The following is a 56,407-nucleotide window of genomic DNA, read 5'->3' as shown; positions in this document are numbered from 1 at the left end:
CCGGAACTGCCGGTGCTCTCATACATGGTTCAGTGATGCTTGCCTTGAAATGAGCATAGAGGGCATTTGGCTCATCTGTTAGGCTCGGCAACTCGTGGGTGGGTTTTGCCTTTGTAATCTGTGAGATTTTATAGGCCCTGCCACATCCGACCAGCGTCAGAGCCGGTGTAGTAGGATTTGATCTTAGTCTTGTATTGACGCTTTGCCTGTTTGATGGTTTGTAGGAGGGCCTAGCGGGATTTATTATAAGTGTCCAGATGTGTCCCGCTCCTTGAAAATGGCAGCTCTAGCCTTTAGCTCAATGTGGATGTTGCCCGTAATCCATCGCTTCTGATTTTGATATGTACGTACGGTCACTGTGGGGACGACATTGTCGATGCACTTATTAATGAAGCCGGTGACTGATGTGATAAACTCCTCAATGCCATCGGATGAATCCTGGTACATGTTCCAGTCTATGCTCGCAAAACAGTCCTGTAGCTTTGCATCCGCTTCATCAGACCATCATGTCACTGGTACTTCCTGTTTGAGTTTTTGCTTGTAAGCAGGAATCAGGACTATAGAGTTATGGTCAGATTTGCCAAATGGAGATTTGTAATTACAGGGCTCATCCGCAAAAGAGACCTTGGTCTTAGCACGACTCCCTGTCAAAGTAAAGGTTAAATAAATAACCCAAACAATGCAAGAGCGCAAATAGCTACGCGAAATGGCGATGATTTGATAGATGTTTGCCTCGATCGAATAGTGAGGAGACCCCATGAATCAAAACCCCATGAATCAATACAAATAAATCTTGAGGATTCGATTCAAACTAAATACTGCAAAAAAACACATAAATAAATTCTGTTTCAGAACATCCCCAGCATTCGATTCAAACTAAATACTGCAAAAAAACACATAAATAAATAATGTTTCAGAACATCCCTGGCCAAAAGTGATAGACATGCTGGGTGGAGAGTGAGTGACTAGTGACAGACGGTAGGAAATGGGAATGTTTTGGCTATGAATGGATTGAGAACAATTGGGAATATCTGATGTTGACTGGGGATAATTCATGATGGGAGAGGTCGCTTGGCTACAAAGAGGACAGAGGGGAAAATAGTTAACTGTACAGAAGGTCCCATTTCTCCGGTGACAGTTGACTACACTTGCTATTAATAGGTAGGGTTATCCTTGGGTATTTTAGGTAAAAGGAGACAGGTGGGGGTTGCAGTTGAGGATTTCCCAGAGAAGACAGATGGGATAAGCAAGTGTTACTGTACCCTTCCGCCCCCTTCAACACTGCATTTATTTTCCCTATCTCTCTCTCCTATTTCTCTCTTCTTTCTTCTTTACTCTTTCTCTCACTTGCTTTCTCAACTGTCACGCCTCAATATTGTCTTCCCCTATTACTCACTTATTTTCTCTGTTCTTTGGCTTTCTCTCAATCTCAATCTTCCCCTCTCTCTCCCTCTCTTTTCCCCTCTCTCCTCTGAGTTATATTTAGATGCAGGGGGTTCGGTGGTAGAGCCGTCAACCCCTCAGCCTCACTGCCACTCCGAGCCTTACAAGGCCTAGGCAGGGACACGGTTGCCTGGTAACCGCCCGTGTTTTCACCTAAGCTGTGAAGGTCCAGCGCTCGACCCCCACCTAGCCTTTGTCGTACTAATTATCACCATCACTACCACCACCATCATCCTCATCCTACTCGTCATCCTTCACGGTGTTAATACGGCCGCTTGATAAACAGATGTCCAGTGGAACGACGGTCTGTCCGCTCGCTCCTCTACAGTTCTTCACTAACAATTGGGGAAAAGGTGCTTGAAGACTGTCGTCTGAAAGTATGGTGGCCTGGGGTGGACTAGCCTAGCAGTCACTGAAGCCGCCGCTGCCTACAGAGTACTGGAATGCCGATGTTGGCATGGATTAGAACACACTTCTCCTTACTTATTATCTCTTTCTAATAATCTTTCAAAACCTTTTTTAAAAGTTGAAAGTATGAGTTTATTTATTATACTCACTGTTGATTTCTCCTCCTTCACCTTAATCATCACCACCGGCAGCATTACATTTAAACTCCACCTCCTCCTCTTCCTTCACCTCCTTTTTTAAATATACATTGTAGACAGTGAAACAACAGTCGAGAGGAAAATATTCAGCTCCTCTTGGAGGACTATAGAAGTAGATTTCAAACGTGCTTCTTTATTAATAAAACCAATGTGCTTCAGTGTTGCCTGAAACAACCGCGTACAAGAAGTCTTCTTCAAAACATTTGAACTGTTTGCAGTGCAACACGTGTCACCGTCACACACACCTCCATTACAAAGACATAAGGAGTGAAAAGAGAGAAAAGGAGTCACAGAGAGAAGAGGAAGAAAGAGAGAGAATGAGAGCGAGAGGCGTGTGAGAGCAAGAAGGAGGGAAAGACAGAGGCCACAAGGATAAGGAAGGACAGAGGCATTATCAACAGCTGCTGGAGAGACTGAGGTCATAGGAGGAGAAAGCAAGGCAGGGGAAGAGATTACAATATACCTGTCTCCTACTATATGGCCTGAGTCCCAAATGGCACCTTATTCCCCATAGGACTCTGGCCAAAAGTGGTGCACTATATAGGGAATAACCTCTCCCTGAATGTCAGCAAAACAAAGGAGCTGATCGTGGACAACAGGAAATGGAGGGCCGAGCACCCCCCCCCCCCCCCATTCACATCAACAGGGCTGTAATGAAGTTCCTCAGTGTCCACATCACTAAGGATCTATCATGGTCCAAACACAACAACACAATCGTGAAGAGGGCACGACAACACCTCTTGCCCCTCAGGAGACTGAAAAGATTTGGCATGGAGCCTCAGTTCCTCAAAAAGTTTGACAGCTGCACCAATAAGAGCATCTTGACTGGCTGCATCACCGCCTGGTATGGCAACTGCTTGGCATCCGACTGCAAGGCGCTACAGAGGATAGTACGTACGGCCTAGTATGTCACTGGGGCCAAGCTCCCTGCCATCCAGGACCTCTATACCAGGCGTGTCAGAGGAAAGCCCTAAAAACTGTCAAGACTCCAGCCACGTCATAGTCTATTCTCTCTGCTACCGCACAGCAAGCGGTACTGAGTCTGGAACCAACAGGACCCTGAACAGCTTCTACCCCCAAGCCATAAGACCGTTAAATAGATAGTGAAATAGTTCATCATATAGCTACCTGGACTACTGTTTACTATCCCTCACTTTTATTCCTAGTTATATGCACATATCTACCTCAATTACCTCGTACCCCTGCACATCGACTCGGTACTGGTACCCCATGTATATAGTCAAGTTATCATCGCTCATTGTGTGTCTATTGTTGCTTTATAATGACCTATTTTACTTTTCTATTATTTCTCTATTTGCTTTCTCTCTGCATTGTTGTAAGTAAGCATTTCACTGTTAGCCCACACCTGTTGTTTACAAAGCATGTGACGAATAAATTTTTTTGTTGAATAGGGTGCCATTTGGAACACAGCCTGTATGATTTCATCAGAAGTAAATTGGAGGAGGAGTTTCTTCATCGGTGTACAATCCAACTCCCGGGAAGACTGACATTTTTATGGAATTGACCCCAATCGTGATTTACACACACAAAGTGCAAAGTCAGATTGTTTTTGTGGCAGGCAGGTTCAGATAACATAACTAGAGAAAATAGGGAGAGCGAGAGAGTGACAGAAAAGACAGAGAGAGAGAGAAAGGAAGAGGGGACGGGGAGAGGGGAGAAGAAAGACATAGTGTTCTATTACATTTATAACAGTAACACAAGCTGAGGTTGCTGTAACAGGTGTCTGAAAAAGAGAGAGAGAGAGAGAGAGAGAGAGAGAGAGAGAGACAGAGACAGAGACAGAGACAGAGACAGAGACAGAGACAGACAGACAGACAGACAGACAGACAGACAGACAGACAGACAGACAGACAGACAGACAGACAGACAGACAGACAGACAGACAGACAGACAGACAGACAGACAGACAGACAGACAGACAGACAGACAGACAGACAGACAGACAGACAGACAGACTGAGATAGTTGGGGGCAGTCGGTCCAAGGCATAGACAGAGGACACAGATAAAGGCAGATTGTTGTCGACTGACAAGGAGAAAGCAAGACTGATGGCCAATGACAGTCCACTCCTTATAAGTGCACTTCGGATATGTGCAGACTCTGTTTAGGTGCACTACAGTTTGCCAGTCCCAATTCAATTACTGTACACTGTTCCTAATTGCTCCTGATAACTATAAACTCTGATGTATGTATGCTGGGCTGTACCCAAATGGCACCCTATTCCCTATATAAGGCACTACTTTTGACAGGGCCATACGGCTCTGGTTAAACCAGGCATGCGCATGCCCTTACACAACCTCTCTAGCAGACTGCCCTCTGCAGGCCAGTAGACTGAAGGGGAATGAAATATATTCACTGTCTAAGTCTAAGCTAACCTGTCTGTGTGAGCGATTTGTTAGCGTCCATTTTGAAACCTGAGGCCGGGTGGATTTTATTTGATTGTGTTTCCATCCCCGAGGTTACATTTACATTGCACGCACATGCCTGGTTTAATGTCTCTGGAACCGACACGCTCCTCTCCCCAGCACACCACCCTAGTCAGAGATGTAAGGAGAGGGAGGGGGGTAGAGCGAGAGAGAGGGCGGGAGGGATAGAGACAGAGAGGTACAATGGCCTAGAGTAAATGAGAGAGAGAAACAAAGAGAGATGTGTAAAGAAGATGGCTAGAGAGAAATAAAGAATGATAGAGAGAGAACGAGGGAGTGGAGGTGCTGAAACACCTGAAACAGACTGACAGAGGAGGAGGGAGATGGGGAAGATTACAAGAATCTACTTACCTTACACTGTATGTACAAAGTTATGTGGACACCAATTTAAATGAGTGGATTTGGCTATTTCAGCCACACCCATTGCTGAAAGGTGTATAAAATCAAGCACACCGCCATGCGATCTCCATAGAGAAACATTGGCAGTGGAATGGCCTTACTGAAGAGCTCAGTGACTTTCAATGAAACCCTGTCATAGGAGGACACCTTTCCAACAAGTTAGTTCGTAAAATGTATGCCCTACTGGAGCTACCCCGGTCAACTGTAAGTGGTATTATTGTGAAGTTGAAACGTCTAGGAGCAACAACGGCTCAGCCGCAAAGTGGTAGGCCACACAAGCTCACAGAACAAGACTGCTGAGTGCTGAAGTGCATAGCATATAAAAATCACCTGTCCTCAGTTGCAACACTCACTACTGAGTTCCAAACTGCCTGTGGAAGCAACGTCAGCACAATAACTGTTTGTCGGGAGCTTTGTAAAATGGGTTTCCATGGCCGAGCAGCCACACACAAGCCGAAGATCACCATGCACAATGCCAAGCGTTGGCTGGAAGGGTGTAAAGATCGCCGCCATTGGACTCTGGAGCAGTGGAAACTCGTTCTCTGAAATGATGAATCACACTTCACCATCTGGCAGTCAAACGGATGAATCTGGGTTTGGTGGATGCCAGGAGAACGCTACCTACCCCAATGCATAGTTCCAACTGTAAAGTTTGGTAAATGAGGAATAATGGTCTGAGGCTATTTTTCATGGTTCGGACTAGGCCCCTTAATTCTAGTGAAGGGAAATCTTACCGCTACAGCATACAATGACCTTCTAAACGATTCTGTGATTCCAACTTTGTAACAACAGTTTAGGGAAAGCCCTTTCCTGTTTCAGCATGACAATGCCCCCGTGCGCAAAGCGAGGTCCATAAAGAAATGGTTCTTCGAGATCAGTGTGGAAGAACTTGACGGGGCATGCACAGAGCCCTGACCTCAACCCCATCAAACACCTTTGGGATGAATTGGAATGCTGATTTCGAGCCAGGCCTAGTCGCCCAACATCAATGCCCGACCTCACTAATGCTCTTGTGGCTGAATGGAAGCAAGTCCCTGCAGCAACGTTCCAACATCTAGTGGAAAGCCTTCCCAGAAGAGTGGAGGCTGTTATAGCAGCAAAGGTGGGACCAACTCCATATTAATGCCCATGATTTTGGAATGAGGTGTTGTGACGAGCAGGTGTCCACATACTTTTGGTCATGTAGTGTACTATAATAAAAACATCTAGAAATAAAAACACAGCACACACAAAAGGAAAGTCATAACCCTAAATGTTAACACAATGCACACAGAAAGAGGTCTTATAAGTACTCCAAATGTAGCCTACATATTGGCGTAAAACTGTATATATCTTCAACAGTCAGTCAAAGTCAAAACAAATCTGCTGCTCAAAGAGGCTCTCTGATAGGTGTTTTTGTCAAAGTCAAACAAATTAACCAAGTGATAATGCCATATAATGACTTCCCCTCTCGTTATAATCTGACATTGGATGCTCGACTGGTGATACCCCTGCTTCAGCCACTCTTTTAACACTCCCTATTAAGAGACCGATTTAGGTTAACAAACAATTTGATATGTGAAACCCGACACAGCCTCCGGCCAATCTCTCGTTGGGGGTATATAAAGAGATTTGTTTCCAACACTTTGCATAAGGGGCTATTTATAATCGAGCCACGTGTTTTTGTATGTTTGAAGTGTGGCCTGTCGTTTAATTGCTGCGAAAGGGAGGGAGGTGCGGGGTAGGGGGGGAGTGAGAGAGAGAGAAGAGAGAGAGATAGGTACCCACCTGTCCTGGGGCAAAACTGTGCCCTGTGCAGAATATGGAAATTCATATTTGTTGTTATCCCAAATCAACTAATTCCAAATGGAACCAACACTAGCAGGAGCTCTAAGAGGATTGAGTAGGTATAAACAATAGAGTTTGGCCACCCCCTTGTGGCTAAATGTTTGTTTTGGTAAACCTTGAAAAGTTATTATGCCTACACAGCAACATAATTGTATGCTTGGGCATGGAATTTTAAGCAATTCATGTCTCTTCACAGAAAATCTAGAATATAACTGCCACAATTCGCTGCAGTGCAGAATTAGTCGACATTGGGTCAAAAAAGTGTCCATCTTTCAAACAGCCCAGGTAACATGCAGCAAATTGAGTGGACAATTTTAGGTGAAAGTCCAATTACCTTGCTTTATTGTGGAAATATATATATATATATATATATATATATATATATATATATATATATTTTACAGTGAATGAAAAGTCTTGTGGATATCGATATGTTCTTTAGCTCCACGTCCTTGTTTAAGCACATGTACCCGACATAGTCCAGTGGATAAGAAACAAAATATACCCAAGATTGTTCCACTTTATGATATAAAGGAACATTTTCAAGATTGGAGGTAGTCTGGTAAGTACCCTACATTACCAGGGTATGTGGACATCTGCTCGTCGAACATTTCATTCCAAAGTCATGGGCCACTAGATCTTGGAACATTGCTGCGGGGACTTGCTTCCATTCAGTGTCATATGTTGGGCGATTAGGCCTGGCTCGGAGTTGGCATTCCAATTCATCCCAAAGGTGTTTGTTGGGGTTGAGGTCAGGGCTCTATGCAGGCCTGTCAAGTTTATCCACACCGATCTCGCTTTGTGACGGGGGCATTGTCATGCTGAAACAGGAAGGGCCATCCCCAAACTGTTGCCAAAAATTTGGAAGCACAGAATTGTCTAGAATGTCATTCTATGCTATAGCGTTAAGATTTCCCTTCACTGGAACTAAGGGGACTAGCCCAAACCATGAAAAACATTCCCAGACCAGTATTCCTCCTCCACCAAACTTTACAGTTGTAATTATGCATTGGGGCAGGTAGCATTCTCCTGGCATCAGCTAAACCGAGATTTGTCCGTCGCACTGCCAGATGGTGAAGCGTTATTCATCACTCCAGAGAACGTGTTTCCACTGCTCCAGAGTCCAATGGCGGCAAGCTTTACACCACTCCATTGTGCATGGTGATCTTCTGCTTATGTGCGGCTGCTCGGCCATGGAAACCCATTTCATGACGCTCCCGATGAACAGTTATTGTGCTGATGTTGCTTCTAGAGGCAGTTTGGAACTCAGTAGTGACTGTTGCAACTGAGGACAGATGATTTTTTGCGTTACGTGCTTCAGGACTCTGCGGTCCCATTCTGTAAGCTTGAGTGGCCTACCACTTCGCGGCTGTGCCGTTGTTGCTCCTAAACGTTTCCACTTCACAATAACAGCACTTACAGTTGACCAGGGCAGCTCTAGCAGGGCATCAATTTTACAAACTGACTTGTTGGAAAGGTGGCATGTTGAAAGTCACTGAGCTCTCCAGTAAGGCTGTTCTACTGCCAATGTTTGTCTATGGAGATTGTATGGCTGTGTGCTCAATTTTATACACCTTTCCGCAACAGGGGTGGCTGAAATAGCCGAATCCACTTATTTGAAGTGGTGTCCACATACTTTTGTATATTTAGTGTATCATATTAAAAAATTGCAAACATTTCTCTCTGCCCCATGGCAAAATGTGTAGAATTGCATGAAATGAACTCTAAAACCGAAACATTTTACTCTACTGTCAAGAGGGGGGCTGCTAAAATGGTACATGTGGGTACGCAGACCCGTGAGCAATTGCAGCCCCTCATGATGAGTTCAGATTTTTTGTGGCCCCCACCTCCATCAAAGTTGCCCATCCCTAGTCTAGCGGCTACAGAAAAAAAATGTGGACGTAGAGCCAGCAAATTTCACACACAGCTGGGGTACGTCTAAAGAAGTATCATGGATATAGTGCCGTTACAGATTTTGTCTATTACACCCCTGGTGGCCATTTCCAACATCGCCACCAACCAGCTGCATGGGGCCATATGATTCACATGGCCATTTCTCCCTAAATAATTGGTACATACAGCTCAATGATGGCTTACAATGTTTGAAGGGGTCTAGAAAACACAATAAAATGGTAAAAAAATGAAATATATATGTATCCTTTAAACCTTTAGTAGAAAAGTGGTGAAAACACGTGTCAAATTTGTTTTTTGGTAAATGTTTTCATGGCTAGTTCCAATAGTTTACATGTAAACACTATAAAAAGTAATATGGGTGTTCCCTTAATTCTACTGATTGCAATGATATGTAATATGATTTTCTGTTTTGTGTCACTTTTAAGAAAAATTACAGGAATCCTGCCCTGTACACAGTGGTGGAAAAAGTACCCAATTGTCATACTTGAGTAAAAGTAAAGATACCTTAATAGAAAATGACCTGGTAAGATACAACTTGTATCAAGTATCAAAAGTACAAGTACAAGTATAAATAATTTCAAATTCCTTATTAAGCAAACCAAATGGCACAATGTTATTGTTTTTTAATCTACAGATAGCCAGGGACACACCTCAACACGCAGACATCATTTACAAATTAAGCATTTGTGTTTAGTGAGTCCGCCAGATCAGAGGCGGTAGGGATGACCAAGAATGTTCTCTTGATAAGTGCGTGAATTGGACCATTTTCTTGTCCTGCTAAGCATTCAAAATGTAACGAGTACTTTTGAGTGTCAGGGAAAATGTATGGAATAAAAAGTACATTATTTTCTTTAGGAATATAGTGAAGTATAAGTTGCCAAAAATATAAATAGTAAAGTACAGATACCCCCAAAAAACGACTTAAGTAGTACTTTAAAGTACTTTACACCCCTGCCAGTACACACCACTAGGTAAAATCCCATAGGAATGTATTGTGTCCAGAAGAAAGACAGGTAATCCATTTTAACAAAATACTTTTATGATGAGACCTTTCAACCTTTACACAAGTAAGTAAAAGTTTAAATAAAGATGTCTAGCTACAGTGCCATTGCAGATTTAACCTCAGTAGTCTAGTGCTATTTATTTGGGTGCCGGAGTGCAAAACAGAAAATTACGTCATTATTTAAGTGATAATGCCAGAGAAGCCGTTGTTTGGAGGATATATTGGCACGGGTGTTGTTCGTCTCGGGCCGGCAACGATCTTATCCCTTGCTTGCTAGCTAGCCAAATACAGCTTACAGTCACGTGAAAAAGCTAGAATAACAGCAAAGTAGCCGCATTTGCATTTGTTCAAACTGTTTTCTAGTGACATGTATTTGGATACATCCATAACAATGAGCTAATGAGGTGCAATTTTGCCTGGCATAGAAAATGTGCTCACTGTTCAGAGGAGCTAGCCAACAACACAGCTAACACAATCACTTCAAACTGAAGCTGGAAAGACTGCAAACTAGTTGCCCTTAGTTTTTGTTGAACCTTTTTTCAATTGACATTTCTTTGTATATATCCATAAAAATTATGCCAGCTGAGTCATAATTTCGACTGGCTGAGAAACGCTCCCTGCCTTTCAGTCTCGTCCTGACTCCCTACACGTTCATTACTATGGGACAGCTGGAGATCGAATTTAAATATTGAAACAATGTTGCAAATTTCGGATAGACAGACAGTAAGGTTTATACATATCATATCTCCGCTGTTGAAAAGTAAATGTTTGTCTAAAAGAAATGTGAGATAATGTCTAGATGCTTTTTTATAGTGGAGATCAAGTTTATACATTTCCTGACTGGGCTGATGAGACAGTGGATTGCGCAGTCAGATGGAACAGAGTAAATAGGCATTTTAATGTCATAGATTTAGCCGGTGGTAACTTGTGGAATAGACACCTGCTGGAATGAGCTTTTAACCAATCAGCATTCAGGATTTGACCCAGCCATTGTGTAATTATCATTATAAACTGGGTGGTTCGAGCCCTGAATGCTGGTTGCTGACAGCCGTGGTATATCAGACCATATACCACGGGTATGACAAAAACATTTGTTTTACTGCTCTAATTATGTTGGTAACCAGTTTAGAATAGCAATAAGGCACCTCTGGGGTTTGTGGTACAGTATATGGCCAGTATACCACGGCTAAGGGCTGTATGCAGGCACTCCGTGTTGCCTCGTGCAATAAGAACAGCCCTTAGCCGTGGTATATTGGCCATATACCACACCTCCTCAGGCCTTACTGCTTAATTGCCATGCGAAATGCCAGGCGAAATCGCACCTCATTAGCTCATTGTTATGGATGCATCCAAATAAATATCACTAGAAAACAGCATAAACAAATGAAAATGCAGTACTGTTTGACGTGACTGTAAGTTAGCCGTAGTTGGCTAGCTAGCTAGCAAGGGATAATAACGTTGCCAGCCAGTATGGCAATGGAACATTTTGAACGAACGACCAGCTGGCTTGGGTAGCAACCCTAGATTTCTGTCGGGACTATATCATGTGGAAGGATGAAATAGTATGAATAAATTAATCAAAATAACATTTTATATGAAAATATGCCAATCATTGTTTGAATATGTTGGTAACCCATTCTTTAAAAGTGATAATGCCCTCGAAGCCGGTGTTTGGAGGATAGATTGGCACGGTTAACAACACCCGTGCAAATATGTCCTCCAAACACCGGCTTCTGGGGCATTATCACTTAAATCAACCATAGCCTATCAGAAATTCAACTTGTACTTATGCCTACACGCATGGATTTGAATAAATGTTTGTATTTATAATACCCTCAAACACAAAATTAGGCCTCCCTAATTTCAAAATAGGCCATCATCACTGTCAATCGTGAATTATAATTATTCTCGTTTTACAGGTGAAACGTCCAAACTGCATCTGAATGCCAACCATAAATAACCGGGCACGGCTCGACAAAGGGGCTAAAGGGAGATTAGCCCCCTCAGTTCAAACAGTTTTAGTTTTATGTCCCTATATAAAAATGATTGAATAACAGGTTGGCGCCAAAAAATCTGTATCTCGGCTGTGTTGTGTCAGCACAACGCACAGGGTGCGCTGCGGTGTGTGTAGGGTGGCAATGGAAAGCCACTGGGCGGTTAGGTTTGACTCCTTTGGGATTCCATAAAAAGTGAATAACGTGATATGCCCCCGACTGTAATATTTGATTTTGATTTATAGGGTCTAGAATACCGTTGAAACTGCTTCACTCTTAGCTAGTGTTAGTGTTATTAGCCTTAGCCTATTTAGCTAGCTCGAACCAGCTAATCTGTCACGATGGATATCAGAAGTTGGCTTCGCCAAAATATCCAAACAAAGGAGAAGGACAGCGATGAGCAGCAGCATCAAACCACCGAGGCCACCGCCAATCAAAACAGCGATGATGCTGCCGAGCTCCAGCTAGCTCCGTGTGCAGAGGATATCCACAAGCGCCTCCAGGATAATAGCTCCACAGCCGCCTCCACCTCTGACTGTTCCTGATTATCTTGGAACAGAGGAGCCAGCCCAAGTTAGCCTAGAATCCTACCCTAGCTGCAGGTTTTAGGTCCAAAAACATTCATTTAATAGCAACTGGTTCATAGAAAAAGAGTGTCTGGAATACTCGATTACTGCAGATGCTGCATTTTGTTTCCTATATCGAAAGTTCTGTGTTGGGTCCAATGCTAACGCAGACAAGGCCTTCACCCAAGCTGGGTATTCTAGCTCGAGGAATGCTATTGAGTGTTGTCGTGGAATATTCTAATCAAGTGAGAGAGACTTTGTCATTTCTTCAAACAATCATCTTTATTTAATATCGATTAATTATTGCAATAATGAGGCTGGTCAACCCAACACCCTTGAGTGTTGGGCCGAGAGTCTAACCTTTACCGAAATGCAGAGTTCTTTATAAAGCTGACACTAACCATGCTTAGTCATGGCTGTTCCAGCCCTCCCATGCAGACCAAGGGGCATCATAAAGCACTCTGGGTTCATCCGGTCATTATCTGCACAGGGTTGTTGTCTTAACCCCACCCTAGCTTAGTTTCCCAGATGCCAGGATGATTTAGAGACAATGAGGGATTGTTCTACTCCTAAGCTATCTATAGTAAAACACATTCTTGTCTATGTAATGCAGTCTTTAACTCATTTGTCAGCTCAAGCCATCTCTAGTGACCATACGCCCAGATTAGCTGCATGGAACGAGAGTGGAGACCATAAAAACACAGCATTAGCAGGACAGAAATGTCTTACTATTAGTTAAATATGAATTGTTAACCATGAATACTGCTGGAGCTAATAAATCAGGTAATACGTAAATCATCATCACTGTACGTAAATCAGGTAATACATAATAATTTTCTCACAGTGTAAAAGACTGTTCTTCAGCACGTTGGATGTTGTCATGAAATGTCAAAAAGATTCAGCAACCGCAACAGCCAATTGGTGGAGGCCCTGTGTGCCCTTGACCCAGGGAGCCATGACTTTCTAGATGTGAAAAATGTAAACCACTGCTGGAGCTAATAAAAACAGATTTGGTCGAAGCTGAGTTTAGTGTTGTTCGCCAGTTTTTGCAGACTGAAATCGCCCGCTCTGGCTCCAATGAGGACAAATGGACCCCACTTGATATCCTGCAACAATTCTCTGGGCTTCTCTCCGTTATGCCGATCATGCTTACTGCATTGAAACATGGATTGACTTTTGGGTGTCCACAGCTACATGCAAAAACTCATTTTCCACTTTGACAAACGTGTTCAGTCAGCACAGAAGAAGCACGCTACTCCTGAGGAAAGCTAAACTAATTCAAATGGCATTTGAGGGGGATCTTACAAGAAGATTTAGCGGAGAATGGAATGATCGATTACTCAGGAAGTTCCACAGAGCATCAAGGAAGCTGCAACTCTTTTGAAAAGGTAAGATTGAAACAATATTTTATTTAACTAGGCAAGTCAGTTGAGAAGAACTTCTTCTTTACAATGACAGCCTACACTGGCCAAACCCGGACGACGCTGGGCCAATTGTGCATTGCCCTATGGGACTCCCAATTCCAGCCAGTTGTAATACAGCCTGGAATCGAATCAGGGTGTCTGTCGTGACACCTCAAGCGCTGATATGCAGTGCCTTAGACCGCTGCGTCACTAGCTGGTTGTTTTTTAAAATCAAAATCGCGCTTTATTTCATGGCGCTGATAGAGCGCAGCGAGATTTCGTGCCAATGAACCTGTCACTTCTGAAGCTGTCACAAATTTTTCAAACTTGTATTTTTCTTATGGTATAGCATGATATAAGCAGAATTCAATATAAATGACGCCCCTGGGTATAACTACGTATCGGTGTATTTCATCATAGAAATAGATAGGCTCAGTGGTGATTTTAGCATGTAAATCTAGGTGGGGCAAACTCAAAACAAATTATTTAGATGCATATCAGTAAAGCCACTACACAACACTAAACAATACATTAATTGCACTATAACGGTGACAAATGGTGCCCACAAACTTTTAGGGCCTACATAAAGCTGTCCCAACAGCAGAGCTTTCTTTTCAGCACCATGGAGTGAATCCTTACCACTGCTACACCTGGCTATCAGCGGAGCCTTGACTGGCAGCGAAACAGTTCATTCAGCCTCATTTATTGCCTTTTAAAAAACATAGATGATATGGCTGACTTGCTTAAACGAATGTGGTTTCTACTGATAATTGAGATGTACAAACTATGGCATAAGGGGATGACAAGTGGATAAGAAGCAATCCGTAATTTCCATTAAGACAATAAGTGAGCTAGGACGGATGTAGTCAATATAACTATTTGTTCAGCACTTTTGAAATGTAGGCTACAGTGACAGAATTCAGAACATCAGGCCGTTCTTATAGTTTTCTCACTGTACACCAAGTCAGAACCATAGGTAAAATAAAGGGGGCATATAAGCAGACAATGAAAGCTCTTACAATATTCAATGATTACATTTCTTTAAAACACTCTATAGGCTACATGTGCACCACCAAGTCAGAACAGTAGGCTAAGTTATGAGGGTAAAGGGACCAAATTATTAGGGTGAGGCACATGGGCTACTAACAGCTGGGAACTCGGAAAAAAACCCAAAGTTGAATCATGACGTCAGTAATATTCAGTTTGGAGCACTAGAAAGAGGCCAGAGTTCCTGACTTGGAATTCTGAGTTGGATGACCGTTTAAAATGTATTTTTCCAGTCAGAGCTCGCTTTTTCTGAGTTCCTAGTTGTCTTGAACTCACTGAAGTCTGAGATTTCCCAGTTCCGAGTTTCCAGTTGTTTTGAAGATGGCAGAAGTCACACTGGATTGTCAGCATGGCCAATGTATTCAACCTTTTCTGGCCCATGGCATGTGAATGTTTATCTTTTTAAGCTTGGAAAAGAGACCCTTAAACCCAGACTTTGACCACACACCCTCTCCACTGAATACCAGGCTAGTGATTGCAGTTAGCCACTGATTCCTTCCAATCCACTCATTGTTGAATTTGCAATTTCCAACTTGTTGTGTAATGTTTATGTCCAATGGCCGATGAGCACCAATATGTTTTATCTATAATTTCCCTTCATATGACAAGGTTTGAAAAGGATTTGCCAGTAGATTGTCGACGTGATTCATGACGATGACTGCTTGTCTAGCTTGCTAGCTAAGATTTTGAAGTATGATGTTGACATGATAAGTCCAATCAAAGCTACGGTAGATATAACGTGATTTGACATCTTATCTGTGGCAAATGACCTTGAGTCTTCTTGGATGGGCAATTCTAATGTCAAATCAAATCAAATGTTATTTGTCCCATGCGCCGAATACAACAGGTTTAGACCTTACTGTGAAATGCTTACTGACAAGTACATAACCAACAATGCAGTTAAAGAAATAGAGTTAAGAAAACATTTTCTAAATAAACTAAAGTAAAAAATGTAATAAAAAGTAACACAATAAAATAACAATAATGAGGCTATATACAGGGGGTACTGGTAACGAGTCAGTGTGCGGGGGTACGGGTTAGTTGAGGTAATTTGTACATGTAGGTGGGGTAAAGTGACTATGCATAGATAATAAACGGTGAGTAGCAGCAGTGTAAAAACAACTTGGGGGGGGGGGGGGGGGGGGGGGGGGTCAAACGTGGCCATTTGATTAATAATGTAACTCTATGGCAGCACCCAAGGGGCTTGAATTTTGGTACATACAGTCCAAGGATGGCTTAAAATGTTTGAGGGGGTTTGGAGAACACAAAAAATGGCCCAAGTATGATATGTATCCTTTAAATGTATTTTTGTAAAAAAGTGGTGGAAAGGTTTTAAAAAAAATACAAAATGTACTGATTCTTGAACATACTTCCATCCTCTTTTTCAGTATTTTACATTTAAACACTTAAAACTGTCAAATGGGGGTTCCCTGAAGTTTACTAATTACAATGATATAAAATATGATATTCATTATTTTGTCAATTTCAAGAAATCTTTTCCTGTACTAACTTCCCTGTACTGAAAATGGAACCATGGACATGAAGCCATTCCAATAGAACTCCACCTTTTTGAATGGGATGTATGGGACATGATACTAAGGCTACCATTACTTATTATGCAAGCACTGTTTTGGTACATTTTAATCCACAGATATCACACCATTTTCTGATATCATTAGGAGAATGCCGAAACGTGATCCTCTCATTCGAGAGATCAAAATATCAACACAAATCTGTGATTTGGACAGCATTTCGGGCACATTTTTGGTCGAATTTTCAGTTAAAAAAAGAAAAAACATACATGATCCATTTGATTATATTGTCCACGCTACCTTAAACATTTTAAGCCAGCATTAGGCTTAATGTACCACTTACTACTGAAGTTATTGCCGATTCAAATTAAAGAACACATTTTAGGGGACACTTCCACCACATTTCTGCAAAAAGGCATACTTGGGTTTATTGTGTTCTCCACACCACCTCAAACATTATTGGGCTGTATGTACCAATTATTATGGAGGTACAGTATGTCCATGTGAATCCTGCCCAATTAAAACCAATGTAGCTGGTTGGCAGTCATTTTAGAGTATAATAGGTTATTAAAACTGCAATGGCAGTTTACACACTTTGTGTAAAGACTGAAAGGTCTCATCATAATGGGTTACCTGTCTCTCTGCTGGACGTAATGCATTCCTATGGCATTTTACCTAAAGTGACGTGTACAGGGCGGGTTCCCTGTCAAATTTCTTAAAATTGACACAAAACAGAATATCATATAATATATCATTGCAATCAGCAGACTTCAGGGAAGACTCATATCATTTTGCACATAAACTATTGGAACTAGCCATAAATACACTAACAAAAAAACAGTATGTTGGAACACGTTTTCAACACTTTTCTACATAAAAAAATTAAAGATGGCATCTTTAGGCCATTTTCTTGCGTTTTCCAGACCCCCTAAAACCTTTTAATCCATAATTGGGCTGTATATACCAACTATTTATGGAGATATGGCAATGTGAATCGTGTCCAATACAGCCCCATGCATCTGGTTGGCGGTTATACAAAGGCCCTCAGTGGAGCAACATACTACTGAGATTAACTTGATCAACCAAGATGATGTCACCTGTTGACCCTCTCTCAATGCCACAAAGCCTTCACTAATTATCAGGACTGCCCTGATAGGCTCATTCAAACCTTTAGTTTGAATGAGGTACCCTAGTGGTTGGACTAGTAACCGAAAGATTGCTAGATCAAATCCCTGAGCTGACAAGGTAAAAATCGTTCTGAACAAGGCAGTAAACCCACTGTTCCTAGGCCGTCATTGAAAATAAGAATTTGTTCTTAATTAACTGACCTGCCTAGTTAAATAAAGGTAAAAAATAAATAATTTAAATCCTGTCAAGGCATTCCTCAGTTTCTTTCCAGTTGTGGGCGAATAAGTTAAGCGTACGTTTGGGTCCCATTTCCATTTATATTTTAGTTCAGGCATAACATTAAGATGTCATGTAATTTCCTTATTTGAGATATATTGGTTTAATAGATTCATCCTTATCACCATTACCTTTTATATTATGCAACCAGCTTACAGTGGGGGAAAAAAGTATTTGATCCCCTGCTGATTTTGTACGTTTGCCCACTGACAAAGAAATGATCAGTCTATAATTTTAATGGTAGGTTTATTTGAACAGCGAGAGACAGAATAACAACAAAATAATCCAGAAAATCACATGTCAAAAATGTTATAAAATGATTTGCATTTTAATGAGGGAAATAAGTATTTGACCCCTCTGCAAAACATGACTTAGTACTTGGTGGCAAAACCCTTGTTGGCAATCACAGAGGTCAGACGTTTCTTGTAGTTGGCCACCAGGTTTGCACACATCTCAGGAGGGATTTTGTCCCACTCCTCTTTGCAGACCTTCTCCAAGTCCTTAAAGGTTTTGAGGCTGATGTTTGGCAACTCGAAACTTCAGCTCCCTCCACAGATTTTCTATGGGATTAAGGTCTGGAGACTGGCTAGGCCACTCCAGGACCTTAATGTGCTTCTTCTTGAGCCACTCCTTTGTTGCCTTGGCCATGTGTTTTGGGTCATTGTCATGCTGGAATACCCATCCACGAACCATTTTCAATGCCCTGGCTGAGGGAAGGAGGTTCTCACCCAAGATTTGACGGTACATGGCCCCGTCCATCGTCCCTTTGATGCGGTGAAGTTGTCCTGTCCCCTTAGCAGAAAAACACCCCCAAAGCATAATGTTTCCACCTCCATGTTTGACGGTGGGGATGGTGTTCTTGGGGTCATAGGCAGCATTCCTCCTCCTCCAAACACGGCGAGTTGAGTTCATGTCAAAGAGCTCCATTTTGGTCTTATCTGACCACAACACTTTCACCCAGTTGTCCTCTGAGTCATTCAGATGTTCATTGGCAAACTTCAGACGGCATGTATATGTGCTTTCTTGAGCTGGGGGGAACTTGCGGGCGCTGCAGGATTTCAGTCCTTCACGGCGTAGTGTGTTACCAATTGTTTTCTTGGTGACTATGGTCCCAGCTGCCTTGAGATCATTGACAAGATCCTCCCGTGTAGTTCTGGGCTGATTCCTCACCGTTCTCATGATCATTGCAACTCCACAAGGTGAGGTCTTGCATGGAGCCCCAGGCCGAGGGAGATTGACAGTTCTTTTGTGTTTCTTCCATTTGCGAATAATCGCACCAACTGTTGTCACCTTCTCACCAAGCTGCTTGGCGATGGTCTTGTAGCCCATTCCAGCCTTGTGTAGGTCTACAATCTTGTCCCTGACATCCTTGGAGAGCACTTTTTATTCTTGGCCATGGTGGAGAGTTTGGAATCTGATTGATTGATTGCTTCTGTGGACAGGTGTCTTTTATACAGGTAACAAACTGAGCTTAGGAGCACTCCCTTTAAGAGTGTGCTCCTAATCTCAGCTCGTTACCTGTATAAAATACACCTGGGAGCCAGAAATCTTTCTGATTGAGAGGGGGTCAAATACTTATTTCCCTCATTAAAATGCAATTTTTGACATGCATTTTTCTGGATTTTTTTGTTATTCTGTCTCTCACTGTTCAAATAAACCTACCATTAAAAGTATAGACTGACCATTTCTTTGTCAGTGGGCAAACGTACAAAATCAGCAGGGGATCAAATACTTTTTTCCCTCACTGTATGTCTCTCCTTTCTTGCAGAGCCACACACAAATCCAACTTCACCAAGTCCAACCATAAGTCCTTAATAAATATTTGAACTTTGGCACCGCCCAGGGGGGTAATGGACAAAATCTGTGATTGCACTATAGCCAAAACTACTTTATTTAGACATGCCCTAGCCTTGTGAAATTTGGTGGCTCTATCACAAAGTCCAACAAATCTTCACGTAGCTGCTGGACTATGATCAAAATTACCTCTATGTTCCCTATTAGGTCTTAAGAGTAGTTTATGATCAGAATTATATTTTTCCCATAAGGAAGTGCAGGACTATTCCAGCAGGCCGGTCTGATCGGACCTGCTCCTCAACTGGCCTTTTTCTCTCTCTCTAATAATTAATTGCCAATCCTTCCTGGTGACCCAGATGGAATCATGTGATCGTTCCTACTTTCAAATGGTGGAAGCGCTCAATGGCAATGTCCATGCCAAAATAGGTTTTATCCATCTAGAGCAGGGCTCTGCTACCTTGTTCCTGGAGCGCTACCATCCTGTAGGTTTTCACTCCATCCCTAATCTAGCGCATCCGATTCTAATAATTAGCTGGTTGATAAACTGAATCAGGTTAGTTACAACTGGGGATGGATTGAAAACCTACAGGACAGTAGCTTTCCAGGAACCAGGTTGGAGAGCCCTGATCTAGAGTCCTCTTAAAAATTATTTGTTCCGTCTGCTGTGTCTTCCAAATAACTATTCTGAGTAGTCTCGTAGTGTCATAATGTAGAGAAAAAGAAAAGGTGGCATGGAGAAATTTCTGCCCTGCTAGAGCTGCCCCAGTCAACTGAGAGTGCTGTTATTGTAAAGTGGAAACTTCCACTTGAAGCGGTAGGCCACACGAGCTCACAGAACAGGACCGCAGAGTGTTGAAGCACATAGTGCGTAAAAATCATCTGTCCTCGGTTGCAACACTCACTACCGAGTTCCAAACGGCCTCTGGAAGCAATGTCAGCACAAGAACTGTGAGAACTGGAATGAAATGTTCAATGAGCAGGGGTCCACATACTTTTGGCCACATAGTGTATGACTCAATGCTAACTCAACTGAGTGAATGGTTTCTGAAATTGACATATGACAGAACTGAGCTTACCTGTGATTAGAATTACATTTACTGTCTTATTATTAGGCCTGCCATTGACGGACCTACAGGCCTTCATCCCTTGGAATTCCCAGGGCTCTATCTGGTCCCAGTCCGCCCCTGGTATCACCTCGACAAAATGAAGGCTACATGAAATGTCATATACATTGTTTTTTTTTGTTTTTTTTACCAGAGGTTAAGACAGATGCATCCATGTATGTTCATTTCTGATCCCACAATGTTCTCTTATCACAGATGCTGAGTGTGAGGTTCCATCCACTTTCACAACCCAGGAGGACCTGCCCCCTGTTCAGGAGTGCCCCAAACACCCTCTCATGGTCAGGATGTTCCATTCCCTCACCAAACTCTTCAGAGGAGCTTCAGAAATACAGTATGCCTGGACTACCCGGCCTAGACAGAAGAGAACTAGCCACACCTCTGAGCCTGGTTCCTCTCCAGGTTTCCTCATTTTAGGGAATTCTTCCTGACCACTGTGCTTTTGCTTCTGCTTAGCTTGCTCTATGGGGTGTAGGCCAGTTGATTAAATGCCTAAACTCATTTTTAACCACGTAAAATGGTTTGAAAATGTGATGCTGCCTGCTCAAATCCTATTTGGGGGGACACTACACGCCACACAATAGGTTAACAAAATGTAAGATCAATTTCCTCACTGCCCATATGGAAATAGAGGTTTGCATGGCTGATGCCAAACATGGGGTCGATATCCTAAAAATTCATGCCACCTGCCGAACTGAAAACATTGTACAAACAAACTGTGCGTTTTAATTATATAATTTTGAATGAAACAGTAACAATGTAGGAAAAGCAAAAAAAAAAAAAAAACAGGCCCTCAGTGTCATATCATGGTTGTTAACTGCTTGGTCACACATCAGTATAAAGCAGCCGTTATGCTCATTCATGAGTCTCTCACTACATAGTCATAGAGTTAGTAACAATTGACATAATCATGGTCAGAAAGTGTGTGGAAGTTCACAAATACAGCTTTGAACAGTTTACATGTGAACAAAAGGAACAGCAAGTAAACAGTACTACAAAAGTCATTTGATGCTGATTTGCTTATAGAGACTGATTGCTGAGTTCACCTTGTACAAAAATACAGGTCCCATGTAATGTTATTGGTTTAGATTGCATCATAGGTGTTTGTCTGAGCAAACAGGCACAGCTGTGGCTACCAAAAACACAAACAAATATATAAATGCTTTGTTCAATTCATAAATGTAGTTAGTGCACAGAATTCTCTCATACAAAAATACAGGTCCCATGATGCTAGTTTGCATGAGGATTTGAAAAACAATCAGGTAACACGGCAGTGAAACGTTGGTAAATTAATGAGTACCAGAGTTAAGTGTTGGTTTCTAAGAGCTTATTGTGTCAGACATTAAAAGGTGATCTATGGTTTACAATAACATGAATGAACAGACATTGGACTGACAACACTTGGACAAGGATACATTTCCCATGTCACCCTGCGTGCGCCCGAGTGACACGTAAATGGTGCGTTCAAGACAACTCGGAGAACTCCAACATTTTCGACTTGGAAATTCGTCGTAGAAAGAGGAGGAAGGAGGAAGAAGTTTTCCAGTTTTTCGACCTGGTAGTTAATTTCACTCACCTGATGTCCCAGGTCTGAATCAGTGCCTGATTAGAAGTACAGGATTAAACACCAATAGTGTTTTGGCCTTCGATGACCAACATTGAACAGCCCTGCTCTACGCAAATAATGTATGTTAATTTTAAATTCTGAGTTCCCTACTTGTCATAAATGCACCATAAGGCATGGCCAGGAAGGTAAAGCATGAACAGTTTAAACCCTACATTACAATTGGTCCTCTACAGTGGGGATGTTAAGTGGTACTTCAGTAGTTTCCTCCATTCTTTCCTTCCATCGATCTATCCCTTGCTTTTTCTATCAGTCCATATCTTGATCACCCACACTCTGGCGAAGGTATTCCTCATAGAGCTTCTTCTACAGGAAGGGAGAGATACGCAGTTAGTGGACAAGCACACACACCACTGCATGCTCGCACACACACACACACACACACACACACACACTACCTTCTTGGTCTTTACCACCTCCTGCACATAATCCAGCTTTTCCTGTAGCTGCCTCTTCTGTCGGCCAGAGAGAGTGGGCCGAGTTCTGCAGAGAGAGAGAGAGAGAGAGAGAGAGAGAGAGAGAGAGAGAGAGAGAGAGAGAGAGAGAGAGCGTGAGAGATGCTTTAGGCATAATTCATTGATAACTGGTGGCACTTGAAGTTGAACAAGAATGCCGCAGTTTGAGTGTGTGCTCAGCTCTTACCTGAAGGAGAAGCGGGCAAGGATGAGGAGTATGAAGGAGAGGAAGATGAGTCCACCACAACTGTACAGCTGGTACTCCACGGACATGGAGTCAAACACTCTCACTACAGGAGTCTGTTGGGGACAAAGGGTAAAGAGTCACACAAACAAAAACTTCCCCCACTCCGTCTCTCACACACACACACACACGACCATGGTCAGATTAACACCCAACCCCCACCCCTTCACTCTGTCTCTCTCTTACAAATACACTGACCAGGTAGAGAGAGAGGGCCCCGATGCCGTCATGCCCCAGGGCCATCTCTAGCAGCTCTCTGGAGAGGCTGCCCAGCACCAGGGCTGCCATCAGCATGAAGGGCACACTGAAGCCCAGAAGAGCCAACACACAGCCCTTACAGCGCGCCCGCCGGTTATCTACACTGGTCTGCCTGAGGTACAGAGAGAGAGGGGGGGGGGGGGGGGGGGGGGGGGGGTATTGTTGTGTTGGAAAGGAGAGAAGATCAGTGATGTGTGCTCGTGTCATCTACAAAATCCTCAGTCAAACAGTTTTTTCAGCTAGTTGAGATTGAGTGTAGACGTAAAACACACAAAGTACGCAGGCGTGTGTTACCTGTCGTGGCTGAGTGCATCTCCAATGGCCTTAGTGATGAGCTCACAGTCCTTCTCTAGTGAGTTGAGTGTGTTCTGGACCGTCTGGTTGATGGTCTTCTCGATGGTGCGACATGCTTCCTCAATCTGGTTCACACAGCGACTGGGCTGGGGACAAGCAGGTGGAAGTGAAATTCAAAACATGCGTACATAGAATACATCCATTTGATTTATTTAGCTAGGATAGTCCAAGATTGCCCAGGTTGGCACATCCAGTGACTTTCAGGTGCAGTGTACAAAAAGGTGGGTGCGGTAGCTACCTTGTTGGGGTTGGGGACATAGATGGTAGGCATGTCAAAGCCACACTTGTTGAGTCCCGGCCGCTTGCACAGCTCCTGGACAATCTGCATCATCACCCTCTGAAACAGCCATTCACATGACAGGGAGATTAGAGGTCATAAACTAATCAGAAAATTCAAGCAGCAACCCCCCCCTCCCCTCCCTTATACACCACTGCTACTATGTTGTTATCTATGCATAGTCACTTTAATAACTCTATCTACATACTACCTCAACTAACCGGTGCCCCCGCACATTGGCTCTGTACCATTACCCCCCTGTATATAGTCTCGCCATTGTTATTTTACTGCTGCACTTTAACTGCTTATTACTTTTATTTCTTATTCTTATCCGTATTTTTTTTTAAATGCATTGTTGGTTAGGGGCTCGTAAGTAAGCATTTCACTTTAAGGTACATGTGACTAATAACATTTGATTGCACAACTCCGCCAGGACCTAGGATCAAGGGAGACACTCAAGTTTTTTAGTCTATATCTCTTGACACATTGATGAAAATAATCATGGCCTCTAAACCTTCAAGCTGCATACTGGACCCTATTCCAACTAAACTACTGAAAGAGCTGCTTTCTGTGCTTGTCCCTCCTATGTTGAACATAATAAACGGCTCTCTATCCCCCGGATGTGTACCAAATTCACTAAAAGTGGCAGTAATAAAGCCTCTCTTGAAAAAGTCAAACCTTGACCCAGAAAATATTTAAAAAACTATTGTCCTATATCGAATCTCCCATTCCTCTCCAAAAAAATTGAAAAAGCTGTTGCACAGCAATTCACTGCCTTCCTGAAGACAAACAATGTATACGAAACAATTCAGTCTGGTTTTAGACCCCATCATAGCACTGAGACTGCACTTGTGAAGGTGGTAAATGGCGTCAGACCGAGGCTCTGTATCTGTCCTCGTGCTCCTAGAACTTAGTGCTGCTTTTGATACTGTCGATCACCACATTCTTTTGGAGAGATTGGAAACTCAAATTGGTCTACACGGATAAGTTCTGGCCTGGTTTAGATCTTATCTGTCGGAAAGATATCAGTTTGTCTCTGTGGATGGTTTGTCTGGAGATGCCGTGGAGAACGTTCTGCTGCCTGCAACATCCTCCAGCATGACCGCCAAACCGGTCATGCTGTCATTCACTAATATATATATATTTTTTTTTTTGTTTGTTGTGAAAACAATAGTGGTCCTAAAACAGAGCCTTGAGGAACACTGAAATTTAGTTGATTTGACAAATCAACTGTAAATTTCAGTGTTCCTCAAGGCTCTGTTTTAGGACCACTATTGTTTTCACAAAAAAATAAAAAATAAAAATAAATATATATATATATATATATATATATATATATATATATATTAGTGAATGACAGCATGACCGCCAAACCGGTCATGCTGGAGGATGTTGCAGGCAGCAGAACGTTCTCCACGGCATCTCCAGACTCTGTCACGTCTGTCACGTGCTCAGTGTGAACCTGCTTTCATCTGTGAACAGCACAGGGCGCCAGTGGCGAATTTGCCAATCTTGGTGTTCTCTGGCAAATGCCAAACGTCCTGCACGGTGTTGGGTTGTAAGCACAACCCCCACCTGTGGACGTCGGGCCCTCATACCACCCTCATGGAGTCTGTTTCTGACCGTTTGAGCAGACACATGTACATTTGTGGCCTGTTGGAGGTCATTTTGCAGGGCTCTGGCAGTGCTCCTCCTGCTCCTCCTTGCACAAAGGCGGAGGTAGCGGTCCTGCTGCTGGGTTGTTGCCCTCCTACGGCCTCCTCCACGTCTCCTGATGTACTGGCCTGTCTCCTGGTAGCGCCTCCATGCCCTGGACACTACGCTGACAGACACAGCAAACCTTCTTGCCACAGCTTGCATTGATGTGCCATTCTGGATGAGCTGCACTACCTGAGACACTTGTGTGGGTTGTAGACTCCGTCTCATGCTACCACTAGAGTGAAAGCACCGCCAGCATTCAAAAGTGACCAAAACATCAGCCAGGAAGCATAGGAACTGAGAAGTGGTCTGTGGTCCCCACCTGCAGAACCACTCCTTTATTGGGGGTGTCTTGCTAATTCCCTATAATTTCCACCTGTTGTCTATTCCATTTGCACAACAGCATGTGAAATTTATTGTCAATCAGTGTTGCTTCCTAAGTGGAGTTTGATTTCACAGAAGTGTGATTGACTTGGAGTTACATTGTGTTGTTTAAGTGTTCCCTTTATTATTTTGAGCAGTGTGTGTGTGTGTGTGTGTGTGTATATATATATATATATTTATTTTACCTCTTGGTGATGTCATTCGGAAACATAATGTTTACTTTCACTGCTATGCGGATGACACACAGCTGTACATTTCGATGAAACATGGTGAAGCCCCAAAATTGCCCTCCCTGGAAGCCTGTGTTTTAGACATAATGAAGTGGATGGCGTCACATTTTCTACTTTTAAACTCGTACAAAACAGAGATGCTTGTTCTAGGTCCCAAGAAACAAAGATCTTCTATTGAATCTGACAATTAATCTTGATGGTTGTACAGTCGTCTCAAATAAAACTGAAGGACCTCGGCGTTACTCTGGACCCTGTCTATCTTTTGACGAACATATTTAAGATGGTTTCACCCTCGACATCCACTGTGATTATTATTATTTGACCCTGCTGGTCATCTATGAACATTTAAACATCTTGGCCATGTTCTGTTATAATCGCCACCCGGCACAGCCAGAAGAGGACTGGCCACCCCTCATAGCCTTGTTCCTCTCTAGGTTTTTTCCTAGGTTCTGGCCTTTCTAGGGAGTTTTTCCTAGCCACCGTGCTTCTACACCTGCATTGCTTGCTGTTTGGGGTTTTAGGCTGGGTTTCTGTACAGCACTGAGATATCAGCTGATGTAAGAAGGGCTTTATAAATACATTTGATTCGTGCAAAAATCAGAAACTTTGTTTAAAAATTACGCAGAAAAATGTATCCATGCTTTTGTCACATCTACTGCAATGCTCTACTTTCCAGCTACCCGGATAAAGCACTAAATAAATTTCAGTTAGTGCTAAACACAGCTGCTAGAGTCTTGAATAGAACAAAAAAATGTGATCATATTACTCCAGTGCTAGCCTCTCTACACTGGCTTCCTGTTAAGGCAAGGGCTGATTTTAAGGTTTTACTGCTAACCTACAAAGCATGTCTGAGAATGGACTTCTAAATACAAGCATATTTAATTACTTTGCAAAAATGAATGATTACACTTTCAAGGCCAACCTTAAAAGCACTACATGGGCTTGCTCCTACCTATCGTTACGATTTGGTCCTGCCGTACATACCTACACGTACGCTACGGTCACAAGACGCAGGCCACCTTACTGTCCCTAGAATTTCTAAGCAAACAGCTGGAGGCAGGGCTTTCTCCTATAGAGCTCCATTTTTATGGAATGGTCTGCCTATCCATGTGCGAGACGCAGACTCGGTCTCGACTTTGAAGTCTTTATTGAAGACTCATCTCTTCAGTAGGTCCTATGATTGAGTGTAGTCTGGCCCAGGAGTGTGAAGGTGAATGGAAAGGCACTGGAGCAACGAACCGCCCTTGCTGTCTCTGCCTGGCCGGTTCCCCTCTCTCCACTGGGATTCTCTGCCTCTAACCCTATTACGGGGTTGAGTCACTGGCTTACTGGTGCTCTTCAATGCCGTCCCTAGGAGGGGTGCGTCACGTCACTGACGTGATCTTCCTGTCCGGGTTGGCGCCCCCCTTGGGTTGTGCTGTGGCGGAGATCTTCGTGGGCTATACTCGGCCTTGTCTCAGGATGGTAAGTTGGTGGTTGAAGATATCCCTCTAGTGATGTGGGGGTTGTGCTTTGGCAAAGTTGGTGGGGTTATATCCTGCCTGTTTGGCCCTGTCTGGGGGTATCGTCGAACAGGACAACAGTGTCTCCTGACCCCCCGTCTCAGCCTCCAGTATTTATGCTGCAGTAGTTTATGTGTCGGGGGGCTAGGGTCAGTCTGTTATATCTGGAGTATTTCTCCTGTCTTATCCGGTGTCCTGTGTGAATTTAAGTATGCTCTCTTTTTCTCTCTCTCGGAGGACCTGAGCCCTAGGACCATGCCTCAGGACTACCTGGCCTGATGACTCCTTGCTGTCCCCAGTCCACCTGGCCGTGCTGCTGCTCCAGTTTCAACTGTTCTGCCTGCGGCTATGGAACCCTGACCTGCTCACCGGACGTGCTACCTGTCCCAGACCTGCTATTTTCAACTCTAGAGACAGCAGGAGCGGTAGAGATACTCTGAATGATCAGCTATGAAAAGCCAACTGACATTTACTTGATTGATTGGATTATAAAATAAAACTGGCCAACTCCGTCCCAGCCAACTGTCAACCTTGTTCATATTGTAGATATGTATAAAGTGTGTGTAATAGGGAATTTCCTGGTGTAATAGACACAAAAGTGGTCGTTGATAAAGTTTAAAAAAATCTCTGGTTTAGTACAATTTGCAAGAGGGAGAAACCTCCAGCACAGAAGCAGAGAAAACCAGTGTGTCCTCAGAACTGGCACCTTTAGACTGGCGCCAATACTATCAGCAGATAGGTTATGGACTGTTATCCTTCACGTCTGACCTCCAAGTCTAGTGACCAAAAAACCTTGCACGAACAGAATCATGTGCATTACAGAAAAGGAAAAGCACAATGCATTGCGTTAAGCACTAAACTGAACATTAATTTTATTAATCTTACAATTTCCCACTAGAGTGTGTGTGTGTGTGTGTGTGTGTGTGTGTGTACCTGTCTGTCCGACTCTCCCCCGGCCTCGTCGGCCTTGCTGAGGTAGAAGCGCAGACGGTCACCGTGCTTCTCGTTGAGCTTCTCCACGATGTTGAGGGTGCGTTTGCACAGCGCCTGGCCCATGGGGTCAAAGAACACCAGGATGAGGTCACACAGCTCGCCTTGGAAGGGACAGAGACGAGCCTGTTATGTTCTGTTCAATTAGCCAGATAGATAAACAAATGCAGAAAAATGAAATACTGTAGCCATCTTCACACGCAGATGGTGTGTGTGTGTCATGATGAAACACCGAGATGAATAAGAAAACAGTACATTCACACACTCTACACCACACACACAGCGCCATATTGTGGTGACCTACCCAGCCACATGATGGCCTGGTCCACATCGAAGGGGTACTTCATGTCCCCGTCCACCAGGCCAGGAGAGTCCACAAACGTCACCAGGCTGAAGCGCTTTTGCCGCGACGTGCAGATCTCAGTACCCAGGTACTCAGACACACCTACAGGCAGAGACAGAAAGAAATAAAAAAAATGTAAGAGTGAGACCTTTACTTGAATGGTATTTTCAAACATTTCACTCAGTGCTGACTAATGTTTAGAATGGGTTGTCAGTCATGCTGTCATCACCATTGCATTTCTATCACATCATGTACAGTGGCAAGAAAAAGTATGTGAACCTTATGGAATTACCTGGACTTCTGCATAAATTGGTCAAATCTGATCTTCATCTAAGTCACAACAATAGACAAAGACAGTATGCTTAAACTAATAACACGATTTCATGTCTTTATTGAACACACCGTGTAAACATTCACAGTGCAGGGTGGGAAAAGTATGTGAACCCTTGGATTTAATAACTGGTTGACCCTCCTTTGGCAGCTATAACCTCAACCAAACGTTTTCTGTAGTTGCGGATCAGATCTGCACAACGGTCAGGAGGAATTTTGGACCATTCATCTTTACAAAACTGTTTCAGTTCAGCAATATTCTTGGGATGTCTGGTGTGAACCGCTCGAGGTCATGCCACAGCGTCTCAATCGGGTTGAGGTCAGGACTCTGACTTGGCCACTCCAGAAGGCGTATTTTCTTCTGTTGTTGATTTACTTCTGCGTTTTGGGTCGTTGTCCTGTTGCATCACCCAACTTCTGTTGAGCTTCAATTGGAGGACAGATAGCCTTACATTCTCCTATAAAATGTATTGATAACCTTGGGAATTCATTTCTGTCGATGATAGCATGCCATCCAGGCCCTGAGGCAGCAAAGCAGCTCCAAACCATGATGCTCCCTCCAGCATACTTTACAGTTAGGATGAGGTTTTGATGTTGGTGTGCTGTGCCTTTTTTTCTCCACAGTGTTGTGTGTTCCTTCCAAACAACTCAACTGTAGTTTCATCTGTCCACAGAATATTTTGCCAGGAGCGCTGTGGAACATCCAGATGCTCTTTTGCGAACTTCAGACGTGCAGCAATGTTTGTTTTGGACAGCAGTGGCTTCTTCCGTGGTGTCCTCCCATGAACACCATTCTTGTTTTACGTATTGTAGACTCGTCAACAGAGATGTTAGCATCTTCTAGAGATTTCTATAAGTCTTTAGCTGACACTCTAGGATTCTTCTTCTTAACCTCATTGAGCATTCTGCGCTGTGCTCTTGCAGTCATCTTTGCAGGACGGCCACTCCTAGGGAGAGTAGCAACAGTGCTGAACTTTCTCCATTTATAGACAATTTGTCTTACTGTGGACTGATGAACATCAAGGCTTTTAGAGATACTTTTGTAACCCTTTCCAGCTTTATGAAAGTCAACAATTCTTAATCTTGGGTCGTCTGAGATCCCTTTTGTTCGAGGCATGGTTCACATCAGGCAATGCTTCTTGTGAATAGCAAACTCAAATTTTGTGAGTGTTTTTTATAGAACAGGGCAGCTCTAACCAACATCTCCAAACTCGTCTCAATGATTGTACTCCAGGTTAGCTGACTTCAATTAGCTTTTGGAGAAGTCATTAGCCTAGGGGTTCACATACTTTTTCCAAAGTACACGGTGAATGATTAAGTGATGGATTCAATATAGACAAGACAAATACAATAATTTGTGTGTTATTAGCTTAAGCAGACTCTCTGTTGTTGTGACTTAGATGAAGATCAGATCAAATTTTATTACCAATTAATGCAGAAATCCAGATAATTCCAAAGGGTTCACATACTTTTTCTTGCCACTGACAGGGGAGGGAGGTGTTTCCTGAGTCCTACTATGACGCTGACTAATGAGGTTGAATCAACTCTGAAATCTCACCTTTGAGCTCGTGTAGAGGTTTGAAGTGTGGGTAAAGGTGCAGCGTGGCATTTCCCTAAAATACACCAAGAAACCAAACAAAGTTTACATTCTGCGAGAAAAACACATCCACCATACACTGTGTGAGCACTTACTCAGTGAAAAGGTAAAACCCATCAAAGTACCTCAACGAAAGTGCATGAATTGAGGAGCAAACTGAAGTTGAAGAGGAAATTCCCTCAGAACGGTACCAGCTGTACTCACTGTGAGAGACTCTCTCTTGCGCCCACTGGTGACAAAGCTGAAGCCTTGCGTCTCAATGGCCACTCCTGTACGCTGGATGTGTTCCTCCACATACCTGAGACAAAAAGTTACAGCAGACATTTTAACAAGAACTCTCTCTGGTATTCACGTTATACTAGGTGTATGTCCACACACACATTAACAAATGGACCATGGGACATAATTACAATGACTTTGAAGCAAAAGGAAGCATAGGGGACAGTAGCATCAGTGTAGGGAAAAGTCCCAGTCTCTGATGGAATACTTTTCAAAGTGCATCCTTCTCTGCACTCTTTCTGTGGTTGTCAATGGTAACCTTGATCGGATTGAACATTACCAGTTGATGAAGGAGCTCTTGCCGGCAGAGTGGTTGCCCATCAACATGACCGTGATCTTTTTCCTGGGTGCCAGCAGAGTCACACCAACTGACTGGGCCACTGCTACCAGCCCTAGAATGGAGACATGGAGGGATGTGATCAGGCCAATTAGCTAATCTAACATGAGCTAGCTAGCTATGATATAAATACTAGGTGTAAAAACTTGCTCGTTGATGTGATGAGTTTCGTATAATGCCGATTGATCAACTGTTAGTTTACTAGTACTAGCCACTAAGCTATAGCTAGCCAACTAATCTAACTATTGCTAACAACTCCTACTGGTAGTTACGTTAAAGCGACAATCCTTAACTGAAATATTAACAGTGTCCTCCCCGCCGCAGTTTCAGTAAAATACAACCACTTCAGTAAAATACAACCACTTCAGTAAAATACAACCACTTCAGTAAAATACAACCACTTCAAATCCATAGACTACGCTATGGATGCAAGGGTTCTGATGGGGTTCGACTGTTGAACTAAGCTCAGGCATTTATACGCTATATTCTTCATGAATCAATGGGTAGCTACATACCATTCATTTATAAGCAACTAAGTAAGGTGTCCCCCCCCCCAAAAGATGATCAATGACCAATGGGTAAAATCATTTGTTAATTCTGTAGATAATCCTCTAAAAATCAAATGATCCAAACCTAATTTCTCTATCACAATCTGTTCAAAAGTGTAGGGCAGCCCCCAAAGTGACTCCTCTTATCAACTGTGTACAAGAATTTCCTTTGTGTTGTCTTAGGAATTCAGTATTGTCTGTGTTGGTCTTGCCAACCCCCATTTTCATACCTCTGAGAAGCAAAGGTAACACCATCTCTCACTCGCACACATAAAAGTATGTGGACACCTCTTGGCAGAAGAATGACCTTACTGAAGAGCTCAGTGACTTCCAACATGGCATCCTATCCAACAAGTCAGTTCATCAAATTTCTGCCCTGCTAGAACTGCCCCGGTCAACTGTAAGTGCTGTTACTGTAAAGTGGAAACATCTAGGAACAACAAAAATCTTCTGTCCTCAGTTGCAACACTCACTACCGAGTTCCAAACTGCCTTTGGAAGCAACGTCAGCACAATAACTGTTCGTTGGGATCTTCATGAAATGGGTTTCCATGGCCGAGCAGCCGTACACAAGCCTAAGATCACCATACGCAATGCCAAGAGTCGGCTGGAGTGGTGTAAAGCTCACCGTCATTGGAGCAGTGGAAAAGCGTTCTCTGGAGTGATGAATAACGGTTCACCATCTGGCAGTCCGACGGACAAATCTGGGTTTGGCGGATGCCAGAAGAATGCTACCTGCCTGAATGCATAGTTCCAACTGTAAAGTTTGGTGGAGGAATGGTCTGGGGCTGATTTTCATGGTTCAGGCTAGGCCCCTTAGTTCCAGTGAAGGGAAAAATTAATCTTGAATAGGAAGGCCGACCGCAAGCCAGGCCTAATCGCCCAACATCAGTGCCCGACCTCACTAACGCTTGTGGTTGAATGGAAGCAAGCCCCCGCAACATTGTTCCATCATCTAGTGGAAAGCCTTCCCAGAAGAGTGTAGGCTGTTATAGCAGCAAAAGGGGGGACCAACTCCATATTAATGCCCATGATTTTGGAATGAGATGTTCGACGAGCAGGTGTCCACATACACTACATAACCGAAAGTAGCTGATTGGAAGTTAACTTTACAGTAATACTATTTCTCAACAATTCAGGTTTTGAATCCAAACAACTCAGATGCTTATAAAAAGGGTCTAAGATTAATTGTTCTCTCTCTTATTTGTTCCTGACCTGCTGTAGTGAGACTTTCTCTCTCCACCCCATGGACTTTTGGGACATGGCCTTTCAGGATATGATTTCTCTCTCTGACCATGCTTAAAATAATGCCTTGTAATTCTTGTTAATGCCTTGTAACTTAAGCTTTATGCCTTGTATGTGAATCCATTCATTTTACAAAGTAATTAAATACACTTGTATTTAGAAATCTATTCCCAGACATTTTTTCATTGCCTATTACTGTTACTTAAGTCTCCATGCATATTCCTATTTATACTATGGAGCCAGATAATTAATTTAATGGGATAATTGCTTAGTCTTATTACTTGTCACATGTGAGGTATATAAACTCAGCAAAAAAAGAAACGTCATCTCACTGTCAACTGCGTTTATTTAAAGAAAACTTAACATGTGTAAATATTTCTATGAACATAAGATAGAGGTCGACCGATTAATCGGAATGGCCGATAATTAGGGCCGATTTCAAGTTCATAACTATCGGTAATCGGTATTTTTGGCCAGCGATTTGACTTTTTTTTACACCTTTATTTAACTAGGCAAGTCAGATTAAGAACACATTCTTATTTTCAATGACGGCCTAGGAACAGGGTTAACTGCGTTGTTCAGGGGGGATTCAGGGATTCGTTTTTGCAACCTTCCGGTTACTAGTCCAACGCTCTAACCACCTGCCTTACATTACACTCCACGAGGAGCCTGCATGGCAGGCTGACTACCTGTTACGCGAGGGCAGCAAGAAGCCAAGGTAAGTTGCTAGCTAGCATTAAACTTATAAAAAACAAATCAATCTTAACATAATCACTAGTAAACTACACATGGTTGATGATATTACTAGATTATCTAACGTGTCCTGCGTTGCATATAATCGATGCGGTGCCTGTTAATTTATCATTGAATCATAGTCTACTTATACGTAATTATGACATAACATTGAAGGTTGTGCAATGTAAAAGGAATATTTAGACTTATGCCACCCGTTAGATAAAATACGGAACGGTTCCGTATTTCACTGAAAGAAAAAAACGAGATGATACTTTCCGGATTCGACCATATTAATGACCCAAGGCTCGTATTTCTGTGTATTTATTATATTATAATTAAGTCTATGATTTGATAGAGCAGTCTGACTGAGCGATGGTAGGCAGCAGCAGGCTCGTAAGCATTTATTCAAACAGCACTTTCGTGCGTTTTTCCAGCAGCTCTTCAAGCATCGCGCTGTTTATGACTTCAAGCCTATCAACTATAATTTAATATAATTTGTGGAACGTTCCAACAGGAATCTATTCCAAAAACTTTGTAAATAACAAGGTTGCCAAAAAACAACGCATACAAAGTTGTATAGCGGCAGAATAAGATACCGGGTAGGGAGTGGTCTATTTCATTGCGTTTTTTCATCACGTTTATTCCGAAAAATGTCTGTCCTCACTCTGGTTGCCTATGGACAAACATTAAGAATAAGCTACGTGGTGAGTTGATGCCTATTCGGCAGCTAGTTAGCTAGGTTTGTATGCGTTGCTACTTTGTATGCGTTGTTGGTTGGCAACCTTTTACTTTACGTTTTTTGGAACAGATTCCTGTTGGAATGTTCCACAAATTATACCCACCCCTTCAAGCCTATCAACTCCCAAGATGAGGCTGGTGTAACCGATGTGAAATGGCTAGCTAGTTAGCGGGGTGCGCGCTAATAGCATTTCAAACGTCAATCGCTCACTCGCTCTGGTACGGCAACTGCCCCGCCCGCAAACGCAGGGCTCTCCAGAGGGTGGACGCATGACCAGGGGCAAACTACCTGCCCTCCAAGACACCTACAGCACCCGATGTCACAGGCAGGCCAAAAAGATCATCAAGGACAACAACCACCTGAGCCACTGCCTGTTCACCCCACTACCATCCAGAAGGCGAGGTCAGTACAGGTGCATCAAAGCTGGGACCGTGAGATAGAAGCTGTTTTTCAATCTCAAAGCCATCAATCAGACTATTAAACAGCCATCACTAGCACATTAGAGGCTGCTGCATAATATATACACATACACACACACACTTGAAATCACTGGCCACTTTAATAAATGGAACACTAGTCACTTCAATAATGTTGACATATCTTGCATTACTCATCTCATATGTATATACTGTATCTTAGTCTATGCCGCTCTGACATTCCTTGTTCATATATCCTTAATTCCATTCCTTAGATTTGTGTGTATTAGGTATATGTTGTGAAATTGTTAGATATATTGCTTGCTAGATACTACTGCACTGTCGGAGCTAGAAACACAAGCATTTCGCTACACCCGCAATAACATCTGTTAAACACGTGTATGTGACCAATAAAATGTGATTTGATTTATACAGGGGGTACCGGTAGGGGGTACCGGTAGAGAGTCAATGTGCAGGGGCAACGGTTAGTCAGGTAATATGTACATGTAGGTAGAGGTAAAGTGACTACGCATTAGGGATGCAACAGTACAGTGGGCCCACGGTTCGGTATGTATGAGGGTTTGTGGGCCACGGTACGGTTTCTGTATCTTTATATTTAAGTGCGCTTGTATGACTCTCATACAGGGGACGAGTTTGCAAAACGTAGCTCTTCATTTCCCAATCCAGTACATAGTGAACCTTCACAGTGAGGTAGCTTCCAGTACATAGTGAACCTTCACAGTGAGGTAGCTTAGAGTTGCTCTGGAGGTCCAACTATCAGTGGAGAGAGCTAGATAGGGTGTCTCTGTGTCAATTCATCTCCGTGGTGTTTCATAGAGTTTGGGAATCACTTTGCTGCTGAAATGTGTGCGGGAGGGGACATTGTAACACGGTTCAACTTTTTCCATCAGGAGACGAAATCCCGGGTCAGTAACCACCGAATAGGGCTGCAAATCTGCTTTCGTTACTTCTTTATGTTTTTCTGAATTTGTCACAAATTGTTGTTGGAAGGCAGCAGCGAGAGATTGTTGTGCTTTCGCTAACGAGTGGACTCTCCTTGCTCCAGCTCCACCTGCAAGGGATACGGCCGGGTGAGGGCGACGTAAACGACAAATCATGCTAGAAGTGTTTCCACTCGAGTAGCCGACAGTGGCAAAGCAATGCTTGCAGACTGTACCTTGTTTGTTTACGGTCTTCTTACCCTCGTCATCGTATTGAACGCTGAATCCAAAATGTTCCCACACAGCGGATTTGAAAGACGGCAGTGCTTCTTCAAATTTGCTTCTCTCTGTCTCGCTGGTGCTCAACATTATCACCTTGTAGCTGAGAGAATATTCGTTTTTAGTTTCCCATCTCTTCATGGGGCCCATTTAGGGAGGTTTCCTACTGAGATGTCATTGCAAATCGTCCATTGGTTATTTAAGGGGGAGGGGGGTTGTGGTCACTGCGGTTGCCACATTGAGACATTGTTTTTCAGCCCTCAGGAGACCCATAACGGCCTGGTGCCCCAAGCAGTTGCCTGCCAAGCCTGTTCACAAGCTGCACGTCTGGTTCTGTGGATCTGAATGTACAACATGCGTGTAGTCTGCAGCGCAATATGCAGGTTTTGGAAATGATAGGAAAATTACAGGCATATCGTAATTCCACGGTTCACGTGCGTATTGAACCGTAGGGGGCGTACCGAACGTTTCGACAACATACTGTGTACCGTTGCATCCCTACTATGCATGGATAATAAACAGAGTAGCAACAGTGTCAAAATTTGGGTGGGACAATGCAAATAGTCCGGGTAGCAATTTGATTAGCGGTTCAGGAATCTGAAGACCCATGCCAAATCTTTTCAGTCTCCTGAGGGGGAATAGGCTTTGTCGTCCCCTCTTCACGACTGTCTTGGTGTGTTTGGACCATGATAGTTTGTTGGTGATGTGGACACCAAGGAACTTGAAGCTCTCAACCTGCTCCACTACAGCCCCATCGATGAGAATGGGTCTGCGCTCAGTCCTCCTTTTCCTGTAGTCCACAATCATCTCCTTTGTCTTGATCACGTTGAGGGAGAGGTTGTTGTCCTGGCACCACACTGCCAGGTCTCTGACCTCCTCCCTATAGGCTGTCTCATCATTGTCGGTGATCAGGCCAACCACTGTTGTGTCGTCGGCAAACTTAATGATTGTGTTGGAGTCGTGCTTGGCAATGCAGTCATGGGTGAACAGGGAGTACAGGAGGGGGGCCGGTATAGTACGATTCAATCTTAGTACTGTATTGATGCTTTGCTTGTTTGATGGTTCGACGGAGGGCATAGCGTGATTTCTTACAAACTTCTGGTTTAGAGTCCCGCTCCTTGAAAGCAGCAGCTCTACCCTTTAGCTCAGTGTGGATGTTGCGCGTAATCCATGGCTTCTAGTTGGGGTATGTACATACGGTCACTGTGGGGACGACATCATCGATGCACTTATTGATGAAGCCAGTGACTGATGTGGTGTACTCCTCAATGCCATCTGAAGAATCCCAGAACATATTCCTGTCTGTGCTAGCAATGCAGTCCTGTAGCTAAGCATCTGCGTCATCTGACCACTTCCTTATTGAGAGAGTCACTGTTACTTCCTGTTTTTGTTTGTAAGCAGGAGGATAGCGTTATGGTCAGATTTGCCAAATGGAGGGCGAGGGAGATCTTTGTATGCATCTCTGTGTGTGGAGTAAAGGTGGTCTAGAGTTTTTTTTCCCCCTCTGGTTGCACATTTAACATGCTGGTAGAAATGAGGTAAAACAGATTTAAGTTTCCCTGCATTAAAGTCCCCGGCCACAATGAGCGCACATTTTGGTTCATGTCAATGCAGAGCTACACGGAGCCCTCCACATTGTAAAATAATTTGAGAGGTGCACAGCGATGTGGTACGGAGCTCAATTTGGCCTCTGCATACCTCTGGGGGATATGCAATTGAGTCACACCATCCACACCGCGCCTCCTTCCACATTTTCTTATCAAGCATAAATTGTCTCTTATCCATAGGATATAGTGTATTTGTCATTTTAGGGAACTATCGCTTTAACAAAATGTGTGATGAACATGAATTAATATATTTAATGTGATTAATTAATCCATTAAACGCATGTACTTTTAACATTCTGTGCCAGATAGAACCTTATGGCTGAACCCAGATTGAAAAACAATGAATACAATAACATATTTGAGGGCCAGGGCTAAGCCAGGGTTTCCCAAACTGCCCCAAGGGCCGAGTTTGGGGAAACCCTGCCCAAAACCACCGCTTATGTTGCTTATGCCTGGAGCCAACCCTGCTCAGAACTATGCTTTGTGAAGATAGACCCTTATAGTCCCAACGTCTGATTTGTCTTCGTAAAATGCATTTTATAACAAACATTTCAACACTATAGAGCTGACAGGGTACAAATCTGTCGTTCTGCCCCTGAGCAAGGCAGTTAACCCACTGTTCCCCGGGCGCAGAAGACGTGGATGTCGATTAAGGCAGCCCCCCGCACATTTCTGATTCAGATGGGTTGGGTTAAATGGGTTAGACACATTTCAGTTGAAGGCATTCAGTTGTACAACTAACTAGGAATCCCCTTTCTCATTCAACGTAATGCTAGCTAGCTACTAGCTAACGCGTTAGTCAGAATCAATGAGTCATACCAAATATAGCTAGCTAAACATACAGGCTGAATTACATTCTGACGGCAAATGTCTGCTGAAATTGGTTTATATCTTCATTAAATCTTCATTTGATGAGACGTGAGCTAGCTAACTCACCACTGTCGGCATCGATGTACAATTGATGACAGTCTCGTAAAATGCGCTCATCGCAAGACACACTTCCAGACGAGTCGGCATTTGCCGCGATTCGGCTCTTGATTTTCCCAGACATTGCAAAACGTGAATCCAAACGTATCAATGAAAATAACAAATGTTGCTTTAAACTATAAAAGTATTAACTAGCTACTCATTAAATTTCTGATTGATCTAAAATGCCCCTCTTCTTACTCATTCTAAGTTTAAATCACCACGGTCGGTTGTAAAGTAACGTCGGGGCCACGTAGTCAACTAGAATACGCAAAGCCTTTCGGGTAGTGTAGTTCCAGGTTCTCCTTTTTCTTTGGTATCATGTTGTTTGCACATGCCATCACCTACTGTGCAGTTGTATGTGGTCAGTCATGTTACATTTTGTAATAAAAAAGAAAAGGTAAAAATTGCACCACCAACTAACCCTACACACATATACCAAAGTATAATAATTGATATGTGTTTACATAACACTTGGCTTCATCACAAACAAAATAGACTGATATTGTTTAAAATGCCTTTATTTTTGATTATGGCATTTTTAATTGAAGCAAAAGCCAAACTCAGACGCGTTTCGGCATCATGGCCTCGGTCAAGGAGTAACAAAGAAACAATGAGAGCATGTCTTATTTTGAGCAAACCAGGTTCCCATCAGCCCTGATTAAAGAGGGAGTGGTTACAGATTAGTCATTGGTGGACACCACATAGTAAACAGCAATAGGTAATATACATTCTAAATAGATATATTATCAAAACGCATATTAAGGTTAGAAGCATTAGAGGTCCAAGTGGTTCTTGCCTTGAATATGGAAGGACACACATGTATTTCTCACCATTTCTGTAGGGTCTATAGTTTGCTATAACTACTTTGTGGTCTGTTTTTTGCCCTATTACGCTTTTCTATGTTTTATCTTTTGTGGTCCATATTTTCTGCCATCTAGTGAGCTTTGTAATGTATGGCTCTTCTCACTATATATTTTTTTGGCCTTCCATATTCAATTGTTATTTTTTTGTTGTTGTTGCTCTTTTGCACCCCAGTATCTCTACTTGCACATCATCATCTGCACATCTATCACTCCAGTGTTAATGCTAAATTATAATTATTTTGCCTCTATGGCCTATTTATTGCCTTACCTCCCTAATCTTACTACATTTGCACACACTGTACATAGACATTTCTATTGTGTTATTGACTGTATATTTGTTTATCCCATGTGTAACTCTGTGTTGTTGTTTTTGTCGCACTGCTTTGCTTTATTTTGGCCAGGTCACAGTTGTAAATGAGAACTTGTTCTCAACTGGCCTACCTGGTTAAATAATGGTGAAATAAAAATAAAAAGGCCATAACTACTTAGACCTTTCTACTGCTTCTAACCTTAATATGCATTTTGATAGTGCATATATATTTAGAATGTATATAACCTATTGCTTTTCACTGTTGTGGTGTCCACCAATGACTACTCTGTAACCACTCCCTCTTTAATCAGGGCTGATGGGAACATGATTTGTTCAAAAGAAGACATGCTCTCATTGTTTCGTTACTCCCTGACCAAGGCCATGATGCCAAAACATAGTGATAATGCTGCAGGGCCTTTCTCCAGCCAATCCTCTTGAACGTGAGGACAGTTTCCTTGGTTACCAGTGAGCATGCCTCTCCTTGGCGACCACCTCCAAGAACTGGGAGTGGCTTGCATAGAGGGATAGGACGGAGTCAAGGTCGATCCAGTGGACTTGCCCGGCATCATCGCCCGCTTGCAATGGGAGCTCGCTCACACTGTTACCTAGGTAACCAGAGCAAAAATCCACATTTCAGAGAACTGCCAGGTGTGTACAAATAAAGAGCAGAATGGGGGAAAATGTAAAGGATAAGGAAACATGTCGCACGCTATCCTGCTGAGAATAGCCAAATCCTGATTGTTTTCATTGAATTCAGTCAACATTTTTCCTGCATAGATAAGACTGCCTTAACTTGTTGTTAATCAGTGTCTATAATATCATAAGAGTAATCATTGATTTACCTGTATCATCATGGAAGTTGACAGCAACCGTTTCCATCCAAGAGTTGTCATTATTTCTTGGGTCATCTACATAGCCCTTAAAAACCTGAGAAGTAGATGAGGGAAAACAGAGAGAGAGAGAAAGAAAACAAGTGTTTTATGTCAACTACACAAACAAATCCAAAAATGAAAATAAATATGATGACGATAAATTCTTTCTAGCCTGCTGACCTCCAGACCCGGCGAGTTGAACAGCTGAGTGATGCGCTCGTGGATCCGCTCTCTGTCCTGGGGGGAAGCTGCCAGGGAGTTCAGAGCCTCCTCAGAGAACTCACGCTGCAGGGTGAGGGACACCAGCTCCCCCGGGTCTACCATACCCTACACACTCAAACACACGTCATCGTCCATAAGAATACAGTGAGGTGACGAGCCATGGTTGACGCCCTATGCGCCCAAGAAGGCCAAGATGATACAGATGTTCAGAGCAGGTGAGGAAGAGGAGGGAGGACTAGATGAGCAAGAGGAGGGAGTAGCAGGTGAGAGAGGAGGAAAGAGCATATTTTTTGTTGTTGTATTATTATGAATAATTATTTTTTACCTTTATTTAACTAGGCAAGTCGGTTAAGAACAAATTGTTATTTACAATGACAGCCTACCAAAAGACCTCCTGCGGGACGGGCTGGGATTAAAAAAAATAAAAAATACTACAGGATAAAACACACATCAGGACAAGAGAGACACCACAACATAAAGATAGACCTAAGACAACAACATAGCATAGCAGCAAACATGACAACACAGCATGGTAGCAACACAACATGACAACAACATGGTAGCAACACAACATGGCAGCAGCACAAAACATAGTACAAACATTATGGCACAGACAACAGCACAAAGGGCAAGAAGGTGGAGACAACAATACATCACGCGAAGCAGCCACAACTGTCAGTAAGCGTGTCCATGATTGAGTCTTTGAATGAAGAGATGGAGATAAAACTGTCCAGTTTCAGTGTTTGTTGCAGCTCGTTCCAGTCGCTAGCTGCAGCAAACTGAAAAGACGAGTGACCCAGGGATGTGTGTGCTTTGGGGACCTATAACAGAATGTGACTGGCAGAACGGGTGTTGTATGTGGAGGATGAGGGTTAGACAGAGGAAGGAAGGAGTTTAAAGAATCCCACTGACCCCTGGGATGGCCCATTCCCCACAGTCTCTCCTCTTGATGGACACAAACTGCAAAACTGGCAGTTTGGACACTGGGTGCGACACTTGCTGTCCAGCTGAGTCTCTCTTCCACCTGTAGGGCGGTGACACATACAGTAGCGTCAGGTTAAACTATGGAAACTACAGTACGCAAATCTACCCCTAACTCCATAGGCCAGGGGTATTCAACTCTTACCCTACGAGGTCCGGAGTCTTCTGTTTATTTTGTTCTACCTGATAATTAATTACACACCCGGTGTCCCTGGTCTAAATCATTAATTGCACACACCTGATTAGAGGGGAACAATGAAAAAATGCAGTGGCACTGGCTTCGAGGTCCAGAGTTGAGTTTGAGGGTCATAGGCACTTCTGAGAGAGATGTACAGTTGAAGTCGGAAGTTTACATACACTTAGGTTGGAGTCATTAAAACTCATTTTTCAACCACTCCACAAATATCTTGTTAACAAACTATAGTTTTGGCAAGTCGGTTAGGACATCTACTCTGTGCTTGAAACAAGTAATTTTTTCAACAATTGTTTACAGAATGATTATTTCACTTATAATTCACTGTATCACAATTCAAGTGGGTCAGAAGTTTACATACACTAAGTTGACTGTGCCTTTAAACAACTTGGAAAATTCCAGAAGATGATGTCATGGCTTTAGAAGCTTCTGATAGGCTAATTGACATCATTTGTGTCAATTGGATGTGTACCTGTGGATGAATTTCAAGGCCTACCTTCAAACCCAGTGCCTCTTTGCTTGACATCATGGGAAAATCAAAAGAAATCAGCCAAGACCTGGTTCAACCTTGGGAGCAATTTCCAAACGCCTGAAGGTACCACGTTCATCTCTACAAACAATAGTACGCAAGTATAAACACCATGGGACCACGCAGCCGTCATACCGCTCAGGAAGGAGATGCATTCTGTCTCCTAGAGATGAACATACTTTGGTGCAAAAAGTGCAAATGAATCCCAGAACAACAGCAAAGGACCTTCTGAAGATGCTGGAGGAAACAGGTACAAAAGCATCTATATCCACAGTAAAACGAGTCCTATATCGACATAACCTGAAAGGCCGCTCAGCAAGGAAGAAGCCACTGCTCCAAAACCGCCATAAAAAAAGGCAGACTACGGTTTGCAACTGCACATGGGCACAAAGGTCGTACTTTTTGGAGAAATGTCCTCTGGTCTGATGAAACAAAAATCGAACTGTTTGGCCATAATGACCGTTCTTATGTTTGGATGCTGCCACCCCCGGCAGCATCATGTTGTGGGGGTGCTTTGCTGCAGGAGGGACTGGTGCACTTCACAAAATAGATGGCATCATGAGGGAGGAAAATTATGTGGATAGATTGAAGCAACATCTCAAGACATCAGTCAGGAAGTTAAAGCTTGGTCGCAAATGGGTCTTCCAAGTGGACAATGACCCCAAGCATACTTCCAAAGTTTTGGCAAAATGGCTTAAGGGCAACAAAGTCAAGGTATTGGAGTGGCCATCACAAAGCCCTGACTTCAATCCTATAGAAAATTTGTGGGCAGAACTGAAAAAGTGTGTGTGAGCAAGGAGGCCTACAAACCTGACTCAGTTACACCAGCTCTGTCAGGAGGAATGGGCCAAAATTCACCCAACTTATTGTGGGAAGCTTGTGGAAGGCTACCCAAAACGTTTGCCTCAAGGTGAACAATTTAAAGGCAATGCTACCAAATACTAATTGAGTGTATGTAAACTTCTGACCCACTGGGAATGTGATGAAAGAAATAAAAGCTGAAATAAATCATTATCTCTACTATTATTCTGACATTTCACATTCTTAAAATAAAGTGGTGATCCTAACTGACCTAAGACAGTGAATTCTTACAAGGGTTAAATGTCAGGAATTGTGAAAAACTGAGTTTAAATGTATTTGGCTAAGGTGTATGTAAACTTCCGACTTCAACTGTATCTCTTGCCTAAGGGGTAGGGGTGGCCAACATTGGGCACAGGAGTTGGTTTGACTTTAAAGATAGTTTGTGCGAAGGTTAGGGTTAAGTTATCTGAAGAGTAGTTTAGTTTAAGAGATGATGGAATAAAGTGGGAAAGTTACCTGGTAACAATGGGATCTGCTGCGTGATTGGGTCCCCACCGTCCCAGCAAACCTCTCCCAGTCAAACCAGTGCGTCCGCGAGGATTTCTACAGGAGGACAAGAGTTAGCTTACGTATGATGAATTGCCACACATTCAATTATTTAAAATTGATGTCATATACATGTAGAACTCTGTAGCAAAACACTACTTAGTAACATGCTGGAGAATGCTAGCTTATCATTGGCTTGTCAATGCTTGAATAGGGTCACACATTTGCCACAGTTGCTTCTGACAGCTCATGCCAAGTAGGCATTATGTTGGAGATTTTAAAGATACACTCAGCAAGATGACATCAGCTTCAACAGAATTCAAATCTGCTAAGAATGATTTTCTTGGGGATTTTCACAATTTGAGACAACAAATGGCATGCTTGGCATATTTGAATGCAGTTGATGTTGTCTGTAAGTAGGTAGTTGTGTATTATGATGTAATCTTGCTGAGGGTCACCATTGTAGAACTGTGTTGGATGAAGGCTCACAGTGGCATGCCTTGCTCCACTCTGTAGTCTCCCTCATGACTCCGCCTGTCCACATTGCCATCCAGAGCGTTAAACCGCGGGGAGAAAGACCTGTGAAATAATACAACATTGTAAAAATACTTAATCATCAATAATGAACTAATCAGTTATAACCACATGTCAGTAAAACAGATGACAAAATGAAGTTGAAACCCTCTCTCTCTCTCACACTCACCTGATGTCCTGATCGGCCCATACAGGCTTGATGAGCACAGATGGGGCAGTGTAGCTCACTGGTCTGTACTGGGGCCAATCAGTATTCCAGTCAACTTTGTCATCAGGCACTGGGAACCGCTGTGTCTCTGAGCCGGGGTACTTTGGGCATCTGGCCTTGATGTGAGGGGCCGAGCAGGACATAGTGAAGACACTGGGCGGTAGCACACACAGACTACAGCCACTGGTACTGAGGCTTTTACTAACTCTGGCAGCAAACTGGTACGAAGAGAATGAGGTGAGAGGCCTGGGGAGGGAGAGAGAGATTTAATATCTAAAAGTAACATTTTAAGTAATCTTAGCAATCTATGACAATAGTAACATAAAACAGGGAGTAGCTACAATGCAGAGAAAAAGGCAGAAGGTGAAAAGAACAGATAACTACCTAATGATACGAATAGAATGATCATAGGTCTCCAAAATTACTTCAGAATGATTCCATACCTGATTCCTGAGGTGCAGAGGCAAAATGGAAATCCGAAAAGGGTAAGTGCTATTCGAATCGGCCCAACCCAGTTTCGTCCCACTCGTATCATAACCAGTCAGTCAACACAGTACAGGCCTGTATACACACTGATCATTCTGCAGTAACCAGGAAATACAGAAAGCCCGCTGCTATGCTTTTCAAAAAAGGAGCGCACTGAATCGTATAGGAATATTTCAGTGTTGTTGCGGACGGCGCAATCATAAATTATTTTGAAGCTGCCTTTGCTCATTTAATTCGATGTTTAATTCAGTTTCAACACACTGTACCACAGCCTGTCGTTTCCAATGTGACAAATGAGTCACAGTGGGCAGAACAAGCACAAGCTAGCGAGCTCCTATTGACGCGTTCTAGCATGTATTTGCATATTTCTGTTTAGGGAACTCCTACTCTGTGAAGTGCGCGTGTACAAAAACTCAATTCGCCCTTGCACTCCTTCCAAACAATGCCATTTTTTAAAATCTTTGGCAAAGGGTCAAATCTACAGAACTTAGCCCACTCTGTTCGTAGCAGATTGTAGTTTTGGGAACAGAAAACTGTATTGAAATCAAATGTTTTATCGATGAGAAAATTAGCACAACGTCTGCCAAAATCCATCTCGTTCTATCTTCTCCCACTGCCGGCCACTTGGCTTCCTATCATCACCATATGTGGTAGTGAGTGGATACCCGGATGCTTCACACCTAAAGGTCTGGTGAAATATTTGGCTCATTATTCTATATGTGACTGTACTGTCTTTAGTTTCAACCTGTGTTTCTGCTTCCGCATGGCGTCATAACATCATCGGCCAGTCTGCACTTTGATCACAAATAAAAACAATGAGCCAGATGTTACACCGGATGTATGAATCTGAAGCATCCGGTTAGCGTTTCCACTTGGTGGCGTAGACATGAGAGGGATCAGAGAGGAAGAGAGACCCAACTCGGCGAAAATCTGTCTCCCTCCAGCAGGTGGCGTTTTTTCAGTGTTTCGCACACAAAGCAAAGAGGTTAAGTATGGAGGTCAATTAGTGTCGAATTTGGTCCCCATATAGTGTATGTCTTATTTGCTACATAAGGTTTATTTGATCAAATAGAAGTTTTATAATGCTTAAGTTGTTACAAGTGTACTAATATAAGTAGGACATGTGACATCCCGGCAAATTTTAGAAAAAAAAACACTTTATATTAGAGTTGTCTCAAGATGGCTATGCATATTCATGGCGTGAGGCTAGTAGCATAGCATCTGTCTCCATTGAATACAGGCGGTTCACGTCAACAACCCTCATCGAATATTTAAAAAAGGATTGCAATAATGAGACGTATCCACCAATCCAATGAAAGGATAGCTAGACAGCCCACCGCTTTGTGGACAACGACTCTTGTTGTTAGGCCGGAGAGACATGTATCGCGTCAGTTTATCCATAATCTTTGGTGGGATACAGATTTGAGGAAAGAGAAGGAACACGAGACGGATTTGAGGAAAGAAAAGGAACACGAGACGGACGGAGGAGGTTCGATGGCGTGAAAGCGTAAGAATGGCGCTGTTTAGATCAGAGATTCATCTCCTGAGTTTACACCTTCGTTCAAGGTGTACATACCTACATCTCAGTGATTTCAAACCAAGTAATACGACTTATAGTGTTTGTGACGCTCGCCGTTTGGTGAGACGTAGACCTGGTGGAAATGGCAAGGCTGAGAATACCCTGTTTGTCTTGTTGAGCTTTGATACAGAGTTTCTTCCTGATAAGATCAGGTAAGGTTATATTTGCTATTCTGTTAGGGCCTATGTTTGAACCCGCTTCGGTGCTTAAGGTGCTAAGGATTCAGACATGTTGCAGCAGTGTGTAGAAGGGAGATCCCACAATGTGAGAAATGTGCAGGAGGGCATAGTCAGAGGGAGTGTACAGTTGGGATAGAGAAACACTGTGTGTCAACTGTGTGGGTGCCCATGCAGCTGGGGATCTGACGTGCCCTGTGAGAGAGAGACAGGTTGAGATTGCCAGAGTTCGATTGGGAAAGAACGTTTCCTATGCTGAGGCAGTGAAGAGAGTAGAGGATAGCCCAAGGGTGAGTGAGTCGACTGGGAGGCCCACAGTGAGTAGGCCTGAAGAGAGAGAGCCAGAGAGGATGAATTATGTAAGGTTGGATTTCTTGCTTTTATAGCCATTGTGATCAACTGCACTTCACTGATGGAGCGGAAATCACAGAAGATAGATGTGGTAGTTGCAGCAGTAGAGAAATAATATGGTGTGAGAGATTTTAGTGCAGAAGATCTACAGGAAGTTTTGAGAGAAGGAGTTCCATCCTCCCAGGCCGACTGCCTGTTGTAGGATCGTTTAGGGCCAAAGTAGTGGGATGGGGTGGTGGGTTTTTGGGGAAAGCGTATAGGTGCAGGGTAAGATGGTGTGGCAATTAAGTTTTTCCCATCCCCCTTTGCCCTGTATTAATTTAGTGTTTTTGTCACAATGTAGAATCCACATTCCAAACTGTAAAAGGCGGCAATATGCCAAAAAGCATCTACTCTTTCCCGGAAATTCACAAGAAGAAGAAGGCATTTCCACTCACCACCGAATATGGTGATGAGAGGAAGCCCAGTGGCCGGCAGTGGGAGAAGATGGAGCGAGATGGATTTTGGCCGACATTCTGCTAATTTTCTCATCAATAAAACATTTGATCTCAATACAGTTTTTGTTCCCAAAATTATAATCTGTTACGAACAGAGTGGACTACGTTTTGTAGATTTTACCCTTTGCGAAAGTACAAAAAAATTGGTTTTCTTTAGGAGTGCAAGGGCGAATTGAGTTATTGCACATGCAGACTTCAAAGAGTAGGAGTATGCAAATATGCAAACACATGCTAGAGCGCGCCAATAGGATTTTGCTAGTTCGTGCTTGGCTCTGCTCACCTCTTTGCTTGTTCTGCCCACTATGATTAATTTGCTCCCATTTGAAACAACCCAGTGGAAGCGACAGTTAATATTATACTTCAGTTTTCTATCTTGGGCTAGTTATAAAAATCTTTGTTTTGATCCCAAATCATCCCCTGCTTAGTCCCCTACCCTCTCTCCCGGTCATGACTAGAAGGGATCCAGCTTTTGTCAAATAAACATCAAAAGTTTTTTTTGTTGTTGCATTTTAGCTAACCCTAACCCTTTTCCTAACCTTAACATAATTATTCTAACCTGCTATGTTAATTATCCTAACCTGCTGCATAAATTCTCCTAACCTGCTACAAAATGTCAAATCTGATGTTAATTTGACAAAAGCTTCTAGCCATGAACCATCCTCCCAAGCACTTGTGACAGACATTCCTACCTAAGCAATATGGTTGCTTACAATGGTCCCTCTCGTTTTTTTCAGCACTGAGCAAATTTCAGGTCTGCTGAGCATAAACTTGAACATTGTGAAAATTCTGTGCCAACTTCCAGCATGCGTTTACTGTGAACAATGAGGCTGTACCCACTTTAAGTTACAGTTTTAACAGGGGCCATGTAGGCTACTGTGGCTATTTGATTATAATGTAGGCCTACAGAGTGGCCTACCATCAAAAACAATGGAGAAAATGCATCCCATAACATTTTAACATGGAAATAGCTGTTCTAGCGGCCAGTATGTGGTGTTCAATGTAGGTCTACTTTCCATGACACTTTTGGGAAAAAAAACATGCAGGGCTTAACATTAACCTGTTTATCCACTTGTCCTTTAGACAAGTAGGTGACTGAAAATATTGTTGTTGGTTGATGCAAGAAACCACTTTACAAAATAAAATGCATTATTATTCCTATATCATTATCACAGAGAATCAGATAAACTATGCTACCCTCTGCCTATTGGCTACTTAGCTTATTCAAGCCTGTCTCAAAATACAACCCTGCCCCTTTAAGACAAAAAAAAAGCTATTTACCCGACTCACTTTTCAAAGATGTCTAGAAATATATACATTTTGTACTCTTGTAGGAAACAATCACTCCCCTTATTACTTACTACAGATAATTTATAACTGGGCTAATAACTCACTAACTAGCAAAGGATATGAACAAAATGTGCACGCTTGGCTACATGTAGCTCTCGCTTTGATCTCAAAACAAGTGCATCTACTCACCAACGCTCGTGCTGTAAACACAGTCCAGTTAAAAGTAAATGGCACAGATCCATATATGGCAATGGTCTATTTGCATATAAGCCTACTGCAGCTCTGATTGTTTATACCACACTGGTCTGTGTAGAGTACGGGCTGAGTAGTGCATGTCAATTCAATAGAATCCTACTCCAATGCGTTCTGCCTGCAACAAAATCTCTTACATATTTTGTTTTGTTTCGGTATGTTGCATTGAAAGTGGCTAATATTGCACTGATTTGATCACAATTGCCACAGTAAAGGGACACGTTGATAGTGTTAACAGGGAAAACTCTAGAACAGTGGTCACAAACCTTTTCTGAATCAAGATCACTTTGAGTCAAAATGCAAGCTGAGATCTACCACTCAGACTTAAAAAGCATAAGCCTATGCAACATTAACCAATTAAAAACAGTACTGTAACAATGAAGTTTGTGCAGTAAGCTATAGGCCCAATACATTACCACTGCATATTGGCTTTGCTTGAATTATCCTGTTAATGCATTGTTGTTAAGGACATTTTTGTAAATTATATTTCAACATTTGAGGTAGGCTATATGATCACACCGATAGTAGATCTGTTCTTGTATTACTCATGATTTTTATTATATATTTTTTCATTTAACCTTTATTTAACTAGGCAAGTCAGTTAAAAACAAATTCTTATTTACAATGACCACCTACCAAAAGGCAAAAGGCCTCCTGCGGGGACGGGGCCCTGGGATTAAAAATAAATGCAGTCGCCGCAGGAGAGGCAGACGGAGCGGCCTACTGGTCAGACTCAGAAGGCGAGCACACCATCCACCGCTTCCGAGCATATTACTAGCCAATGTCCAATCTCTAGATAACAAGGTTGATGAAATTAGGGCACAAGTTGCCTTCCATTCTCTGTTTCACGGAAACATGGCTCACTCGGGATATGTTGTCAGTACAGCCACCTGGTTTCTTCATGCATCGCCCCGACTGAAACAAACATCTCTCTGGTAAGAAGAAGGGCGGGGGTGTATACCTTATGATTAATGACTCATGGTATAACCACAACAACCTACAGGAACTCAACTCTTTTGTTCACCTGACCTAGAATTCCTTACAGTCAAACGCCGACCACATTATCTTCCAAGAGAATTCTCTCCGATTATAGTCACAGCCATGTATATCCCCCCCCCAAGCAGATCCCTCGTCGGCCCTGAAAGAACTTCACTGGACTCTATGTAAACTGGAAACCATACATCCTGAGGCTGCATTTATTTTAGCTGTGGATTTTAACAAAGCTAACCTAAGAACAATAATTCCTAAATTCTATCAGCATATCGAATGTGCGACACAAGCTGTTAGTATTCTGGATCATTGCTACTCAATCTTCCGTGATGCATACAAAGCCCTCCCCCGCCCTGCCTTCGGCAAGTCTGACCATGACTCCATTTTGTTGCTCCCAGCCTATAGACAGAAACTAAAACAGGAAACACCCGTGTTCAGGTCAATACAATGCTGGTCTGACCAATCGGATTCCACGCTTCAAGATTGCTTCGATCACGTGGACTGGGATATGTTCCGGATAGCCTCAGACAACAACAATGATGTATACGCTGATTCGGTGAGGGAGTTAATTAGCAAGTGCATCGGAGATGTCGTACCCTCTGTGACTATTAAAACCTTCCCTAACCAGAAACCATGGATTGATGGCAGCATTCGCGCAAAACTAAAAGAGCGAAACACCGCTTTTAATCATGGCAAGGCAACATGGCAAGGAAACATGATCGAATACAAACAGTGCAGCTATTTCCTCCGCAAGGCAGTCAAACAAGCAAAGCGTCAGTATAGAGACAAAGTAGAGTCGCAATTCAACGGCTCAAACACAAGACGTATGTGGCAGGGTCTACAGTCAATCACGGATTACAAAAAGAAAACCAGCCCCGTCGCGGACATCGACGTCTTGCTCCCAGACAAATGAAACAACTTCTTTGCTCACTTTGAGGACAATACAGTGCCACTGACACGGCCCGCTACCTTAGCCTGTGGGCTCTCCTTCTCCATGGCCAATGTCAGTAAAACATTTAAACGTGTTAACCCTCGCAAGGCTGCCGGCCCAGATGGCATCCCTAGCCGCGTCCTCAGAGCATGCGCAGACCAGCTGGCTGGTGTGTTTACGGACATATTCAACCAATCCCTATCCCAGTCTGTTGTCCCCACATGCTTCAAGATGGCCACCATTGTTCCTGTTCCCAAGAAAGGGAACATTCGCCCCATTGCACTCACTTCTGTCGTCATGAAGTTCTTTGAGAGACTAGTCCACTGACGATGCAATCGCCATCACACTGCACACTGTCCCATCTGGACAAGAGGAATACCAATGTAAGAATGTTGTTAATTGACTACAGCTCAGCATTTAACACCATAGTACCTTCCAAACTCATCATTAAGCTCGAGACCCTGGGTCTTGACACCGCACTGTGCAACTGGGTCCTGGACTTTCTGACGGCCCGCCCCCAGGTGGTGAAGGTAGGAAACAACATCTCCACCCCGCTGATCCTCAACACTGGGGCCCCACAAGGGTGTGTTCTCAGCCCTCTCCTGTACTCCCTCTTCACCCATGACTGCGTGGCCATGCACGCTTCCAACTCAATCATCAACTTTGCAGACGACACTACAGTGGTAGGCCTGATTACCAACAACGACGAGACGACCTACAGGGAGGAGGGGAGGGCCCTCGGAGTGTGGTGTCAGGAAAATAACCTCTCACTCAACGTCAACAAAACAAAGGAGATGATCGTGGACTTCAGGAAACAGCAGAGGGAGCACCCCTTCATCCACATCAACGGGACAGTGGTGGATAAGGTGGAAAGTGAAGTTCCTCGGCATACACATCATGGACATACTGAAATGGTACACCCACACAGACAGTGTGGTGAAGAAGGCACAGCAGCGCCTCTTCAACCTCAGGAGGCTGAAGAAATTTGTCTTGTCATCTAAAACACTCATAAACTTTTACAGATGCACAATCGAGAGCATCCTGTCGGACTGTATCACCGCCTGGTACGGCAATTTCACTGCCCTCAATGGCAAGGCTCTCCAGAGGGTAGTGCGGTCTGCACAACGCATCACTGGGGGCAAACTAGCTGCCCTCCAGGACATTTACAGCACACGATGTCACAGGAAGGTCAAAAAAAGCATCAAGGACAACAAATACCCGAGCTGCTGCCTGTTCACCCCGCTATCATCCAGAAGGCAAGGTCAGTACAGGTGCATCAAAGCTGGGACCGAGAGACTGAAAAACTGCTTCTATCTCAAGGCCATCAGACTGTTAAACAGCCATCACTAACATAGAGAGGCTGCTGCCAACATACAGACTCAAATCTCTGGCCACTTAAATAAATGGACTTGGAGCATGGAGCATTGGTGGCAAATCTGATGACGAATGGTAAAGAACATTGAGAGCACCCTTACCTGCCGATCTATAAATGATGTCTCCGTAATCTAGCATGGTAGGATGGTCATCTGAATCAGGGTTAGTTTGGCAGCTGGGGTGAAAGAGGAGTGATTACGATAGAGTAAACCAAGTCTAGATTTAACTTTAGCCTGCAGCTTGGATATGTGCTGAGAGAAGGACAGTGTACTGTCTAGCCATACTCCCAAGTACTTGTATGAGGTGACTACCTCAAGGTCTAAATCCTCAGAAGTAGTATTAACACCTGTGGGAAGAGGGGCATTCTTCTTACCAAATCACATGACCTTTGTTTTGGAGGTGTTCAGAACACGGTTAGGGGTAGAGAAAGCTTGTTGGACACTAAGAAAGCTTTGTTGTAGAGCATTTAACAGAAAATCCGGGGAGGGGCCAGCTGAGTATAAGACTGCATCATCTGCATATAAATGGATGAGAGAGCTTCCTACTGCCTGAGCTGCGTTGTTGTAAATTGAGAAGAGCGTGGGGCCTAGGATCAAGCCTTGGGGTACTCCTTTGGTGACAGGCAGTGGCTGAGACAGCAGATTTTCTGACTTTATAAACTGCACTCTTTGAGAGAGGTAGTTAGCAAACCAGGCCAAAGACCCCTCAGAGACCCCAATAATCCTTAGCCGGCCCACAAGAATGGAATGGTCTACTGTATCAAAAGCTTTGACCAAGTCAATAAAAATAGCAGCACAATATTCCTTAGAATTAAGGGCAATGGTGACATCATTGAGGACCTTTAAGGTTGCAGTGACACATCCATAACCTAAACGGAAACCAGATTGCAAAGCCGAGATAATACTCTAGACATCAAAAAAGCCAGTCAGTTGATTATTGACAAGTTTTTCCAACACTTTGATAAACAGGGCAAAATAGAAATAGGCCTATAACTGTTAGGATCAGCTTGATATCCCCCTTTGAATAATGGACGAACTGTAGCTGCCTTCCAAGCAATGGGAACCTCCCAAGAAAGGAGAGACCGGTTAAAAATGTTGGAGATAAGCTTGGCGATGATAGGGGCAGCAACCTTAAAGAAGAAAGGGTCTCAACTATCTGACCCAGATGTTTTTTTTGGGGTCAAGTTTAAGGTGCTCCTTTAGCACCTCAGACTCAGTGACTGCCTGCGGGGAGAAACTTTGTAGCGGGGCAGGGGAAGAAGAGGGAGAAGCATCGGGGATAGTTGCATTAGAAGGGGTGGGAGATTAGGAAATGTTGGATGGGCAAGGAGGCATGGCTGAGTCAAAAAGGAATCCTGACCTAATGAAGTGGTGATTAAAGAGCTCAGCCATGTGCTCCTTGTCAGTAACAACCACATCATCAACATTAAGGGACATGGGCAGCTGTGTGGACAAGGGTTTATTCTCCAGTTCTTTAACCATTTTCCAGAACTTCTTGGGGTTAGACCCACAGAGAGAGAACTGCTCCTTAAAGTAACTAACCTTGGCCTTCCAGATAGCCTGAGTGCACTTATTTCTCATTTGCCTGAACGATGGCCAGTTTAGGTCACCTAGCAGGACAAATTCAGACTTAGTGTAAGGTTCCAGGGGAGAGGTTAGGCCAGGTAGGGTATAGGCCGGTGCTGATAGAGGACAATAGCACCCAGCAACAGTCAACAAAGAGATATTTGAAAGTTAAATGCTTAAAACCAGCAAATCAAATTGTTTGGGGACAGACTTGGTGGAGACAACGAGCACTGATGCTGATCCTTGGTAAAAATTGCCACTCAGCCACCTTTGGAAGATCTGTCTTGCCAAAAAAGGTGAAGCACAGTTGAGTGAGCACACATTTAAATAATTTGCTTTTTATTTTATTGGGCTGATGATGATGACTGCATCTGATGTTCAGTCTCAGCGGAGGGAGAGAGCAGCAGACTGTGGGTCCGCCTCTCAACATCCCTCTGCTCTCACTAGCAAAAAGGGACATTGTCTTCCAGATGATGGCAAAACTCGAATTGCACCCCATTATTTCTGTCTCATGTTGTTACTCCTATGAACAGAGAAAGTGAAATATTCCTCGATATTAAGAAAGATCCAAGTCGCTAATAATAACAACAACGCAAGCCTATAGATACACTTTCCTACTAATGTATTACTTCTGCAGTACTTGTTATAGCGCTGAGTGAAAATAGGAAGAACTCGCATTTTATGGCTGATAAATGTGTTGAATACAAAGTGTTGCGTAAACATGAACTCAAACATGAACTCACTCATAAAACCAGCATCTCTTTGCTGTATTCGTTGACAGCCTCTTCCTAGTCATGGTTTTGAAATGTCACAATATAAATGTTTCTGTAGCTTTCTTTTATGCCTGCTACATTACTGCAAACACGGTCATCTGAGCCCGCTGATAGCCCGCAGAAACCAACAGTGCGCTTAATTTGCTCTCTGGGCCCGCTGGGAATGCAGAGCTTGTACCTCAGTCTAGGCTCTAGACATATGAAATGGTTTAAAATGGTAACAGTTCGCACACCCGACGCGCAGGGCAGCTGAATCGAGTGCATCTACCACCAACACCCGAGACAAAATAAAAAGGAACACAAGGCTTTTTTTTCTTCTCCTTAATTTTGAAATTGTCTCATCGCTGCAACTCCACGACGGGCTCAGGAGAGGTGAAGATGGAGTCATAATCGTGAAGTTTTTTACAGAAATGTTTGGCGATCGACTAGGAATGCCTTGGACATTGACCAGCCGATCACCGGTTAGGGACCACTGCTCTAGACAGTTGAGTGAAATTCAACCTCGTGCTTCTCTCTGTGGGCTAATATTTCTGCGTGGCAGTCCCGTGCGAGCTGCGCCGCAGTCTCGGGACAACTGTGTGCAGCAGTTTAGACTTTAGAGGGAGCGTCGGTTGGTTATCCTATCCACCAGTGGCGGATTTAGGTATGGGCGACATGGGTAGCCGTCCAGGGCAGCATCTTGCTGGGGGTGGCGGCACAAAAAAAAAGCATTTTATTTAACTAGGCAAGTCAGTTAAGAACAAATTCTTATTTACAATGACAGCCTAGGAACAGTTGGTTAACTGCCTTGTTCAGGGGCAGAATGACAGAGTTTTACCTTGTCAGCTCAGGAATTTGATCTAGCAACCTTTTGGTTACTGGCCCAATGCTCTAACCACTAGGCTACATGCTGCCCCAAAATGGTGGTGACAAATGCCGCCCCAAAATGGTGCGCGATCGGTTTTCTATCGCTCATTTGCAAGTCACGACAATGATATCATATCACTGTGTGGGACTGTGGGTCAATTAACCTTGTCGGAATGGGCGTCCTGATTTTAGTTTGTGAGCTATGCAGGCTACTGCCTGGGAAGGGGGGGCGGGTGTAGGATGACCTCAGGTCTCCCCACTGGAAGCCCGAGGTAGGGGGAGCGGGGGAATCTATCAAATAGCACACCTCTAACTTTGTACAGTACTAATGCAATTCGTAAAATCATTCACACTACGAAATGC

General features: G+C 43.3%; 2 protein-coding genes and 1 long non-coding RNA gene across 3 annotated transcripts; all 3 read right to left on the bottom strand.

The window, feature by feature from the left end:
- Positions 1 to 21,204: 21,204 nt before the first annotated feature.
- LOC115170802 (uncharacterized) lies at positions 21,205 to 39,143 on the bottom strand. Its single transcript, XM_029727107.1, has 12 exons — positions 38,846 to 39,143; positions 31,344 to 31,455; positions 30,989 to 31,082; positions 30,746 to 30,800; positions 28,819 to 28,959; positions 28,458 to 28,618; positions 23,672 to 23,770; positions 23,374 to 23,519; positions 23,020 to 23,191; positions 22,765 to 22,877; positions 22,521 to 22,605; positions 21,205 to 22,428 (listed from the first exon to the last, which is right to left on the bottom strand). The coding sequence occupies exons 1-12, from the start codon at positions 38,958 to 38,960 to the stop codon at positions 22,372 to 22,374; spliced, it is 1,350 nt and encodes a 449-aa protein (XP_029582967.1). The 5' UTR covers positions 38,961 to 39,143; the 3' UTR covers positions 21,205 to 22,371.
- Positions 36,060 to 36,825, bottom strand: LOC115170805 (uncharacterized). The gene is made up of 2 exons (XR_003871096.1): positions 36,284 to 36,825; positions 36,060 to 36,154 (listed from the first exon to the last, which is right to left on the bottom strand). It is a non-coding gene; the product is annotated as an uncharacterized LOC115170805 (long non-coding RNA).
- A 261-nt stretch (positions 39,144 to 39,404) lies between the features above and the next one.
- nudt9 (nudix (nucleoside diphosphate linked moiety X)-type motif 9) lies at positions 39,405 to 45,747 on the bottom strand. The gene is made up of 9 exons (XM_029727108.1): positions 45,381 to 45,747; positions 44,899 to 45,183; positions 44,685 to 44,774; positions 44,166 to 44,252; positions 42,058 to 42,169; positions 41,104 to 41,250; positions 40,894 to 40,978; positions 40,450 to 40,656; positions 39,405 to 39,461 (listed from the first exon to the last, which is right to left on the bottom strand). The coding sequence occupies exons 1-8, from the start codon at positions 45,470 to 45,472 to the stop codon at positions 40,511 to 40,513; spliced, it is 1,044 nt and encodes a 347-aa protein (XP_029582968.1). The 5' UTR covers positions 45,473 to 45,747; the 3' UTR covers positions 39,405 to 39,461; positions 40,450 to 40,510.
- Between the last annotated feature and the right edge of the window lie 10,660 nt (positions 45,748 to 56,407).

Source organism: Salmo trutta, chromosome 32 (genome assembly GCF_901001165.1).
Source record: "Salmo trutta chromosome 32, fSalTru1.1, whole genome shotgun sequence".
Classification (NCBI taxonomy): Eukaryota; Metazoa; Chordata; class Actinopteri; order Salmoniformes; family Salmonidae; genus Salmo; species Salmo trutta.
Note: the sequence above shows the minus strand (reverse complement) of the source record. Positions and strands in the feature narration are given on the sequence as shown.

Excerpts from the sequence above, each read along its gene's own strand:
- LOC115170802 (XM_029727107.1), bottom strand. The coding sequence starts at position 38,960 with ATGTCTGGGAAAATCAAGAGCCGAATCGCGGCAAATGCCGACTCGTCT. Across the intron at positions 31,456-38,845 it reads GTACATCGATGCCGACAGTG|GGCTGGTAGCAGTGGCCCAG; the intron begins GTGAGTTAGCTA and ends TCTCCATTCTAG. Across the intron at positions 23,771-28,457 it reads GGGGAGAGTCGGACAGACAG|AGGGTGATGATGCAGATTGT; the intron begins GTACACACACAC and ends TGGCTGTTTCAG.
- nudt9 (XM_029727108.1), bottom strand. The coding sequence starts at position 45,472 with ATGATACGAGTGGGACGAAACTGGGTTGGGCCGATTCGAATAGCACTT. Across the intron at positions 41,251-42,057 it reads GGGAATGGGCCATCCCAGGG|GGTATGGTAGACCCGGGGGA; the intron begins GTCAGTGGGATT and ends TTGAGTGTGTAG. Across the intron at positions 40,657-40,893 it reads CAACTTCCATGATGATACAG|GTAACAGTGTGAGCGAGCTC; the intron begins GTAAATCAATGA and ends CTGGTTACCTAG.